This window comes from Pipistrellus hanaki (genome assembly GCF_964339955.1).
Source record: "Pipistrellus hanaki genome assembly, chromosome: 3".
NCBI classification, from domain to species: Eukaryota; Metazoa; Chordata; class Mammalia; order Chiroptera; family Vespertilionidae; genus Pipistrellus; species Pipistrellus hanaki.
The window spans coordinates 138,971,366-139,043,454 of NC_140505.1; the positions used below are offsets into that span (position 1 = coordinate 138,971,366).

Consider the following 72,089-nt stretch of genomic DNA (forward strand, 5'->3'; position numbering starts at 1 on the left):
AAACTTAAAGAACAAGTAAAATATTTGCATCTTGTTGTATATAAATTATAACTCAATAAAACAGTAGTTTAAAAAGTCCAGACATGATAAAAACGATTAGTAAAGCTAAGTAAAATTTGTAATTTCTTCTTTATATTTCTAAATGGTCTATATATTGTTTGACCAAAATTCTCAATTGTGTAACTTTTTTGTAGGCTTTCCGAAAGCTTCCTAGTCAGCACCCCGGCCTCACCACCTTTCCCTCTCCCAGCTTTCCCTGGACTTCACAGGACCCTCTGGACCTCTTTCATGGGCCCTGGACAAGCCACTGCTCTCCTGTCTCCTTCCCAATCCCAGCTGTCAGAGTCCCACACGTAAGAGAGAGCATGCAGGAAGGATTTCTTGGGAGGACTTTGGCCAAAGGACTGTTGACAGGTGAGCTAATGGCCTCAGGGTGAGGGTGCTTACCCAGGGGTCACAGATAGAGGATTTACAGGTCCTGTAGAATTACTTGTATTTATACCCAAGAGACTTCTCTATTCACTAGTTCAGTGGTCGGCAAACTCATTAGTCAACAGAGCCAAGTATCAAGAGTACAATGATTGAAATTTCTTTTGAGAGCCAAATGTTTTAAACTTAAACTTCTAATGCCACTTCAAAATAGACTCGTCCAGGCCGTGGTGTTTTGTGGAAGAGCCACACTCAAGGGGCCAAAGAGCCGCCTGTGGCTTTGAGCCGCAGTTTGCTAACCACGGCACTAGTTGATAGTCTTCACAAGCAGTATTATGCTTTTGCTGGAAATTTTGGAACTTGATAAAACTCCATGATGAATAGTTGCACTGCATTAAACAGGCTTCTTAGGTTTATTTTTAAAGTGAGGTTTCTGTTTCAGCACTGTGACCAAAGGTAGTTTTTATTTTAAAGAGAAACACCAGTTTTTGGGCTCCCGTCTCTGACTCTTGAGTGTTTCTCTGTAGTGTTGTAGTGGCGGGATGCATGGGAGAATGATCAGTCAGCACCAGGAGGGAGGAAAGTTTAACCTTTATTTCACATATGAGCTGGTCCTGGGGAATTCTGAATCCAAATCCTGAACTGAACTCATGGGGAGGCCTGGCTGCTGTATCTCCTCCTGAGGCGGGCCCTGGGGTTAGGCTCTGCGTCCCAGCCCAAGTCAGTCAGAGTGGGAAAGTAAGACTACAGTTTTAACCAGATACTGAACGAGGTTGCAAACTCCACCCCCCTCCACCGCCCCCTTTTCCTTTTCAGTATAATATACACAGAAATCATTTCAACACATAATTTACTTCAAATGCTGAAATGCTGAGTGCAGTACCTTACTGAAGAGCAAAGCAGTAATTGCCTACTTCTTCCTCAGTTTTTCTCCTTCGATAATTGCAATTTCCCTTTGATTGAGTTAGTGCAATTATAAATCTACTAGAGGCCCAGCACACGAAATTCATGAGTGGGTATGGTCCCTAGGCCTGGCCCGGGATCAGGGCCATTTTGCACAGCTGCCCACATCCACCCCCAGGTCCCCGTTCGCCATTGGGTGATCAGTGCCCGATGGCTGGGGAAAGGGACTGAGAGACTGGCTGTTCCCCCCCATTCTCCAGCCCCGCCCCACCATTGGTGGCCATCAGGCAATCGGAGCCTGCTGGCCAGGGAAAGGGACCAAGAGGTGGTCAGTGCACTTCATAGTGACCGGTCCAGTGGTCCTTCTGATGTTAGGGTCAATTTGCATGGTACTCTTTTATTATACAGGATAAATATTGTACTTTCTTATACTCTCCAACATTTAAAAGAAAGTCTATTTCAAATGGGTTAGGAACATAATAAGTTCTCTTTAATTGTAAATGTTAATATGCTCACAATATCAAATTTAACATTTGTTTTAATTGCAAAACATGCAAATAAATTAGTCAACTTAATTTATTTATGCCTTTGGAGGCCCAGATACCAAAGACGTGATGAAAATTTTCTATTTCACAGGGAACAATGGGAAACATGTTCTTAAATACAGGAGAATGCAATGGAAATAGCAGACACAAGATAGTAGATCAAAAAAATAGAGCCATATTTTAAGATAAAAGTTTAGCTTATTCTTCCTATCATCTAAAGTGTTGGGAAAATTGCGAGGCATCCTTTTTCTTCTTTATTATGATTTTACTATAAAAATAATGTATATCATTGAAACACCTTAATCTGATAAGCCAAAAGAAAAAAATGTAAAATCACATTGGATAGAAATAACTAATCCAAATATTTTGAGGCATATCTTTCCCAACTTTGTCTTCCGCAATGGTCACTAGAAAATTCTACACTAATGTAATTAGTAAATGTGTTACATATAATTAAACGCATCACTTGTCACCTATCATATTATCCTTAAAACATTTCGTGCTCCTATTTATATCTCAATAATAAGAGTATGGATATATTTAATTTCGGGCTCTGTGTATATTTATCATCCTATTTTAAAACTCATCCCCAGGTTAAGACTTTGTGGTTTTTTCACAAGAATTCTCCATTTTAATGTGGTAATATATCTCATTTTTAAATCATGACTAATTATAATTTCTAGATTTCTTTTTGTTTTTGCTTCTAAAATTATATGACATTTTTCAACAGCATCCTTGTTCAAACATTTCACACATGTCATAACAATATCTGTGGAATTTCTAGGACAGGAATGTATTTATTTTTAAGAAACTTTTGAAGGTTGTAAAATTGACATTTTTATATTTTTATCAGTATTATATTTCAACTCTATGATATGAAAGTTTGATTTTGCTTCCAAAAATTAAATTGCATGCTATTTCTTAAAAAAAGTTTTAAAGAGTATTGGTACTTTGGTATAGGAATTGTGAGTGGTTCTGAAATCCCCCATAAAATGCTTACCTATTCATTCTGTGCATGAAACGTTTACATAAAACAAAACAAATTAGCAAACAGCTAATAAAAAATTTCAGTCTTGAGTAAGTATCTCTAGGGGGTCACAGCTTTCTTAATTTGTTGAGTTTAAAGAAAATTTCCCTGGGGACCCCGTTTAGTTTGTCATGTTAATGGTTTTAATTGGTTGTTTTAAAACATTCCCTTTCTATTGATATTGGCTCTGTCAATTCCACTCTGTGTCCAGTTTCAATAGATAAACTGCTGTCATGTTAGGGAAGGAGAACAGACCTAGAGCCACAGTTTTCTGCTGAGCTGTCACACTCACCAGGCCTCTCTGTGTGATATACGTAAAAGCACTAACTTTACAATCCGCCCACATTCATCCATCATCCTATTCTCAGTCTAGAAGTTTCTAGAGAATTACGTGGTAACTAGAGGTCCGGTGCATGAAATTCATGCATGAGTAGGGTCCCTAGGCCTGGCTGGAGATTAGGGTCGATCTGCAGGGGGACCAGAGGGATGATTGGGGGCCCCTGCTGGCACCCACCTTGGCTGGCCTGGTGCCACCCACTCACCAGCCTTGCCTGCCACCACTGCTGGTGGGGGCCTGTGGGCTGGGGGCAGCTCCTGCATTGAGTGTCTGCCCCCTGGTGGTCAGTGTGTATTATAGTGAACAGTCATTCCACTGGTGGTTCTGCCATCCCGTTGATTTGCATATTAGGCTTTTATTAAATAGGATGTTTTCAGCCCTAATTGACCTGGGAAATATCTAACAAATTTTTCTTTTCCTTTCTCTTTACTCTCTTTTATTTTCAACCTTATTATAAGGCAATGTTTGGGAAAATACTTTACCCTGAAATATTATATACTTATATCCAGAAATATTGTATACTGAAATATAACAATTGTGACAGATTAAATTGTATTTACTCTATTGGCTTTCAAAGATTTTTTTTTCCATTTTAAAAGAGTTCATGGGTCTCTAAATAAATCAATGTTAGGTTATGTCATTAAATACATTTTATACCATCTCTATCTATGTCTATATATATCATATCCTCATCTATGTAATGAAATTATACTATTTTGGTAAACAATATACAAAAATATCATGCACCTGTGATGAAAACATTTCAATCAATAAAGAATTTATGACTGTTTTTACAATTTTTTAATAGTATTCTTATCACAATATTGGAGGAACTGAATCAAATCTGTCACTCAGCGGAAATTGTCATCTAGATATCTTAAAAGGAAAAATAAGTGAAATCCAAACATCATACTTACTTTTCTGAGTGCCAGTAATAGCTTCAGCTGATGGATCTACCATAATATCCCTGAAGGTTAAAAAGACAAAGAGGAAAATGTTAACATAGGTTTATATGTTTATTTGCAGCCCCTCTTATTCATGAGCTCACAATCATATTCACGGGTGCTCTGTGATAGCCTACTGTGAATTTCCCCCCCCCAACATTGCAAATATTTTCGCACTGAGATCTTATCATTTTTTAATGGTAACTATCTTCTAGTTCTCACCACTTGAAAATAAAATACTATTCAAAAGCTTCCAGACTATGAGGAATTCTCTTTGGTTGGGAGAGTTGATAATTCTCATCAATCTAATTTTATAGAATGCCTTTTTTTTTTTTAAAGATGTTGACAAGACTAAAACTAAGTATATAAACAAAAGGGTTGTTGGTGTCTCAGAATAAAAATTACTAATGTATCCCTTGTGTAAGTCACGAGCAAGAATCCTGAAAGATGTAACAGTGGGGACAGTTCCTCAGAGACATGAAAATTCAACAATGATATTACACATAATAACAGTCTACTTCAAAACAGTGAAAATTAGTTCAGAACCAGACTGACTTCTCTTTATTTTGTTGTTATTGTTTACAGCAGCTAAATAATAATAAAATATTATTTTCTTATTATTTTTTGCTGTATATACTTAAAAAGTAAAAATGCAGATAATAAATACTTGTAAGTTAATATATTTATTTACTATTTTTGAATATATATTTAAAATAATTTTTGATAAATATAACAGTGCTTTATATGAACAAATTAAAATATGCAACTGCTTCTTCTTAAAGGAGAAAATGGTTAACCATAAGAACTTCATAAGGCTCAAAAAAATTTCATATGGTTCAATCTCATATATTTCTGTATTTTTATTAAAATATAGAATACATGACCAACATATTTATATAGGTATTATAATGAATATAAATATATATAATCAATTTAATGTTTCAATCTCAGATATTTCTGTGTTTATAAGAATAATAAGTATTGAAATCTATTTTACATTTTATAACTTATAATTTTTCTTAACAAAATGACAAGTTCTTATATTTATGAAGAATTTATGAATATACATAATCATTTTGATTGTTCATGTCTTTTAACTATTCCATTATATTATCAGATCATTCTAAATTTGAAAACTGAATGGTAATTTTCTTTATTATTAAAATGTCTTTATAAATGTCTTTGTATGATTGTACAACTTTTAAATATTGAAATTTTCCTATCAACAAATAAATGATTTTCTCATTTTTAAATATTATGAAAAAAATGTAACAAGAAGCATTGTTATAAAAATATATTTATGAAAATCCAAATTTCTAGAAGTGGAATTTCAGTTAAAATATGTTCACATTTTGAGACTTGTATATATTATCTATAATCCCTCTGAAATGTAATATGTCCTTTTATATACACAATCCTAGTTCATGAATTACCTACATTTTCCTATTATGTATTTCTAACTATCATATTAAATTTAATTGTAAAATTAAATTAAAATATACATAACAAGGAAGACACAAATCTCAAGTGTACAACCCAATGAATATTATAGTGAAAATACCATGTTACTAACAGGAAAGTGATATAGATGGGAATATAGATCTGCACAGAGGAATGAAGAGCACCAGAAATAGTAACAAATGGATAAATATAGTATTTTTATTATTTAAACTTTAAAAAGGTGATTGCTCATAAACTTACTAGTAATAATGTAAAATACATAACAGGAATAACACAAATGATAAATTGGGAGAAACAGAATTATGTTGTTAGGTTATTATAATGCCTGTAAAATGATATGCTGTTATGTGAAGGTAAACTGTGGCAAACTGAAGATGTACACTATAAATCATAAATTAACTACTCAAATAACCAAACAAAAGATTATAACTAGTAACCCATCAAAAGAGATATGGTAGTCAGAATAATATCTTCCTCTTTCCTCTGCCCCTAAAAGATGTCCATATCCTAATCCAAAAATCTACGAACATTATCTTAAAATTTCAAAGGAAAATTAAAGTTACAGATGGAATTAAGGTTGCTAAACACCTGCCTTTCAGAGAGAGAATTTATCCTGGATTATCTAGGTGGGCTCAAAGCAATAACAAGGATCTTAAGTGGAAGAGGGAGGCATAAAAAAAGAGACTCACAGGGATATTTGACTAGTGAAAAAAGTGCAGAAAGATATAATGTTGCTGACTTTGAAGACGGAAGAAGGGATCCTTTAGTTAGTTAAACCATGGGAGCAGCCACTAGAAGTTGGATTCAAGGAATTGGATTCCCTGCTGGAGCCACCAGGAAGGGACACCTTGATTTTTAACCCAATGAGATTCATATTGGACTTCTAATCTGAAGAATAGTTAGATAATAAATTTCTGTTGTTTTAAGTCACTAATTGTGTTATTTGTTACAGCAGTAGTGGGAAAGTAAATAAGGTATAAAATCAAAGTATAAAAAAATCCACTTAATCTAATAGTAAGTATAAAACAGAGAAAACTGGGAAGTAGTTACAGATGGTACAAATAGAAGACAATTAGCTAGGTGAAAGATTTAAATTTAGACATAAAAATTGCATTAAGTGTGAATGGAAGGAAGTTATCTTACAAAACAAAGGCAATGTGTGAAGCCCATAGCTAACATCATCCTCAATAGTAAAAAATGAAAATATTTTCCTCTATTATCAGGAACAAGACAAAGATATCTACTGTAGTCAGTTCTGTTCAAAATAGTAGTGGAATCAGATAAGAAAAAGATATAAAAGGTATAAAAACAGGAAATGAAGTAAAATTATCTGTATGTAGATGACTTGATCTTATATGTAGCAAACCCTGAAGACTCCACTAAAATCTGTTGGAACTAATAAACAGATTCAGTAAAGTTACAGGGTGAAAGGTAATATGCAAAAATCAGTTACATTTTTAGATACAAACAATGAGCTATCTGAAATGGAAATTAAGATAACAGTTCCATGCACAATATCATCAATAAGAATAAAATAGGAGAAAGTGACAGTGAAAGACTTGTACATTGAGATCCATAAAAACTAATGGAGAAATGAAAGAAGACACAATCAAATGGGAAGACATCCATGTTCATAAATTGGAAGATATAATATTGTAAAATACCTATATTACCTGAAGTGCTCAATAGATCCAATGTAATCCCCACCAAAATCCCAATGCCACTGGTAGTGGTGGCTCAGTGTGGAGCATTGACTTATGAACCAGTGGGTGACAGTTCAATTCCTGCTCAGGGCACATGGGTTGTGGGCTCAATCCCCAGTAGGGGCATGAAAGAGGCAGCCAATCAATGATTCTCCCTCATTATTGATGTTTCTATCTCTCTCTCTTTCCCTTTCCATTCCTTTCTGAAATCAATAAAAATATAAAAATAATCCCAATGCCATTTTATTTTACTGAAATAGAAAAACAATCCTAAAATTCATAAGGAACACAAAAGGCCCTGAATAGTTAAAGCAATTTGTTTTTTTAAAAATGTTTTTATTGATATCAGAGAGAGGAAAAGAGAGAGGGAGATATAGAATAATCAATGATGAGAGGGACTGGACATGTGCCCTGACCCGGAATTGAATTATGACCTCCTGGTTTATGAGTTGATGCTCAACCACTGAGCAATACAAGCCAGGCAAGCCAAAGCAATCTTGAGAAAGAATAAAAAAAACTGGAAACATCATACTTACTGATTTAAAAACATATGATAAAGTGACAGTAATCAAAACAATATGGAACCAGCATAAAGACAGACATCTAGACAAATGGAACAGAATAGAAAGCCCAGAAATAAATTCATGAATATGTATGTGGTCAACTGATCTTTGACAAGGGTGCTAATAAACAAGAAAGGAAAAATAGTGTTGGGAAAGCTGTTTATCCACTTGAACAAGAATGAAATTTGGCTCTTATGTCAGATCATCCACAAAAATTAACTTAGAATGGATTAAAGACAATATAAGACTTGAAACCATAAAACTACTACAAATTTCTTTACATGGATATTGATGAAAATATCTTGGATATGACACTAAAAGCACAGGCAGTTAAGCAAAAATAGACAAATGGGACTACATCAAATTACAAAAGCTTTGCATAGCAAAGTAAAACATCAATATAAATTATAAGTCAACTTACTGAATGGAAGAAAATACTTATATATCATATATCTGATAAGCAGTTAATACCCAAAATATAAAAGAAACTCCTACAACTCAATAATAATAAAAGCAAATAACTTGATTCATAAGTGGGCAAAGGACTTCAGTTGACATATCTCAAAGCAGTGTACCAAGAGTTGTATGAAAAGATAATCAACACTAATTATCAGGAATTGCAAGTCAAAACACAATATCACCTCACACATGTTAGGATGGTTAGTATAAAAAACAAACTCACAAAAAATGCTTAATAAACAAAAGGTAGTAAGTGTTGTTAAGATGTGGAAAAATTAGAACCATCTTATCTAATAAAGAGGGAACATGCTAATTGACTTTCACGCCGCCATAAAGATGGCTGTGCCCACAGCCAATAAGGAGGGAGTATGCTAATTGACTGCCACGCCCTCAAAGATGGCAGCGCTCAGTCCCTCATTCCCACATGGATGAATTTGGATGGATATCCAATTTTCAAATAGTCAGAAATTTGAGATTTTCTGATTAGAATTTTCCATAATTTTAAAAGTATATTTTATTTTATTATTATTATTTTTTTCTTGCAGTTTTACTTTGTGTTGGTTTTAGGTGTACTGGTTAGACAATCAAATATTTCACATAGTGTTCCCCTTGATATTTCCAATATCCCACTGGCATCATACATAGTTATGGCAATGCTGTTGACTATATTTCTTATGCTTTGCTTATGACCCCATTACAATTTTGTTACTACTCATTTGTGCTTCTTAATCCTTCACTTCTTTCATCTGGTCCTGCAGCTCTCCTGCCTCTAGCAACCACAAGTTCACTCTGTGTCTATAGTGTATTTCAATTTTATTTGTTTATTTATTTTGTTCTTTAGATTCTACATGTAAGTGAAATCATATGTTATTTGTCTTTTTTTTCTGACTGACATTTAAGTGAGCATAATACTCTATAGGTCTATCATGCTGTTGCAGATAGAAAGATTTCATTCTTTTTTTTAATGGCTGAGTAATATTTCCTTGCATATATGCACCACTAATTTTTAATCCATTCATCTATGGATAGGCACTTGGGTTGTTTCCATAGGTTGGCCATTGTAAACATGCTGAAATGAAATTAGGGGTGCATATATGCTTTTGAAGCAGTGTTTTGTGTTTCTTTGGATAAATCTCCAGAAGTGGAATCACTGAGTGCTAAGGCAGATCCATTTTTAATTTTTTGAGGAAACTCCATACTGTTTTTCATAGTGGCCGTACCAATCTGCACTACCACCAACAGTGCACAAAGGTTCTCTTTTCTCCACATCCTCACCATGTGTGTGTTTATTGATGATACCCGTTCTGACAGGTGTGAGGTGATATCTCATTGTGGTTTTAATTTGCCTTTTTTTTTTTTTTTTTTGACAATTAGTGATGTTGAACATCATTTCATGTCTCTTGGTTATCTGTCTGTCCTTTTTAGAAAGTGTATAATTCAGTCCCTCTGCTAATTTTAAAATTGGATTCTTTTTTGGTATTGAGTAGTATGAGTTCTTTATAAATTTTGAATATTAATTCCTAGTGGACATATCATTGGCGAATCTTGTCTCCCATTCAGTAGGTTACTTTTTCGTTTTGTCGATGATTTTCTTTGCTGTGCAGAACTTTTTAGTTTGATGTAATACCATTTGTTTATTTTTCTTTTATCTCCCCATTTTGGCTGCCTCTTTGTATTTGTTTCTGTGAATTAGGTATATTTGCTATGTTTTTGTATAACCTTATGCTATAGGTTATACAAAGACTTTGGGGCTCAGAGGCATGGTCTCCTTGGTCGCCTAGCTAGTTGCTCTAGGAATGTGGCTTGTGTGGGTTATGTAAGTCATCCTGTGGTAGTTGAGTACTAATGGCTCTGTGGGTGGGGGTGCCCCTGCAGCTGGCAATGAGCAGCAACCCCAGAGTAATGTATAAGCTGTTATGTGGGGGTTGGCTCCACAAAGCTGAATTTGCTGTTGTCAGCCAAGATCTTTTTGTATGTGCCTGTTGTCAAGCTAAATTGGGGCATGCTCTGATGTGGCCTGAACCACTGGTTATATTGGTTCTGGGGACTTTTGGGAGAGGATCCAGTGCCTATAAATGTCAGGCATTGGCAGTAAGTGATAGGCCCTGAACTACCTATTTGGAGTACAGAGCACCAGTTGTAGCTGCCTTTGAGGGCTGTTGGTGTGCATGGAAGGGGCCTGTAGAGCACAAAGGCTGGTTTTCACTAGCACCAATTCCAGGGGCAGGTCAGCAAAATGCCCAACCGTCCTCAAGGTTTGCCTACATCCTCTGGCAGCACATGTGTTACTTGAAGAAAGCTCTCAGTGAGTTACCAGGTAGGGGTGACAGGTGTTTATCAGATTGATGCAGATTCAAACTCTGTGGCAGTTCTGGTATTGAGGCCCTTCAGAAACAGTGTCAGGGTACACCATTGTCAACTGCCACCCATTGTGTGCCCATGGACACTCTGTGGTGGGGCCAATTCTCAGGGATTAATAAGGGTGAAACTAGCAGTGTTTATCAGGCCCAAACAGACCAAGATTTTGCCATGTGAAAGGAGGGCCCCACTCAGGAATGGTGGCACTGGTCTGGGATACAGGTATTAGGACTTCTGCTTGTCTCTTAAGTAACATAATAGTGCTGATGTTCAATGAGGCAATATTTTGGGTGGTAATATAGGATGCAAAATAAGCTCCCTCTCCAACCTGTACTAGAAAAAATGAACTATGGTTTATTAGTAGATTGGGGCCCATAACAAAGCCAGAGGGGTGAATGGTGCAAATCAGGCTATTGTCAGTATGATTATCAGCAAAATTCATACTATAGTGGGCAGAGGAGTTCTAGTAGTCACCGTGCCACAGTTTCAAAGGGCTGAAAACATGGCCTCATCTCCATAAAGTTTACTGGATTGGCAAGTCTAGTACCTGAGGTCGTGGGGGACTCACCCCTCCCTCAGTCCAAACTATAGGCATTCCTGCGTACTGATGTAACTAGTGTTTGATGCCCGGTGTACCAGAATGTCAGTGTGGTTGGCTTGCAAATGAGCGTGTGGGCTCTAATCTATAACTTGTTGGTCCCCTAGGACTGCCTAATGAGCATGATTTTCTTGACTTCCCAATGGAATGCTTCAGCAGAGAGTCCCACTGCTTATTTTGCTTACACAGAGGGATGGGAGACACAGTAGCATTAGTCAGATTGCTATAAGCCAGACTGCCTGCTGAGAGAAAGGTTCTATATATATATATATATATATATATATATATATATATATATATATATATATACACACACACACACACACACACACACAAAATAGAGGCCCGGTGCACAAAATTTCATGCACTGGGGGGTGGGGGAGGTCCCCTCAGTTCTGCCCCTGAGCCCTCTCACAGTCCAGGACCCCTGGGGGGATGTCCGACTGCCAGCTTAGGCTCGCTCCCCAGAGAGCGGTTCTGAGCCAGCAGTTGGACATCCCTATTGCAGACTGGACCTTACTGTTCACCTGCAGCAGAAGCAGGAGAGGATTCCACCATAGCTGCTGCACTCACCAGCCATGAGCACAGCTTATGGCTGAGGGGCACTCCCCCTATGGGAGTGCCCTGACCACCAGGGGGCAGCTCCTACATTGAAGGTCTTCCCCCTGGTGGTCAATGACTGTAATAGTGACCATTTGGCTGATTTGCATATTAGGGTTTTATTATATAGGATAATTAAAATGATTATATTATGTTAATCAAGAACTTGATTAATTTAAATGAATAAATTACTTAATACTGTTTAATAATAATAATATATAATCTTTTAATCTAATGTATTTGATTATCTTCTCAAGGTTTGAATTTTAAGAATTTTTTCTTGACCTAGAATTGGCTTTAGATCATTCCAATAGGCTCTAGAATACCTCAAGTGTTTGTTTTATCTCCCATGAAGGAAATTTTTCTGCTTAACCTACATGGGAAGCTTTGGGAAATAATAATAACTATATTGTGCTTTCATTTATAGCTCTAATTGTTATTCTGGAATATTGTGTTTTGCCGAAAGGACAAGATTCCATGTCATTTGCATTACTTCATAAAGTATCTCGATTTATAGAAGTACAGGCAGGAAAAATCAAAAGAAACAAAATAAAGTGGGCATAGTGCAGCTAGAAGGAGAGCCCACAAAATTAATGATAACAAGGGCACGCATTTTTCCTGACCCTGATTTCCCTTTAATTCTTGCCCACTTGTTCCCAGAGATTAAGATCTAGCATCAGGGAACCAAGTATTATAAATGATAAGAGTCTGTAACAGGCTCATTAATTGTTCTATGACAGTGGCATCACCTGCTTTTAATAACTATTTAAGCACTGTGATATATTGCTGTTTTCTGTGAATAGTTCTTGTCCCATTGTGAAACCTTAGCTGAGAAACAATCCCCTAGAACAGTGGCTGGCAAATTCATTAGTCAGCAGAGTCAAACTTATTAGTCAAACTCATTATCAACAGTACAAAGATTAAAATTTCTTTTGAGAGCTGCTGCACATGAGCCATGAAGTTTCAATCGCACTGTATCTGAGCACCCAGAAGTGGTATTTTGTGAAAGAGCCACACTCAAGGGGCCAAAGAGCCACATGTGACCTGTGAGCCGCAGTTTGCTGACCACTGCCATAGAACTTGGAAATCCCAAGCAGGCTCCAATGACTTACTGAGCAGTTACTTTCGCTTTCTTACTCTTCATTTTCGAGGTTTCTGCCATGTGTCATTGCATTGCTCCTTACATGGGGCACCACTTGCCAGTGCTGATTAGCAGACCCTGAGCTACAGATGAATGATTACTCTGACACATGTTTCTGTGAAATAGAGGGCTAAGGGACTGCTTGGCTATAGGAATCAAACAGCCCCATTTGCCTGCCTCCTCAGGCTTTTATTAGAACAACAACTTGAACTAAAATTAACTATTGGATACTATCAGTAAGGTAAGCATCCTTGAGAGAACACATGCGCTTGCAGTGTCTTTTAAGCAAGATCATCCAAGACTAAATATAAAGATTCCAGTAAAACACCCAGGGGCTCAGATTTGTGTGGAAAAGTCAAGGCAGGGGCAGCTACCTTTGGCCAGCTCCCCCTGGAGGCTCCTGCCCTTTTGAAGAGTCCTTCTTACAAACTTCGCAACCAAATTCGGTGCTTCCCACAGAGAGTAATTAAGAAGAAGAAGAAGAAGAAGAAGAAGAAGAAGAAGAAGAAGAAGAAGAAGAAGAAGAAGAAGAAGAAGAAGAAAAATGAGAAAGTTATATAGACATACCTCTCCCCCAAATGACCTCTTCCATTCTGCCCCCACCCTTTACCTTGGGCCTTCACCTCTCTATTGTCTGTGTCCATGGGTTATGCATATCTGCATATAAATTCTTTGGTTAACCTCTTCCTTCCCACCACCCCCACCTTCCTTCTGAGATTGATCAGTTTGTTCCATGTTTCTATGCCTCTGGATCTATTTTAGTTCATCAGTTTATTTTGTTCTTTGATGCCACATATAAGTGAGATCATGTGACACTTGTCTTTCTCTGACTGGGTTATTTTGCTTAGCATAACACTCTCCAGGTCCCTCCATGCTGTCTCAAAGGGTAAGCAACATTTTGATGGGAGGACTGGAAGAACAGTTTAAATCAATTGTTTTCTTTCAAGTCGAAGAAAATAAAGAACAACAAATGTTTATTTCCTTGTTTGATTTGTATTTGTTTTAGTTTTCTTTATTTCAACTTTATAGATTATAAGTAACATTAGGCTAATATTCACTAGAGAATTATTATCATCTCTTCTGATTGGAATCTTACCCTGAAAGAGGTTTGCTTGCAGGAGGATTAAAGGAATGAACCCACATGGTGGAGGGCGTTCATTCTGGGTGCAATTAGTGTTTGAGAAAGTTCGTGTGAATAGGGATCAAAAAGAGACAAACAGATTTGTAGCGTAATGATTTTTAAAAAATATATTTTATTGATTTTTTACAGAGAGGAAGGGAGAGAGATAGAGAGCTAGAAACGTCGATGAGAGAGAAACATCGACCAACTGCCTCCTGCACACCCCCTACCGGGGATGTGCCCGCAACCAACATACATGCCCTTGACCGGAATCGAACCCGGGACCCTTCAGTCCGCAGACCTACGCTCTACCACTGAGCCAAACTGGCTTCGGCTGTAGCGTAATGATTTATGCTTAGCTTGATATAGTATATATATTTGAACATTCTCTTACTTGTTTGAGACCAACGCAATATTTTTGAATGAGTCACGGAAAGCTTGTCTCACTTGTTTGTTTCTCAGAGTGTAAATGAATGGGTTCAACATAGGAGCGATGGATGTCATTAGCAGTGTCACACCCTTGTTAATAGTCACTGACTCCTTGGCTGAAGGTTTGATATAGATGAAAATACAGCTTCCGTAAGTGAGTGAAACCACAATCATATGGGAAGAACAGGTGGAAAAGGCCCTTTTCCTCTGTTGGGCAGAGGGCAATCTTAGAATGGTCTTAGTGATGTAAATGTAGGACAAAACAACACACACAAGGGTGAGAATGAAGGTCAGCACAGCACAGACAATAACCAGCTGCTCGATGAGCCATGTGTCTGAGCATGAAATCTTCAACAAAGGAGATACATCACAGACAAAATAATCAATGGCATTTAAATCACAGAATTTCAAATTTAGGAACAAAGTAAATGGTGGGAGTATGATCAATAAGCCAGCCGTCCAACAACAGAGGACAAGGCTCTTGCAGACTCTGCTGCTCATGATGGTCACATAATGCAAGGGTTTGCAGATGGCCACATAGCGGTCATAGGACATCACAGCTAACAGAAAAAATTCAGTTACTCCAAAGACGTCAGTAACAAACAATTGAACAACACAAGCATTATATGTAATTGATCTGTCACCTGTTGCTATGTTGTACAAATATCTAGGGATGCAAGCAGATGTAAATGAGATTTCTAACAAGGCAAAATTCTGTAGGAAAAAGTACATGGGTGTTTTAAGGTGGGAGTCCACTAAAGTGAGGGATATGATGGTCAGATTCCCAGTTATACTCAACGTGTAAGTGAGAAATAGAAAAATAAAAATTGGAACCTGAAGTTGAGGGTCATCCGTCAGTCCCAAGAGGATGAAAGTTGCTATTGTCTGGTTTTTCATTACTGAATTTTATTTAATTTCATGTAAAGTTTTGAGATATTCTATTTGAAAAGCGTGGTATCAAAGCCAGATTAAGATCAACAGTGACTATTAGAGATAGCAAACTAATTCACATGCAGTGTCTTCTATAAATTAGTGGTTGATATTGCCAACACTCTGGTGGGCCTTGCTACTTAAATGCTTATTGTTTTGTGATAGGTTTTAAAATAAAAAATTTTAAATAAAAAATTGTTTTAGCACCATCGTTTCCTTTTTTTATTTCAGTTTTAACTTATATCAAAGACTGAACTTTCTCACATGGGTAGTTTTGACCTATGTAATGTTTTGTGATTCAACAAAATTATAATTTCTTCTTACATCTAAGATTTCTTGCCTCAAAGGTGAGAGTATTTAAATGTGATGCCCTTTTCATGTCTTTCCGTGAAGATTTGGTCACGACAAAATGGAAACATGTAAGAAGTAATCCGGGCTCCATGCACAGGCGCTGTTGGTCCACCTGTAACTGGTACTTTACATTTTGCCACTATGACCAAATGTGTTTACGTGGTTTTGTTTTTATGTTTTAACATGTAGCTTACACATTGTTGGATGACTCCTCTGACTCTCCTTATGTTTCTCTGCTAGTAATTTACGCTCAGTGTCTACGGGATGTACAATACAGAGGACTTTACTGCATGATGTATTTGCTGTAGGTGAAGAAATGTCAGGCCCAATGATGAACAGTTGGGAAAAACTCACATTTTTTTAATGCTTTCATTTTGTTTGGTTAAGCATGGAAACTCTGACACCTTTTTGTCACTATTACTAAAGTCAAGTCTAAATTACCAAATATACTCTCCATGGACATGTCTTATCGTCTCCCTCAGTCTTAGCCTCAGCGGCAGTACATTGAGATTAAGAGCAGATCCAGAGCTCCTTCGTTCGATACCTGCTTTTCCACCTTCGTCTGTATGACTGTCGGCAAGTTTTCCAACTTCTCATGCATTCAGTATGTTAATCTACAAAATGGAGATAAAAAAAGTGTCTACCATATTCACCTAAAATGACAACCTTAAAATATAAATATTTTACATTTCTATAAGATAAATACATTTAATTAAATTCTATTCAATTTCAATCCAGTGTATTTGTGTGACTCTCGTCTTTAAATCCCTTAGTTTTTGTATTTTTGTTCTATTATTTCAAAATGTCACCTACATTGAAATAGGTTTATGAATGTACCATAAGTTTAAAATCAATTTCCAACACACTTTTATGTATCTCTTTGTTTTGTATAAAATCTGATGCATGGTACATGCTTCATATATGGCAGTTGTTATTTTCTGGCCTCTTAATTTATGTGCTGTGAACTCAAAATCCCAAGTGGGACTTACACTTTGTATAACCCATATAGTCTTCTTTCTATCCTATGTCCCTTCAAATAGAAAGAATAAATTCTATTTATTGAGAATTTACTTTGTGGTAGTTCTTGTAAAGCATTTTATATTGATTATCTGTCTGAAAAAAAAATCTCTTCTTATCTTTCTCTTTCCACATTCCATCCTTTCTTCCCAGTCTCTCAAACTACCCAGGTGTAACTATATGTTCGTGATTTTTCACTTGAGCATCATTTCTACTGGAAAGCCCTTTGGCACGCCATTGTCTGTGTTAAGTGTCCTCATTTGTGCTTCCATACAAATAACTGTTATTTCCACTTTAGCACTTCCTCTGAGAAAGTGAGTTTGTTGAAATCAGGGACTGTTGTCTTCTTTCCTGGAATAGCTGCCAAAACTAACAATCTGAGACTTAGAGTCCACGGTAAGACATAGTGTTGTATAAATTATATACACACATATATTTGGATATATATTATTCATTTGCCTACACATTCAAACCTATATTCAAGTTTCATCTTGCCATACTTATTTTAAATTTGACATATACTTGTTTTTAACACTGAGGACTTTTTTTTTTTTTTTTGCATTTGAAACAATAGTTTTGCTGGTGAATAAAGTCATGCATACCTTGAAATATCACCCTTATTCTTATGTCATTATTCCCTGCTTGCCAAACTGTTAACTTCCTTTGCTCTAGCTCTCAAGCAGATAGTTGTATCTTTCTCGGTGACTATTTTTTGTTTCTTTGAGGAAATCTGTAAGATATTTAAACTGGAGGTCAAGGAGTTTGCATATCTGAATATGTAATTTGTTCACATGCTATTCATTTTAAATTATAAATATTTTACATTTTTATAAGGTAAATTAATTTAATTTAGTTCTGTTTAATTTCAATCTAGGGAATTTGTGTGACTCCAGTTTTTAAATCCCTCTTTATTTTTGTTCTTATTTCAAAATGTCACCTACATTGAAATAGATTGATGAATGTACCACAAGCTTAAAATCAATTTTCAACACACCTTATGTCTCTCTTTGTTTTCTATAATTGTTACAATGTCTTCAAAAGTATCTTTTTATAAACATTATTGCATAATTTCATAATAATTCCTGGAAATGAAATTTTAAGAAAAAAGGAGATAATAATTTAGAACTTTTGTAATCATTTACCAAGTTATGATTAATAAACTTTGTATCAACCTTTCCCTTCAACTCAAAGTGTGACTGTATCCACACTGTAATGACTATGATGTTTAATGTGCCTTTTCCCACGTTTGTTGACATTTTTTATTTGAAACAGGTTTTGGTGCCACTGAATATTCACAATTTACACTGTGGAATATTTATCTGTTCAGTCTACATTTAAAGATTTCCTCCTTGTCTTGTTGAAGATAAAGATGTTTCCCTTCTCAGTTTTACATTTATGTCTCTTTAGTGCATATTTTAACACTACTTTAAAACCAGAGTCCAAGAATCTTCTAATTATTGCTTTGGCTTAATGGTTGTTCTATAGTTTTTCCTCAGCTAGGACACTTAGTTGTACTAATATACTCAAATACATTTTCAGTTTTGAAATAGTATCTCCAGGATTTGAATGTCTCATTTATAAATGAATAAAAAACAAGGTGCTTTTCGATTTCCTAGCAAAACTCTAGTAAGTTGTTATATGATTGGCTGTCACTTGTTCCTTTAAAATATTCCTTTTCTCCAGAGATTAGAGCAAGGTCATCTCTCACTGTATGACTGGGTAATACAGTTAAACCTCAACGTTTACTGTCACCTCCTTTGAAAGAAGAGATGACAATGATATTTTTGAAGAACTTGAACATTCCAAGGAATTGTAAGGACACATAATAACTAAATAGATAATTTTAATTAAAGGAAAGGATACTCTTTTCAGCCTTTCTAACCCCCTTACTCCCGCTATGTACTTAGTAACCCTGTGGATCCTAGAACTTTACACGGAAACATGCTCTTTCCTCTACCCTGTGTGGCAGCCCTTGTTGCAAACTATTTTTTATTTATTCCATTTATCAATGCTAGTTTTTTAGAGGCAAAGTTTACAAAAATAGTTTGCATCTTTTAAATATTTTTATATTTTAAAAAGTGCAAAGAAAGCTAATTTTTCCCAATATTATGTCATGAGCTGTCACATCAGGTGATTTTAATGTAGATATACACTTTTCTCTTTAAAGAGGAAAGTGAGAGTGTGGCAGAGATAACTTCTCACTGCATATAAATTCACAGTATCTTTATGTGAACTATAAAAAGCAGAATTGAACGATACAATTCAGAAAAACCTGTGGATCTTCATATAATAATTCACATATTAATTACATCTGATTTTGGTAAGTCAATATCAAATCTTCTCAAAGAAAATCAACACCCAGATTTACCAAAGATGAAAGTAAGTGAAATAGCCAATGTACTTACTCGTTTGAGAGTTAATAGCTTCAGTTGATTCTTCAGCAACCAGAATCCTAAGGGCTAATTTGAGGAAGAGACTCTATTAGAAAAGGTTTGTATACAATTTTCCTTGAGTTTATGACTCTACTTACCCTGACCCGTGCTCTGGGAGGATCTAGGACTCTTTGAATTTTTCATCTCCAACATGAGGAGATTTTCAAACTAATAACTTGATGCCTAGGGAATGTTTTCTACTCTTTCTTGGTTGAAAGTAAAATATTGTTCAACTATTTCCCCTTTTTGCATTGAAATCATTGATATTATGACTTTTCTGGATAGGATAAGAGGCTTTCACCCTATTAAGACTTACATTTGATTTATTTGCTGTACCTCAAACTAAATATTAAACAACTGGGTCCTTGGTGACACAGGTACAAACATCACTAATGAGTTTCCTTTGTAATGATCTAGGGCAAAAATACTGAAAGATGCAGCAATGGGGGCCCTGCCCCTAGAGACACAAAGATGTGACGATAGCAACAGGCACAGGTCAGGATAAAATAACAAAAAACCAGAGGTCAAGAAGTGGGCTGCCTTTCCTGTATTTCTTCCCAACTATCCATGGAAGCTGAGAGATCACACAGCTCTGTTCCACCTGCTGTTTTTCTCAAACATTATAAAAGATAACAAAACTCAAAGCAAGTGATAATTCTTTTTTACATTTTAAAGAACTATATGAATATTTATGACTATTTAAAAAAATAAAAATACTATTATTTCCAAGATAAGGTTGTGAACGCCACATCCATTTGAGGCTAGGGTTCAAGGTCTGGAGAAGGGCCTGTGCACAAACGGATACACTACACAAGAAGTATAAATTTAGAAGGCATGGGGGAGCCAGGTGGATAACTTACTCTCTAGTGGAGAGGCTCTCTGAATCCCAGGATCCATTAGCTTTTATTTACTAGAATACACATTTTCCCTTTAGCAAAGCAAACAGGCATATCAATAATAAATTTTGGTAAACAATAAAAGGATTATCAGGTTAGGCCAGGGGATTGCCTTCAGCCATTCAGCCAAAGCAGGCCAGTATTATGCTGATTTTCAGCCTTTGCTGAATATCCAAGTCAATTAGCCTTCCAGCAGAGAAGAAAGCAGAGAAAGAAAGAGAGAGAGAGAGAGAGAGAGAGAGAGAGAGAGAGAGAGAGAGAAACATACAATAGATGTAAGAGAGAAACATTTCATGGTTGCCTCCTGTATGCAGCCCTACAGGGTTGAACCTGGAACCTGGGTATGCACACTTACTGGAAATTGATCTAGTGACCCGTTAGTGCATGGGACAACACTTCAACTAACTGAGCTATCTGACCTGGGCAAGATAGCATTTAAAAAATATAAATTTACTGGGATAACATTGGTTAATAACATATAAGTTTCAGGTGTAGAACTCTATAATATTGTACTATATCTGTATACTCTATTATGTGCTCACTACCTGGAGTCTAGTCTCCTGTCACCTTGTATTTTTAAAAATTTTATTTTTCAATTACAGTTTACATTCAATATTATTTTGTATTAGTTTCAAGTATACAGCATAGTGGTTAGACAAGCATGTACTTTATAGTGTTCACCCTGATATTTCCAGTACCCACCTGGCACCATACATAGTTATTACAGTATTCTTGACTATATTTTCTATGCTATATTGACATCCCTACGACTATTTTGTAACTACCAATGTACTTCTTAATCCCTTCAGCTTTTTCACCAGTTCTTGAACCCCTTCCCCTTTGGCAACTAAAGGACTTCAAATACTGTGTTGAATAAACACCAAGAAAAAGGACATCCCTGTCTTGTTCCTGATATTAAGGGAAACACTTTAAATTTTCCCCTGTTGTGTGTGGGTTTGTTATATATATATTGATAGTATGACATATATTGAGGTATGTTCCTATTGTGCTAAATTTTTATCATAAATGGGTACTGGATTTTGTCAAATGTTTTTTTTTTTTTTGCATCTATTGATCTGATCATATAATTTTTATCCTTCATTTTATTTGTGTGACTCATCACATAAATCAATCAATTTGTTAATTGATTTGCAGATTACCAACCTTGCATCCCAGGAATGAACCTCATTTGATGATGGTGTATGTATGATCTTTTCAATGTATTGCTGATTTCTGTCTGCTAATATTTTGCTGAGAGTTTTTAAATCTATGTTCATCAGGAATGTTGGCATACAATTTTGTTTCTTTGTAGTTTTCATATGTGGTTTTGTATTAGAATAATTCTGGCCCCATAAATTGAGCTCAGGACTCCTCCCTCCCCTTCATAATTTGAGACGGATAGGTGTTAGTTCTTTGAGTGCTTCATAAAATTCACCTGTGAAGCTATCTGATTCAGGACATTTTTGTTGTTGTTGGGAGTTTTTTTTAAATTAAATTTACTGAGGTGAGAGAGAAACATTCATTGGTTGCCTCACATACAATCCCAACCAGGGATAGAACCTGCAACCTAGGTATGCGGTATGTGCTCTGACTGAGAATTGAACCCATAACCTTTTGGTAATCAAATGTAGGCAAATTAACTAGCATCAAGCTAGATTTTGGTATTTCTTAAATTTGTATTTATATATGCTTGTTTCTTTATTATTTAAAAAAATGTGTGTGTGGTTTTGAAAAAAAATTATTGTTGCAAGAGCACTTAACATATCTTTCCTCTTAAAAAATAATCATACTGAAAATGAGATCTTTTCTCTTAAAAATTGTGCATTATTTTTGACTTAAGATACAGTGTTGTAAAGCAGACCTTTAGTTCTTATTAATCTTAACTGAAACATATGCTTGTTTATTATTAATTCCCTATCCCTCAGAACCTGGTAACCACCATCTTAGTTTTTAATTTTATAAATTTGACTTTTTAGACACTTCATGTAAGTGGGTTTATAAAGTACTTGTCTTGTGTCTGGCTTATTTTACTTAGCATAATGTCAATCAATGTTGTTGCATGTTGCAAAATTTCCTTCTTTTTCTTTATTTTTAAATCCTCACCTTAAGATATGTTTATTGATTTTCAGAGAGAGAAGAAGAAAGGTTTAAAGGGAAATATCCACGTGAGAGAGAATCATCTATTGTTTTGTCTCCCATATACACACCAACTGGGGATAGAACATGGAACCAAGATATGTGCTTTGGCCAAGAATCCAACCCACAGCCTTGTTGGTTAATGGGACAATAATTAAAACAACTGAGCCACCTGGCCAGAGCAAAATTTTTAAGTGTGAATACTATTCTTCTCTATGTTTATACTACATTTTTCTTTTATCCATTAACCAGTTGATAGATATTTAGGTTGTTTCTACATCTTAGTTATTGTGAATAGTATTGTAATGAACATAGGAGTGCAGATATCTCTAATTTCCTGGTTTTAATTCTTTTGGATAAATACGCAAAAGTAGAGTTGCTGGCTCACAAAGCAGTTTAATATTTAATTTTTGAATAACCTGAGTGACTTCTAAATTTAAAAAATTAAGGAGAAAACTGAGTCAACAAAGAATGAGGAAAATATTTTTGACAAACAGAATATAGAAAAGACTAGACATGAAAGCAGAGGGAAAATTTCTGGAGTCTCAAGTGTAGTGGTGTCACAGAATTTGCTAGGCGACTGGAGAATACACTGGAGTACTTGGAGATACAGGAAAAACCCACTTATTTTCAGATGTTTTGCATGTACCCTGTTTCCCCGAAAATAAGACAGTGTCTTATATTAATTTTTGCTCCCAAAGATGCCCTAGGTCTTATTTTCAGGGGATGTCTTATTTTTCCATGAAGAAGAATACGGTACACATTTATTGTTAAAGAAAATAACGGAAATTTATTACCTGTATACGGTACGGTAGGAAGGTAGTTGTCATCACAAGCAGACAAACTGAATCTTACAGTATCAAGAATTTACTCATTTATTCCATGACAATCATGTCATCATCTTCTGGAACATCATCATAACAATCTAATTCCTAAATTTCCTGATGAATTTCTTGTGACTCCATTTCTTTCAGAATCAGTGGACCAAATCTCTCATGTTTAGCCTAGGGGGGCCCTTATTTTCGGGGGATGCCTTATATTTCACTCAGAAGGAAACCTGTAAGTAAGTCTTATTTTCGGAGGATGTCTTATGTTCAGGGAAACACGGTACTAGTACAGTGACTCAGGGGAGTTTCCAAATCCTGACCAAACCAATATGGAGGAAGCTCTCTATTTATACCCTTTGTTTTCTTTGTCCCCCAAATATGGATGGGACTTCCAGACCTTTCGTAGGCTTTGCAAAAGCCCTGTATGTTGGGATGAGACCACACCAAAAGGCCTGGCCTGGCGCCAGCACTGATAACCCCCTCTGGGGTTGTGTATGGTTCATGGTTTATGGCCTCTGTAAAAGGGGAGTACTTAGGTAAACAGGTCTTTCAAGACCAGATTGTGAAGAAAGGGGCAGTGACTTAATTAAAAGCTATCAAGAATGTACATTAGTCTACTGGCACAGATTCAGAATGCTAGCCACCCGCGCGCCCCCCCCCCCCAAATGTCTTGTTTTCCCCATCAGTGGGATGCAGGAAATAGTAACAGATGATAACCTATGAACTTCTATTTTTTTTGGAGGAAATATGGTAAAGAGTTTGGGTTCTTCCCATGTATAACTTTTCATATATAAAAAAGATGTAATATTTAAACTATGCTTTTCATATTCCATTTGAAAGCTGTTCCTTTTTAGTGACATTCTCTGTTGGCATTTTGGTATATGTGTCTACATCTGGCAGAGTTTTTATAATACTAAAATGTTTAAATTCCTCAAAATAGTAATTATCTATTGTCACTATCTTTTCTTTAACTATATGGATTTTTTTGAGGAAAATGTATAACAGTTAAAAGTTTTGGTTATTAGCATTTAAAAAAAATATATATTTTATTGATTTCTTACAGAGAGGAAGAGAGAGAGATAGAGAGTTAGAAACATTGATGAGAGACATCGATCAGCTGCCTCTTGCACACCCCCTACTGGGGATGTGCCCACAAGCAAGATACATGCTCTTGACCAGAATTGAACCTGGGACCTTTCAGTCCACAGGCCGACACTCTATCCACTGAGCCAAACCGGTTTCGGAGGTTATTAGCAATTTGATATTGACACAAATCTTATAATTTTTAAGCTTTAGTATTTCAGATGTTTTCCCATTATTATAAGATTTATATCCCCTTCTATGAAAAAAAATATTTGAGTGCAAGTTAACTATTTTGCGTTATTTAACATAGGATTGGTTTTGTTTACCCCTGAGGGTATAGGGGAATATGTTTTTTGCTAGTTGGTTAACCCTTCTCTGTTTTTAGTGCTTAAAACAGTAGCTCTTTCAAAGATAGTACCCAATATGTATTTGTTAAGTGAATCAATGAATAAATAACTTGAAAGTTTTGGATTGGAAAAAACAATGGTCACTGTTACATACTCTCTTGCTGGAAAATGTAAATCTTTACTAACCTATGTATTTATCTTTTTATATTTCTAATTTGGAGATATACTTCTTATTTTATTATTTTTATTTTGGCGTTCCTAATTTGGAGGCAAAATCAGGATTTAATTTTAAAGAAAATAAACTGATGAACAAAACAGATCCAGAAACATTCCATGTAACAGACTGCCCTGTTGGTGGGGGTTGGGGGGTGGGGGCAGGGAGGAGGGTGTAGGAAGAGATTAAGCAAATGATTTATATGCATATATGTATAGACCATGGATAAACAATAGTGTGTAGTGGCCAGGGGAGCCTGGGGAGTGAACGGAAGTGGGGTGGAGGGGGTCAACAGTGGGGAAATCTATAATAGTTTCAACAATAAAGATAAGAAGCTACTAATATGCCTGTGTATAGGAGGATCTTAAAAGAAGGTTGTGAGGAAGATGGCAACAGATTAGGACTAATAAGTGTTTTGAATAAGTGAACCTGAGTATGGAATTTGGAAAGTTCACTATATAAGTGTTTATTTGGCTTCACATTCTCTTATTTCTTGAAAACATCACAATTCTTTTGACTGAGTTATTGAAGGCTTGTTTTACTTGCTTGTTTCTCAAGGTGTAAATGAAAGGGTTGAGCAGTGGAGCGATGGATGTAGTGAGCACTGTCACACCCTTGTTAATAGCCACTGACTCCTTTGCAGACGGTTTGATATAGATGAAGATGCAGCTGCCATAGGTGATGGAGACCACAATCATGTGGGAAAGACAGGTGGAAAAGGCCTTTTTCCTTTGATGAACAGAAGGGAATCTCAAAATTGTCTTGATGATATAAATGTAGGACAGCACTACACACATGAGTGTCATAAGAAGGGTCAGCACAGCACAAATCATAACAGTCTGTTCCATGAACCAAGTATTGGAACAAGAAATTTTCAGGAGGGGAGCTGCATCACAGATAAAATGATCAATGACATTAGAATCACAGAATTCCAGGTTGAGGCCTAGGCTAAGTGGGGGGATTATAATGAATAGACCTGCTACCCAACAACAGAAGACAAGTCTTCTGCAGACTGTGCTGCTCATGATGGTCACATAATGCAGGGGTTTGCAGATGGCCACATAGCGGTCATAGGACATGGCCGCCAGGAGGAAAAACTCAGTTACACCAAAGAGGTCAGTGAAAAATACTTGGCTGACACAGGCATTGTAGGTGATGAGCTTGTCACCTGTTGCTATGTTGTACAAGTACCTGGGAATACATGCAGATGTGAACGAGATCTCCAAGAAGGAGAAATTTTGTAGGAAATAGTACATGGCTGTTTTGAGATGAGAATCCAGTAAGATGAGGGAGATGATAATGAGGTTCCCAGTTATGCTCAGCATGTAGGTGAGAAGGAAAAAGACAAAAATCAGAACCTGCAGCTGAAGGTCATTCGTCAGGCCCAGCAGAACGAATGCTACAGTACCATTCCCCATTGCTGATTCTTGACTTCAGTTATATCTGCATGTAACATTGAGACATCTTATAGACCATTTAAAAAGTATGAAACCTATCATATTCAGGTTTTTAGAATTCCATTATTTAAACATATCTACAATTTAAATTCTGCTCTGTAGGGGGCTATCGTTCATGCCTATGGGTCTGACCTTAAATGGGAGCAAAATATCTTGACACTTTGCTTTTAAAAATATTAATATATGTGAGATACCCTTGGTTCTATATCATCACTTGAAGTCTCTGTTCCAGCTCTATGATTAAAGAAATTTGTTTTCCATTTTTGTTTATTGCACATGTGTGTGTTTTTCTCCTGAACACCTCTAAACTCTCTCATGCCTGCACACACACGCACACACGCGCACACACACCCCCCCCCCCACATTTTTTCAGCTCTTCTCCTGACTGCTTCTTTCTATAGTTTCTCTGTCCCTAAGTAATCCCTTATAATTCACAGTGGTGCAGGACACAAACCTTCTTAATGCACAATATAGTTATGCTTATGCACAGTACTCATATATACTTTTAGGAAGTGCTCTGATAAACTTCAAAGATATTACTACAGATGGTATATTTCTCTGACCCTTTTATCTGCCTGTTAGTGTTTTCTTCATCTCTTTTCACTTCTCACCATACTGAAAATACATTTCTGTATTTTCATCCATTCCTATGTTTTGAAATATCATCTTTCAGGTGATTATTACTAAATCAGTACCTTTATTTTCTAATAGTCCTTCCTGATTTTTAGATGCTAACTGACATACCTATTTGAACATTACACAAGTCCATTGTCACAAATAAAACCGATGATCTTCTCTTTTCCTCTTCCTCCTCTTAATGTTTCTTTCAATAAAAGTAATAGCTATATTTATCAAGCCCATTTTATGTGACAGGTATTTTAGTAAATATTTCTCACAGGACATATGTTCTGTCTTCAACTCACCTGAATATCTTCTATTCTTCCATTGGTTTTCAACTTCCTTTTTAAATCCTCTGGAAAGTTTCCTGCAGGTCTGGTAACTGTTAGCTGTATTCCTTGTCACTGGGTTCCCTTGGAAAACAATGCTTGCTACTATTTTAATACATAAGAAGAAATACTAATTTGTGGGGATCATTTAAAAAGTGTCTTTTTCAGATACAACTAACATAGCCCCAGATATGTTGTCAACTGTCCAATAAACGTTTCCAAATGAATTTATCTATGCATGTTTTCCAGACACCTACGAAGCCATTTTCCTTTCTGTTTGGATTTATAATTCAAAGCACTTTGATATCAACCTTGGAGCACATAATGCAATTTACAGATTTTGTATCATATAATTGTCCACTCAAAACCGATATACTTTTATTAATCACTGTCACTCCAATAAAGTTATTTTATAAGGAGCTCATTTTGTCCTGAACTGGCTAAGGAACCTGAGGTTATGTAACCAGAATGTTCACTTTTTAAATCTTAAAAATGTGGATTTTAATTAAATAATTGTTGGATTAAAAATTTTTTTCTATGTTAATATGCTGCTGAATGTTTTCTTTTGCTTTCAAAGAGGATCAACTTTTCTGCTTTTGTTTATCAACTTCAGCGGATGAAGAGAAACTGTGTTCTGTGCTCTATCTTCCAGCAAAATTCTGTTGATGCAATTTTTGCATTGAGAACATCTATGTGGAAGACAATAAATCCAGAGCACATGGCCTTTTTTAATTCTGAGTTTGTGTAATAACCTTTTCATAGCCTGTTTGAAGGCATTGACAATTACATGAGTAGGGACTAAAATACTTTTATTCTAAAATAAGTCTCCAGGTTAGAATATCACTACAACAGTGAATTATGGAAAGTTTCCTTGGAAACCCCAATTTATTCGTATGTAGACTCACTTTATTGTGAATACTAATGTGTTGCTCTACCGATGTGAGACAGGGTCAGCTCTGATTTTCTAGTAGAGAATGCAATTAAGCCTCAGGGATACAGTACCATCATAAGGAAGATGAACTAAACGAGGCTAATGGTTTCCTGACAGAACCCACCAAGGGAACTGGAGATACATTCAATGACTGTATTAGATCCAATTGAGATTGGAGAATTATTTCTGCTGGCCATCTATTATCTTTCTTCAACCCTCTTTCTAAGCTATGAGACATCATCTTCCTGCGTAATCTTTCAGGCCTGTCATTCTTTTGGGAGTCAAAGAAGTATGCTTACACAATTAGATGAATAGATATCTTATTTTTAAATGTGAGGTTGATGATATAGAGAATATATTTCTGGATAGATATCCAATTTTAATCCTTTTATATTTTTTTGTGTGCATAAAAATCTCCAAGTAAATGGCAAAGAAACTGCATTCTAAAAAAAACAAAACACACACACACACACACAACTAAAACATGTTTGCTTTACCAATATAGAAATTACCATTTACATTTTTAATTTTAAAACAAAAGGTAAAGTACGTTTTCCCAAGCATGATGAAACTCATGATAAAAACCACACAAAAGTAGGTATAATTATAATGATAAATTTCATCTCACTTACTATTATGATTGTCAATCATAGTTTCTGTTGGTTGTTGAAGCACATGAAATCTTAAAACTCTTAAATTGAAAATGGTAGTCTGGTCACTTTTGCTTACAAATTCACCGTTATAGTCACAGAAGTTCTAAGATGCATAGACCTCTCGGAAGAATCCATCTTTACCAGTCACATGGATATCCTTCTTGTATTATTTTAAACCTCCTAAAAATATAAAATATATAAAAAAATAATAATCTAAAATGAGGATTGTGCAATGTCAGAAATCTTCTCTAGTTTTAGGAAAATTGTTATTATGGGCTCAGGGCTGGGAGCACATTTATTATATCTAGTTTGGCATTGTCTTTATTTGATAAAAATTCAACTGAATGAATAAACAAAGAGTCCTTGGTGACCCTAGAACAAAGCCACTAATGAATCCTCTGAGTAATAAAATAAGGGTAAAAAAGTATGTTAACAGTGGCTTCTTCTGAGACAGTGTCCTTGGAGATTGGAGGATGCAGCAGCAAATGAAGATCAGTAGGACAACCAAAGAATCTGGTTATAAAATGCAACTTCAGCTCCTTTGTGCTATTACATAACATAAGCTGAGACACACCATCTGGAAGTATCATAAAGACATCACACATCATTTACTGTGTTTTTTATATGAATAACAGTGCACTTGGGAAGTTTTACTAAGAAAAGAAAAAGAAAATATATGTAAAATATAACCCACAGTGCTTAATTGTAGTATCAAACATTCAGACTTTTCTATTCAGATATATCAATATCTCTATAGATACTATTTAAAAATAACATAATTTGTATAACTGGATATATTCATCAATATTGTTAAACTTCTAGACATGTCACTGTATTTATGTTCAATATCTTGGATTTCCATCTGATCTAAAATTGAATATACTATATACTCATGTTATTTAAAATTTTCCATCCTACTATGGTGAATTAATTTATGACAAAGGAGCCAAAATATTACAACAAGGATAGACTGTCTCTTCAATAAATGGTGTTGGGAAAACTGGATTGCCACAGGTGCAAAATGCTACATGTGAATATTCAGCCTTCAGAAAGAATGAAATCCTGCCATTGTGATCACAAAAATGGAACTTGTGGGCATTATGCTAAGTAAGATAAGTAAGGCACAGAGAGAAAGATAAATACCCAATATTACTTTTATTTTTATAATATCAAACTTTTAATTTAATAAATTTAATATTTTCATCACCAATAATTCCACTATACCCTCTTTTAGCTCCACATCCCCCGACAAACACCACACTTTTTGCTAATTCTCTCTGCCTTCCCCTGCCACAGCTGTCTGCCTGCTCTCTATATTATGTAGAATATAAATAAAAAGTAAAAGTAAAAAAACAGATAGTAATTGGTTTCCAGGAACAAGGGAGTGGGAGAAATAGGGAGGAGTTGATAAAATAGTATAATCCTTCAGCTGCAAGATAAAAGAATCTAACGTATAACGTGATGACTATAGTTGATAATACTGTATTGTAAAATTAAAATTTGCTAAGAGAGTAGAATTTTAATGTTATCTATTGTATATAGTGATGGGTGTATTAATTAAGAAGATGGAAAGTGCCCTTTCACAATGTATGCATATAGCAAATCATTCCCATTCAGGGCACATACTTGGGTAGGGGGCATTTAGGAGGCAGCCAATCAATGATTCTCTCATTATTGATGTTTCTATTTCTCTATCTCTCTCTCTTAAACTCTGAAATCAGTAAAAATATATTAAAAATAAGTAAGAATAGAGTTGTTATACGATTTAGGAACCTCTCTTCTGGGCATCTACCGGAAAGATTTAAAACATTTATTTGCAAAGATATATGCATCTCTATGTTCATTGAAACATTATTCACAATGGCCAAGACATGGGAACTACCAAAGTTTTCTTGGATAGATGATTGGATAAAGAAGATGTGGTACATATATACAATAGAATACAGCTCAGCCATAAGAAAATGCGAGGCACTATTGCCATTTGCCACACATGGATGGACCTTGAGAATATCATGCTAAACAAAATCGAGTCAGACAAACAGTCAAGTACCATGTAATCTCACTCATATGTGGGATATAAAACTGAAAGCAACAGATGAACAAACAAGACAAAAACTCATAGACAAAGACAACAGTATTGTGGTTTCCCATTGGTGAAACAAAGTACAAATTTAGTGGCTTAAAACAACACAAATGTGTTCTCTTCTATAGGTCCCAAGGATACAATTCTAATAGGAGTTAAGTGGTCAATTACATGGTGATGAAAGAAGATTTGAATTTGGGTGGTGGGCACATAATGCAATATACAGATGGTGTATCAGAATTGTATACTGAAACCTATATAAATTTTTTATATTATTATTTTTTGATTTTTTTTTTATTTACAGAGAGGAAAGGAGAAGGATAGAGAGTTAGAAACATTGATGAAAGAGAAACCTTGATCAGCTGCCTCCAAGCATACATTGGGATGTGCCTGCAACCAAGGTACATGCCTTTGACTGGAATCGAACCTGGGACCTTTTAGTCCACAGGCCGACGCTCTATCCACTGAGCCAAACTGGTCAGGGCAAAACCTAATAATTTTATTAAACAATGTCAACCTCATGCATTTAATTAAACATATCTAGTGGAAGTCAATTTGGATGTGTTTACATAACTATTTGGAATAAATACTTCTTTTTATTTATTTCTTGATATATTATAGATTTTTTATTGCTGAAACAAATTACCACAAACTTTGTGGTTTAAAACAATACAAATGCGTTCCATTATAGTTCTGGAGGTCAGAAGTCTAAAACCAAGTTATGCACAGGGGTGCATTTTTCCTGGAGGCTTTAGGAGCAAAACTGTATTTATTTATTTATTTATTTATTTATTTATTTATTTATTTATTTATTTATTTTTGCTTTTTTTCAGCTTCTAGAGGCTGCATGCATTCTTTGGCTCCCAGTCCCTTCCTTGTATTATTCCAACATTTTGTTTTCCTTGTCACATCTCCTAATGGTTTGATTTTTCTGCTTCCTTGAGATTATTGGACACTTGGACAATCCAGGATAATCTAATTTTTCCCTTTACTTTAAGATCCATAACTTTATGACATCTATAAAGTCCCTTTTGCCATGTAAGATAATATTCACAGGTTCAGGGAATTAGGACATCTTTGGGGTTGTGGTTATTCAGCATACTACCCATGAGTAGGATTATTTGAGAGACAGAGTCAAGTTGTACAGTTGGTAGGTAGAGTTTATTCTAGTCCTAGTTCTGGCTGAGAAGGTGGGAACAATTCACAGAGTATAGAATAGTTCTTATCCTATCTCTAAATATTTTGTCTGATCAAATTTTTATTTTCAATAGAGACTAAATGGAACTCCTCAATTGGCCACCATAGTTTCTAGAGTCACCAAAAAAGGTAATTTATTCAATATAATGATATACATATTATAGTAGTTGTTTTAAATAAACATGAGTTTTGAGAAATCACGTCAGGACTTACTCAGTATCTCATCAGGTAGATTTAATGGGCTACTTTTGGGAGAGAGAATAGGACATGGCATTGACCTGCCACCAAGCTTATCCTTAGCAAAAGGCCTTTATCCACATCCTAATCTCCCTTTGGGTGGCTGAACTCCCTATGCTAGGGGTGTCGAACTCAATCAGAGAAGGGGCCAAAATCTAAAATCCAGCCTAAATCGCGGGCCGAATGGTTTACTGAACAATGTCATAAACTGACAGCGGAGTGCAGTGATGACAGCGCGGTGCGGGCCACATTGCAAGGCCTGGCGGGCTGGATTTGGCCCGCGGGCCTTGTGTTTGACACATGTGCCCTATGCCATGGTGCTGCTTCCGTCTTTGTTCATAGTGTGTTAGTGTTGTTTCTTCTATTCATTGTACATTTGGGAAGCTTTCAGCTGTTTCATTGCTCAAGCGAGAGTGACCATTGTAAATTCAATCATGTGATAATTTAATTTCTAAATAATCAATCCTACTGAAATAGAACAGATAGTGGGATTGTTGGATGAATTGCAATCACAAAGATTATAATGCAGGAATTTCTGCAAAGAGTTATGTGAAAAGCTGGAGAAATCATTTACAATAAAACCCAGATATGTGAAAATCAAAATTAATGATCTTGACTGAATGAAAGCTTATATAATTTGGTAGAGAGAATTAGAATGTGCCGAAAACCTCAGAACCTACATCATATTAATCAAAGGAAACTAATTCATTGAATGGCCTTGATGTGCTATTAGAATAGAGCATATAAATAAGAGTTGATCGAAGGAACGTCTGTGGCTAAAGATGGCCGGATATTTAATAAGAATTTCTGCATCTGTTACCAGTGCCATTTTTAAGCTCATTGCTCTGATTTCACTGGCCTTTCTGGGGACATTCACAATCATTACATTCATGAATTCAGTTTTATATACCAATTTATAGACAATTTCACTTCTAACTAACTTCTTAGAGAGAGTGTACATACACTTTTGACTTTACCTCTTGTTTGAAATCTTTTTGCTCCTCATAGTTCTATATTAAAGTATGTTTTTTTTTTGTGTAAATATCCTATGTAATAAAAGGCTAATATGCAAATTGTCCTCTCAACTGGGAGTTCGTCCAGGAGTTCTACTGGGAGTTTGACCAGGAGGTGGGGCCTGCAGGCCAACCACCCTTGGCCCCTCCCCTCAGCTGGCCCTGCCCACATTTGCCCCTCCCCGCCACCAGACTTCACCCATGCACAAATTCGTGCACTGTGCTTTTAGCATTAATATAAATTATTTTCAAATATAAATATTTTTAATTCTTATACTTTTGAATGCTTATATTAAAATGGCCTGCTGTATTTAAATAAAAATTTCTCTTAAAATTATAGAAAAAAACTTCCCATTTCATAAATTAATACACTTATTTGGCATAGGTAATTTTTTTAAAGGTGTCCCTTGAGAACATTATAATGTTAAAATCTGCATCACACTATAACAAACACAGGTCTAGAGTCATGTACAAATGAATTTGCTCCATGAAATTACCTCTTACTAGCAATAACTTTGCTGAGCTTTGATTTACCTATCTTTGAAGTGAAGATAAAATAACTTTTAAGTTTATTATTACATATAATAAAATGTAATAGGTCTGTAGTGATTTTCTGTGTTAGCTGCTGCAATATTGTCATCATGAAATAAAGCTTAAATCTTTAACAGCATGAATACTTAATATTTAAATATCTCATCTTTAATATTGAACCCATTTTCCCAAACCATTCTCTGGTTTATTGTTTAAAGTAAGAAATAGAGTAACTTAGAACGGTGACTGGAATAAAAATGCACTCAAAGGTTGGAGTTGGAATAAACACTGGCACAATTACTAAATCCAAAATATTAAGGTGAATTCCTTGTTTCTGCTTGCTTTGTATTGTTTGTCGTTTTATTAAGGCTTGGTTACATGTGAAGTTATTCTTTTGTTTCTTGAAAATGCATTATGTTTTTCTTATTGAGAAATGCAATCTCAATAAAGCTTCATTGTGAGGAAGGAAAGGATTAAAAGTGTAAAGATAAAGCTTAAGGATGTCTGATTCTTCCACATTAGCAAGTTGCTTTATTTTTTAAAGAACAATGTAATTATTTTGATGGAGTCATTGACAGCTTGTTTTACCTGCTTGTTTCTCAAGGTGTAAATGAAGGGGTTCAGCATAGGAGCAATGGAAGCCGTGAGAACTGCCATACCCTTATTAATAGCCACTGATTCCTTTGATGAAGGTTTGACATAGATGAAAATACAGCTTCCATAGGTGATGGAAATGGCAATCATGTGGGAAGAGCAGGTAGAAAATGCCTTCTTTCTTTGCTGGGCAGAAGGGAATTGTAAGATAGTCTTGATGATGCACATATAGGATAGAATTATGCAAACCAGGGTCATGATAAAGATCAACACAGCACACACTGTGATCACTTGCTCAATGAGCTATGTTTCTGAGCATGAGAACTTTAGGAGGGGGAATACATCGCAGACAAAATGATCAATAACATTAGAGTCACAGAATTCCAGATTCAGGCCCAGTCTAAGTGGTGGGATCATGATCAACAAGCCAACTGTCCAGCACCAAAGGATGAGTCTTCTACAGACTCTATTGTTCATGATGGTCACGTAATGCAGGGGTCTGCAGATGGCTACATATCGGTCGTAGGACATGGCGGCAAGAAGAAAAAACTCTGTAGCCCCAAAGAGGTCTGTAAAAATATTTGAATGACACAACTGTCATACGTGATTGTCTTGTCACCTGCTGATAAGTTGTACAAATATTTGGGAATACAAGCGGATGTAAAGGAGATTTCCAAGAAGGAGAAATTTTGTAGAAAAAAGTACATTGCAGTCTTAAGGTGAGAATCTATGAAGGTCAGGGAGATGATTGTCAGATTCCCAGTTACGCTCAGCATGTTGGTGAGAAATAGGAAGATGAAAATCGCAGTCTTCAGGTGTGGGTTGTCAGTCAGTCCCAGCAGGACAAAGGTTGTTACTGTGCGGTTTCTCATCATTGAGTCCTGATTTCTATTCAATCTGCATGTATAATTCAGAGATACTTGGTATGAGGAGAATGATGTTAACATCACATAGCAAGAATTAGTTGCTCAACAACCGATTCAAAACCATCTGACATGAAATTTAAAAACTTTTGGTTATAAGTATTATTATCTTTATTATTACTAGGTTCCACAGTGTATGTTTTGATAATTTCAAGTAATATTTTAAAATATAAGATTACTTTATGTATACCAGATCCCTAAGAATCATGAATTATGAGTCCCTTTCCACTTTTTATTCCTAATTTATGTTTTATTTTTATCTGCACACTGGTTTGGAATTACATAGTTATATTTTACTGCTAACTAAAGTTAAACCCTAAAGCCAAATCTTACACTTCAATGTTTTTCTTTGTAGTTGAATATTGATAAAGTGCGAATATTAATACAAATAGTTTGGGGCTTACTATATGGCGTTTCCAGTCCATTGCTTAAGATTTTTGTTTAGCATTGTTGTAATTTTTTAAAACTCATGTTTTAATCTCTAAACAACATTTTCGTCATTCATTTATTCTGGTCTCTCCCTCTCTCTTAGACTTTCTTTTTAAGATTTATAGTCACTGTCTATGCGCAGAACATAGTATTCTGTTGAGAAATATGTTGTTTAGAATATTAAGATATGTTGGATGTGACATTCATAGGACTACTTGACATCATCACCACTGTTTTTTAATCTTTCATCTATTTAGCTAAGATGTATACATTCCAACATCTTGGTATCAATGTTACTAAAGTACAAAAAAAATCAGGTATAGATACTAGTTACATTCCCCACTTTAAATGCTTTTTTTTAAAAAAACCAAATTTATGTGTATCTGTAATTTAGAAAAGTGCCTAACTGATAATAACTAATAAATATAGTCTCATTATTTCCTCATCCTGGTTCTGAGTTATTTTCCTTTTGTTATTCACCAGCCATTTCACCACATTGTAATCACACTTTTGCTGCCACCATTATAATGATACAGTTTTTTCTAAGGCTATCAAATACCTTTTTTTGTTTGTTTGTTTGTATAAAATAGTTATAGGCTTCTATGTGGAATGAGTACTTTTGACCACACTATTCATAACATTCTCTTAATTTACCTTCCCCCCCCTTCAGACTGTGAGAATTTTCATTTGTTTATTGTTGATACTATTACAGATGTCTCCCATTGCTCTCCCCACCCCCCACAGCTTTACCCACCTTCACCCGGCCCACACTCCTCCCTCAGTCCATAACCACACTGCTGTCTGGGTCCTTGGGTTAAGAGTATATGTTCTTTGGCTATAATTTATCTTAACATCCACCTTTCCCCCTCACTTTTAAATTTCTAGTTTCTGGATATTTTTCTTCTTTCTTGTCTCTATTATGTTCATGTTTTCAGTTTCTTCTTTTAGTTCCTTTAATTTAACAAGTACAGTTAGTGGATATTCTCTTGAATGCCTATTGCTTGGTCGCCAAAATAATTGCTCTTCAGAATGTCAGGAATGTAGTCAAATAAACCTCAAACATAAGAATGTCCACACTTCCCTCCTGTTTCTTTCTTTGAGTTTCTTTTTCTAAAAATTTTCTTTATTGATTAAGGTATTACATATGTGTCCTCGAGTTTCTTATAATTAATCTAATAAATTTGGCTGTGCATCAAATTAATCACTTTACATGGTTTTCCTATCTGGAGTAATTTTTTCTTCACTTATCTCTGTTCCCCAAACCCCAGTTCCACTTGAGATGCAAATGCTTGATCATTTTTTTTGTTTGTTTAAGTATCTATTCTTTCTGGAGTTTAATGAAACTCTGAAACAGGTTGGTGTCATCCATAGCAATCAATTCTTACTCCAATTTTAGTACTATTCTGCGGATGTACATTGCTTTGAGATTTAACTGGTGCTTTTTAACCTAGAACAGAACCCTATAAGTAACACAGTTCCATATATATTCAATGCCTAAAATAATTACTGGTAAAAATTTAAGTAAAAATTTCCACCTGAAACTATTATACATTATTCATATTTGAGGTAAATTTACTTATTTAATTTGCTATAATTTGAGTCTAACATTTAGACTTCTTCTTTTTTTTTTCCTGGCTAGTGTAGTAATTCCTATCATTTGATCTTATCAGATCAAATCCATTACCTTTATTCCTGAAAAATAGCGATAATTGTCTTCCCCTCCTTGCCTTTTCTGCCAATCAGAGGAATAGCTGTATATTCGTTGATACTGCTTTCACTTTCCTAATGCATCGTGTTAAAACCGGAAGTTGAGGACTTTGACGTTCTAAATTTGAGGCAGTATGTTGCCTACAGGTTTTTTCTCAACTAGCACAAACCGAATACTGCATCAGCTTCTAAAATATTTAAAAAATTGAGTCAAAAGAAAAAGCTGCCTACAATTTGTGCTGGAGCCACTGATTGGTTGATGATGTGAAAAGTTTTGCTATATTACTTTATGATATTCCCTCCCCATGGAGCAGGGAAAATGTCAACTTTGACCATGTGTTTAGTAAGTTCTGGAGTTAAATCCCAGTAGTGGAAGTCACTGTCACAGAGAAGGGGCATGGACTTGCTCATGGTTTGCTTCAGCCCTAGTATGCTCCCAGGGAATGTTGCTCCACACCTGAAATTTAGAACATCATTTTTTAAAAAAATATATTTTTTACTGATTTTTCACAGAGAGGAAGAGAGAGGGATAGAGAGTTAGAAACATCGATGAGAGAGAATCATAGATCAGCTGCCTCTTGCACACTCCCTACTGGGGATGTGCCTGCAACCAAGGTACATGCCCTTGATCGGAATCGAACCCAGGACCTTTCAGTACCCAGGCCGACGTTCTATCCACTGAGCCAAACCGGTCCCGGCTAGAACATATCATTTTGAGACTGAAGGATCCTCCCTCCCTTTGCTTCTCCCAGGCAACTAATGCAGCCCAACTGACTTGGAATAGCATTTAGTTATAATATCACTTTTTCTTCTAGTCACTAAAACTATTTCTCCCCCCCCCCCCATGAGAACTCTGATATTATAATGCAGGTGTTGAGTAATGTTTTATATAGATTATCATTGCCTGGTTATTGTTTCTATTATAGTTAAAGACCTTACAGTTTAAAAAAAAATTTCTAAAGAGATGATGCAATGTGAGCCAATTTGTCAATCGATTTTTTTTTTCCTGTTGGGAGAATGTTGCTTCTTCATGTTCCTCAAGTTATACTACCTTTAGAAGACATCCTACTTGTGGTATAAAACTGGTCACACCATTCATGGAATCTGATGAACAAAATAAAATGATGAACAAGAGAAACAGAGGCATGGATACATGGAACAGACTGAGCTTTGGGAGGGGTGGAGGAGGAGGACTGGATGAAAGAAGGTAAAGGGTTTAGTCAAAGAACATATATGTATGACCCATAGACACAGACAACAGTGTGGTGATGGCCAGAGGGAAGCGGGCGGGGCCTGAGTGGAGATGGGCAAAGGGGAGAAAATGAGGACATCTGTAATAGCGCCAACAATAAAGTTAAAAACTGGTCACACCAATTAATACAAATTATTCAGGAATAATGCTTTCTAAAAATAACATTTCATTAAAAGCCATATTAAAACTCACATCTTTCAGTTTTATACAGTCAGAGAAAATCCATTCCTTAGAGACAAATAGGACCCAATCTCATCCAGAGAGAATATAATTGAAAAGATAGAAAATAGCGTATCTATACGTCTAACAGTTAGTCATAGCCTCTTTTTGATGAGATGTTTAACTACTGTTATTATTCTTAGAGATACAAATTGGAAAATGAATGTAACGTTGAAAACTTGCATGAGAGTTTCTGCTCACTATTGACTGAATCCAGGCCACTCAGTTACAGAAGTCTGGAATGACTTGAGTTCCCATCTTCAATCAATTGCATACATTTCTTCAAAACAGATGTGTGCATAGCCATAAAAATATTTTCTTTTAGTCTTGATTGGTAGAAAGAAATACCAGTTCAGAGAAAGCTCCAGTAGTTTTGGAAGGTTGATGTTCTGAACTATCTTCTCTTGGAGAGAAGTTTTTCCAATTCCAAGCTTAATATCAATATTTGTTTATTTGTCAAATCTGCAGCAAAGTTGTTTAATAAAAGGGCCCTTGGTGACCAAGTTCAAAAATCACTAATGAATCATTTGTGTAATAAACTTTTTGGGGAAAAAAATCAAACATCACAGTCTTTAGGGACAATCGAAAGCAACAGAATCATTTAAATGAGACAGGTAGGAAAATAATATGAATCTAATAAAAAAATTAGTTCTATTTTAAAAAAATTAATATTTTTCATGTAAAGTAGTTAAAAGGTCATAGAAATTCATTTTTTCCTTTACTAATATTTATGAAGTGAGTATATTTCTAAGACATTTGATAAAATAAGGAAAAATGCTAGTCAAAAGTACAAGGAAAATAACTTAAAAAAGATAACAAAAGCTAGTATTTTGGAGCATAAGCTTCCATAAATTTCCTCCTGCAAATATGTCCATATATATGACATATCATATTTGCAAATGTGTGAACATTAATTAAACATATAACATTGAGATATACACTGAGTGGCCAAGTTAGTATGATCTCTGAATGCATAATAATCTGGCCACTCAGTGTACATCCTATATAATAAAAGGTTAATATACAAATTGTCCCCTCAAATAGGAGATGACCAGCAGGCAGGCTGGCCAACTGCCCATGTCCCTTCCCCCTGGCCAGGCTAGCCAGACCCCACCCATGCACAAATTCATGTACTGGGCCTCTAATACACACACACACACACACACACACACACATACACACACACACACACACACACACACATATACTAGAGGCCTAGTGAATGAAATTCATGCTCGGAGGTGGTGTCCCTCAGCCCAGTCTGCACCCTATCCAATCTGGGACTCCTTGAGGGATTTCTGGCCTCACGTTTAGGCCTGATCCCTCTCACAATCCAGGAGTGCTGGCTTCTAACTGCTCACCTGCCTCTGCCTGATTGCCCCTAACTGCTTCTGCCTACCAGCCTGATCACCCCCTAACCCCTCCTCCTACTGGCCTGGTCCTCCCCAACTATCTTCCCCAGCAGGTTTGGTACCCACCCAACTGTCCTCCCCTGCAGGCCTGGTTCCCACCAACTATCTTTCCCAGAAGGCCTGGTCCCCATCCAACTGCCCTTCTCTGCTGGCCTGGTCACCACTAACTTCCCTCCCTGCTGGCCTGATTGTTCACAACTGCCCTCTCCTGCAGACCTAGTCTTTCCCAACTGCCCTCCTCTGCCTGCCTGGTCAACCCTAACTGCCTTCCCCTACTGGCCTGATTGCCCACAACTGCCCTTACCTAGTGGCCTGGTCCCTCCTAACTGCCCTCCCCAGCTGGCCTGGTCCCCCCCAACTGTCTTCCCCAGCAGGCCTGATCCCCACTCAACTGCCCTCCCCTGTAGGCCTGGTCCCACCCAACTGTCTTCCCCTTCTGGCCTGGTCTCCCCCAACTACCTTCCTCTGTTGGCCCGGTCACCCCTAATTGCCCTCCCCTATAGGCCTGATTGCCCACAACTGACCTCCCCTGCAGGCCTGGGTCTCCCCCCCCAACTGTCCTCCCTGCATGCCTGGTCTCACCCAACTGTCCTCCCTGCATGCCTGGTCTCACCCAACTGTCCTCCCCTGCAGGCCTGGTCTCTCCCAACTGCCCTCCTCTGCTGGTCTGGTCACCCCCAACTACTCTCCTCTGCTTTCCTGGTCACTCCTAACTGCCCACAACTGCCCTCCCCTGCAGGACATCTGTAATAGCCATCTTGTGTCCACATGGGGGCAGCCATTTTTTACCTCATGGGGGCGGCCATCTTGTGTCTTAGAGTGATGGTCAATTTGCATATCACATTTTTTATTAGATAGGGCACACACACACACACACACACACACACACACACACACACTGAATGACCAAATTATTATTCATTCAGAGATCATAATAATCTGGCCATTCAGTGTATAGTTAGCTGCATGCTATTTTATTTGTTTAGTTTTAATTAAATTGATTGGGGCAACATTAATAAGATTATATAGATTTTGAGTGTATAATTCTTTGATACATTGTAAATTGCATTATACTTAGATATATATGAATCTTTTTTAACTTAATAATAATTTCCATGCATCATTTTAATTCCATTTAATTTCAGTGCACCCTATAAGTGTAGCATCATAACTTAAGTCAAACTTTGAATATATGCTCTTTACAATGTTTCAGAATTTTTAAAAATGTAGTTCTATAGTTATCCACCACTTTAGTCCCTTCTGAACCATTTTAAATTCTTTTCTACTTTTCACAATTATAGAAAGATCTACAAGAAAGATACTTGTACAATTTATAGTTTTTTGAATATTGTCAGAATAATCACTAGAAGCAACATTTCTTCAGTGAATTGGATGACTAATAAAGTAATTAAGGTATTCTTTCAAACTAAGAATATCAGAGTGCTTTGGATATACATTTATATTATTAATTAGCATTTTTTTTCTTGTATAGAATATAAGGATTATTACCTCATTTTAACCAAGAACTGATCAAAATCAAGGTTGGGTTTCATATTTTTCTTGAGATATAATTTACATAGAATAAAATGTACTAATTTTAATTGTATAGTTTAATGAGTTTGACAAATGTATATGTCTCTATAACCAGAATCACAATAAAGCAAAATAATTCCATATTTCCCCATCAATTTTTTAATGTTCTTATCATTTACCCATCTTCAGCACCAGGCAACTAGCCACCTACTTTCTGCAATTATAGATTGGGCTTTGTAGAGTTTTATACAGTTGAATTATACCATATGTATATTGGGCTTTGTAGAGTATTATATAGTTGAATTATACCATATGTATGTTTTTGAGCCTGGCATCGATTTTTTAAAATTTAAATTTACTGGGATGACATCGGTTCATAAGATTACAAGTGTACAATTCTACAATACATCATCCATATATTGCATTGTGTGCCCACCACCCAAAGTCAGATTTTCTTCCTGTTTTATATCCTGATTATGAATGAGATCATATGATTCTTAACTTTCTCTGACATATTTTTCTTAGCATGATATTCTCAAGATCTATCCATGTTGTGGCAAATGGGATATTTTTTTTCTCTTTATGGCTGAATAATATTCCATTGTATACTGTGTAACATTTACATTTTCAAAGGACTTTTATTTTTTACATTTTAAATTTATTTATTCTGAATTAGTGTTAACAAAATAAATTACAGCATATCTTTTTTCCTTGGCAACAGATGTTTGATATTCTATCATTGTGTATATGGAAATCTTTTTGAAAAGAAAAAAATGTATATAACTGGGATTAAATCAATTTTTCTCCCTTCCTTCCTTCCTTTCTTCCTTCCTTCCTTCCTTCCTTCCTTCCTTCCTTCCTTCCTTCCTTCCTTCCTTCCTTCCTTTCTTTCTTTCTTTTTATTATTATTTTAAAAAAATTCTCACCCAAGGATATTTTTCCATCAATTTTTAGAGAGAGTGGAAGAGAGACGAATTGACAGAGAGAAACAGTGATGCAAAAGAAATACATCAATTGGTTGCCTCCTACATGTGCCACAACCAGGGCCTGGGTGGGGAGGAGCCTGCAACCAAATTACATGTCCTTGACCGGAATCAAACACAGGACTCTATGGTCCACAGGCTAATAATCTATCCATTGAGCCAAACCGGCTAGGGTTTACTTATTTTTAATTTCAATGTATTTGTATGACATTGGTTAATAAGGTCATATAGGTTTCAAGTGTATATTTCTATGGTACATCATCTATATATTGCATTGTGTGTTCAACACCCAAAGTCAAATCACTTTACATCATCATATATTTGGCCCTCTTTACCCTTTACTACTTCCCCAGTCCCCTCCCCTCTGGTCACCAGCAAACTGTTGTCTGTGTTTATGAGTTTCTGTTTTATATCGCACATATGAAGGAAATCACATGGTTCTTAGCTTTTTCTGATTGATTTATTTTTCTTAGCATAATATTCCTAAGGTTCATCCATATTATTGTAAATGACAGTATTTAATCTTTTCTTGTGGCTGAGTAGTACTCCATTGTATATATGTACCTCACCATCTTTTTCCAATCATCTATTGAAGGACATTTTGGTTGTTTCCATATCTTGGCCACCATGAATAATGCTTGATTTTTTCTTTTTGTATTTCTGATTGTATCTCTTAGTTTCTGCTTCAGATAACCTGCATTAAAATTTGCCTTCCTTTAATATTCTATGTGCTTCGTGACTATATACAAATACATAAATAAATAAATGTTTCTACCATACCTAAATAATATATATATATATATACACATATACATGTTTATATTTAAATTTCCCAACCAAAAATATTGATTATTCTTTTTCATCATATTTCATATCTTTGAATATATATATATATATATATATATATATATATATATATTATACTTTATTTATATGTACACTGTACTTTTTGCTAAATTTATTCTCTTGGTAATTAAGTTTTAAAAATAAATATTTTTTTAATTGATTTCTCAGAGGAAGGGAGGAGAGAGAGATAGAAACATCAATGATTGATTGGCTGCCTTCTGCACACCCCACGCTGGGGATCGAGCCCACAAACCAGGCATGTGCCCTTAACCAGAATCTAACTTGGGATCTTTCAGTCTGCAGGTTGACACTCTATCCACTGAGCCAAACTAGCTAGGGCAGTAATTAAGCTTTTTGATGTGTTACTGAAATAATATTAAGAAAACAGAGGTATAGATTCTAATGAATATTTATTCATTTTTATCCAGTATTTCTGTGTTCATGGAAATAATATTTTCCTCTATTTCCCTAATATTAAATGTGCTATAAATCTTTCACATGCATTTTAACTCATGACTTTTCATCTGTTTTATACATTATACAAAAATTACTCTTTTACATGTGTTTAGGTATCACTATTGTGTGCATTTTGAGTAGAGCAACAAAGCATTGTGCCCTATATTTTCCCAAGGAATGACTTTTAAATATATTAAAATAGTATTTGGAAGTTAATTTATTTTTAAAAATTTAAATAACCTGACATAGAAAACTATCATATATTAGTTTGAAAAAAACGAAGATACAAAAATGGCTTGAACAGGGCTCAATGACAGTTTGGTTGAAGAAACGTTGAGAAAATTAATTCAACTCATGTATATATTATTAAAAAACATATGAGTTTATAAACTTCAAAAATACAATTTGTGAGATGTCTGAAAATATTATTTCCTTTTATTAGAAAAGAGCAAAACAATTCTTTTGATGGAATCATTGAAGGCTTTCTTAACTTGATTGTTTCTCAGTGTGTAAATAAATGGATTTAACACGGGTGAAATAGAAGAAATGAGCAGTGAAACTACTTTATTAACGGTCACTTGCTCCTTTGCTGCAGGATTCATATAGATGAAAATGCATGTACCATAGGTGATGGAAACCACAATCATGTGGGAAGAACAGGTGGAGAAGGCCTTTTTGCTTTGCTGAGCAGAAGGGAATCTCAGAATTGTCTTGATAATAGAAGCATATGACAGAACAACACAAGTAAGAGTCATATTCAGGGTCAGGACAGCACAGATTATGACTGTCTGTTCGATGAGCCATGTGTCTGAGCATGAGATTTTCATTAAGGGAACTACATCACAAGTAAAATGATCAATTATGTTAGAGTCACAAAATTTTAGAGTTAAAGCCAGATTAAATGGTAGCATTATGACACATAAACCAGACATCCAACAGCCAAGGATGAGAGTCTGGCAGACCTTGCTGCTCATGATGGTGGTATAATGCAGGGGCTTGCAGATGGCCACATAGCGGTCATAGGACATGGCAGCCAGAAGGAAAAATTCTGTCACTCCACAGAGGTCAGTGAAAAACACTTGGGTGAAACAATCATTATAGGTAATGACCTTGTCACCTGAGGCAATACTATACATGAACCTGGGAATACAGGCAGATGTGAATGAGATCTCCAAAAAGGAGAAATTTTTTAAGAAAAAGTACATCGGTGTTTTTAGGTGAGAATCCACAAACGTTAGTGTGATGATGGTCAGGTTTCCAGTTACACTCAGGGTGTAGGTGAGAAATAGAAAGATAAAAATCAGAACCTTCAGCTGAGGGTCCTCTGTCAGTCCCAGCAGAATGAATGTTGTCACTGTACCGTTTCTCATCACGGATGCGACTTCTTCCAATCTGTATGTGATATTCAGAGAAATGTCCCGATGGATTATAGCTTATTTTAACTGTTCTAAAACTTAATTCTTATGACCAACCTTAAGCACTGTGGCTGGCCCCTACTACCCATTACATTTCCCCCTTGAATCTGTGCGTTACTTGATATGTGTGTTACCTTTGCTGCTGACACAAATGATGACTGTCTTCTCTTCCCGCCCTCATCGTCCAGTTGATGAATTATCTTCAGTGATACTACACTAAGAAGGAACTCAAATGTTCCTACTATTCAATCAATATGTCAAATATTGACATTTTTCTGAATCCATTAATAAAAACCAGGTTCTCCTTGTGTATCTAGTTTATGAGAGTATCCCCTTGTTTATCTTGTCATATGAGAGTATCCCCTTTATTGTTTAATTTATTGTCTTCTGTTCCTATTGATGTTGGGGCCGAATTATAGTGACCACCAAGTTCACAAAGTTTCTGATATAGAGAAAGATCACTTACTGAGGGTCATGGTTTACTTAAAAGTCAGAATTCTTTTAGGAAGTTTAGTTACTAAATTTCATATCAAATTGAAATTTTCAGGTTTTGACCATTATTCAATGCTGAAAATATATGTTTCCTCCATGATATTGCAATTTATTTTATAATAGGAGTCAATAAACAGACTGACAAGAACATATAACTGACTGATTTCTATTTATTTTATATTCCAAACAAATGTCCAAAATGAACACAGGAATCTATAATGAGATGCTGTGACTTCAGTGATTTTGTTATTCTTTTTGGGGTGGAAAGAGAAATGCAAAGGGCATGCTTGTATATTTCTATATAAAGATACCTCATTATTTTTAATTTATGGTTGAATAGTCAAAGTTACCCTGATTGTTTCTCTCGTTAAGCAAGATACAATTTTGTTTATGCATTTTATGAATAAAAACCTCCCAGTCATTGACATTTATTCACACGAGGGAAATTCATTCTCAAAATGAATTTCATAAACATAACTTAAACACATTAAGAGTATATAAACTATCACAGAAATCCATTTCTTGTCAGAAGAAATTATTATCTAGATCCTAAAAGGGAATTCTAATCAAAGAGACAAACTATCATACTTACTCTTCTGTTTGAAAGTCAAACTTCTCTTGGCTATTTAAATATAGCAATATTAAGACTACAGTGATATTTTCATAAAAATATTTGTGTCTTCACATTCACTGTGATGTCTGGGAATACAGAGTTCCTTTTGTTCTCCATTTCCGACAAGCTGGACAGATTTGCTTATGATGGACTCAGTGCTACTATAATCCTCCAAAGATTTTCCTACTATCTCCATCATTAGGAAAAAAATTACTCTAAATGCTGAGAGCGCTCTCCACAGGTGGAAGAGATAATAATTTAAATAATCAGGACAGAGAAAAATGCTTTTATGATGTCAAATGTGATTTTTCTGTTTAATTTGCAGAAAATGCCAGGAGGTGAAAACAACAAATGGTCCTTGGTGATCTACAATCAAGAATTGTTAATTCATTTCTGAGTAATGAGTTTGGTAAACACATAAGGAAAACAGGCTTCAGTGGGACTGACTCCTTGGAGAAATTAGGATGTTTCAGTAGCATTTGAGATAGGTTATTTATTTTATTTTATTTTAATTTTTAAAAATTTATCTTGTTGAAAGTATTGCAGATGTCTCCCCTTTCCCTCATTGTCCCCCTCCACCTTGTTCTGTCTTCTCCCCAGTCCTTCACTGCTCTATTTTCTGTGTCTATGGATTATGCACATATGCATATAAGTTTTTAATTACTCACTTCCTGTAACCCTTCACCCCTTCATCCTCCACTTCCCTCTGAGTTTCCTCAGTCTGTTGCATGTCTATAGATCTATTTTGTTCATCAGTTTATTTTAGTCATAAGATTCCACATATGAGTGAGATCATGTGATACTTGTCTTCCTCTGACTGGCTTATTTCACTTAGCATAATACTCTCCAGTTCCTCCATGCTGTCTCAAAGGGCAAAAGTTGCTTCATTTTTATAGCTACATAGTATTTCGTGGTGTAAATTTACCAATTTTTTTTTTTAATCCACTCATCTATTGATGGGCACTTGAGCTGTTTCCAGAATTTGTAAATAATCCTGCTATGAAATAGAGGTGCATACATTCTTTCTGATTGGTACTTCGGGATTCTTAGAATATATTCCTAGAGATGGGATCACTGGGTCAAATAGCAGGACAACTGTGTCATATAAATCACTTAGTTCATTTCCTAATTGATTTTTTTCTTTTCTCCCCCCACCCCTTCTCTTTCTCCTTCTTTGTTTGTTTCTTTGTTTGTTTCTTTCTCCCTCCCTCCCTCCTCTTTCTCTCTCTCTTTCTCCCTCCTCTCTCTCTCTCTCTCTCTCTCTCTCTCTCTCTCTCTCTCTCTCTCTATCTCTCTCACTCTGTCTCTTAAGACAGAGCTAGAGAGAGAGAGAGAGAGAGAGAGAGAGGAAAGGAGAGGGATAAAGAGATAGAAGCATCAATGAGAGATACATGGGTGGACTGCTTCCTGCACTCCTCTTACTGGGGATTGATCCCAAAACCTGGGCATGTGCTTGACTGGGAATGGAATCATGAACTTCTGGTTCATAGGTTGACGCTCAATCACTGAGTCACACCAGTCAGGCATATTTTCCATATGAACAACTATAAACTTTTGCCCCTCCCTGTATAAGGCTAATGCTTACATATAAGTCTTATCCTTCCAGATTTTTCTTTCTCCAAATATACTGACTGCATTATTCATAAATGCATAAAAATTTACAACCATATATTATAATTGAAGACAAAACATACTTTTATAGTTTTCAAAATATAAATGTACTAAGTGCCACTGAGTTTTACTTAAAAATGGTCAAAGTAGTAAATTCTGTGTTATGCATACTGCACTACAATAAGAAATATACACGATTATGTATTTAAACATCTTATTTATCACATAATATAAATTTTACCTAAGTTGTCAGCTTATGATATGCACTTTATAATTCCTTATATCTCTTTTATTAAGTATAAAATCTGTAATTACATCTATAGTCATGTCTTCATTCCTTATACACTTTACGGTTGAATAATGTTAGGATTAGGGAGTCTGAACCCCCCACATCTCACAGTCAAAATTCCACCTATAATTTTAGACTCTCCGAAAATTTAACTACAGCTATCCTCAGTATTCACAGCGGATTGGTTTCAGGATCCCAAGGGATACCTAAATTTGTGGATGTTCAAATCCCTCAGAGAAAGTAAGGGGCACATGCAGTTGACCCTTCTGTATTCAAGGACTCCCAGCCACAGACTTAAAATGACACAGGCATTGTTTTGAGAAACAGCAACAAACAAAAACCAAAAATCATATATAAATGTACTCATGTTGTTCAAGGGTCAATTCCACTTGCATTTTGTGGCTTCTTTCTTTTCTGATTTTCTTTTCTTTTTCTTTTTCTTTTTAAAAATTTAATAAATCTTTATTGTTCAGATTATTACAATTATTTCTCCTTCCTCCCCCCCCCCATAGCTCCCTTCTACCTGGTTCCCACCCTCCCCTGCCCTTACCTCCCCCCTCACCCATTGTCCTCATCCATAGGTGTACGATTTTAATCCAGTTTCTTCCTGCACCCCCACACCCCTTGCCCCTTATAATTATCAGTCCACTCCCTTTCTTTGCCCCTGATTCTATTATATTCACCAGTTTATTCTGTTCCTCAAATTTTTAGTTCACTTGATTTTTAGATTCACTTGTTGATATATATGTATTTGTTGATCATAATTTTTATCTTTTTTCTTCTTCTTTCTCTTCTTAAGAATACCTTTCAGCATTTCATATAATACTGGTTTGGTGGTGAACTCCTTTAGCTTTTTCTTATCTATGAAGCTATTTATCTGCCCTTCAATTCTGAATGATAAAACTATGCTGGGTGAAGTGATCTTGGCTGTAAGTTCTCGCTATTCATCACTTTGAATATTTCTTGGCACTCCCGTCTGGCCTGCATAGTTTCTGTTGAGAAATCAGCTGATAATCATATGGGTGCTCCCTTATAGGAAACTAACTGTTTTTCTCTTGTTGCTTGGAAGATCCTCTTTTTGTCTTTTGCCTTTGGCATTTTAATTATGATGTGTCTTGGTGTTGTCCTCTTTGGATTCCTTTCGTTTGGGGTTCTGTGCACTTCCTGTACTTGTAAGCTTATTTCTTTCACCAGGTGGGGGAAGTTTTCTGACATTATTTCTTCAAATAGATTTTCAGTTTCTCTTCTTCTGGCACCCCATAATTCTGATGTTGGTACATTTGAAGTTGTCCCAGAGGCTCCTTACACTATCTTCAACTTTGCGGATTCTCTTCTTTTCTTGCTTCTCCAGAGGAGTGTCCTTTGCCTCTTTGTATTCCAAACCTTTGACTTGATTCTTGCATTCCTCTAGTCTGCTGTTGGGTCTCTGTATAATATTTTTTTATTTTAGTCAGTGTATGTTTAATTTCTAATTGGTCCTTTTTCATATCCTTGAGGGTCTTGTTAAATTTATTGGCCTTTTCTAGGAGATTCTTGAAAAACCTTATAACCGTGGTTTTGAACTCTATATCCAGTCTTTTGTTCTCCTCCATTTCTTTCGTTGGAGATCTCTTTCCTTGTCTTGGCATTTTCATTGCTTCCCTAAGTTGGTAGGGTGGCTTTGTGTGCTAGGTGTCCTATGTGGCCCGGTGGGTCAGCCTCCCCAGTTACCTGAGGTAGACCCTCTTGGTGCTCCCCTTTGAGGAATGCATGTACAGCCTTGTTACAGTTAAGTCTTGATTGTTTTTGGTATCACTGGGAGAAATTGACCTCCAGGCCAATTGGGTGTGAGTATCAGCTGTGTCTACTCTGGGATACCTTTTGTATTGGAGACAGTCTTATAGGATCAAACTTGCAAAATTGCAAAAGCCTCTGTGCTCAGCTTAGATGGGGCAGGGTCTCAGGGCTGAGCCTACGGTCTTGGCTTCCCGTCAGCCCCGCCCTTGTGCATGTGTCTCAGACCTCTGCCTTTCGAGACTCCCCTGAGTTTCCGCATGACCGTCCAGATTCCCCCTGCAATAGTGTGGGTGCCCCAGGGGCTCGCCCGGAATTGTGTTGGGTCTCTGTATGATATTTTTAATCCCAGTGCAGTCAGGGGCTTCCTACTCCTTCTGGTGTGGAGAGGCTGTGGCAACCTCCGAGGTCACACCTCTCTGTGCACACTCACTGCCTGCTGCAGCTCCCGGTCTCTGAGTCTCCGGGTGCCTTTCTCTACAGTCCAGACTCCACTGTATGAGCCTAGGTCCTTAGGGTTTCGGCCGGGGTTGGGGTTCAGTGCAGTCGGAACTGGGGTTCAGTGCTGTTGGGGGCTTCCTTTCCCCTCCCGTCAGCCAGGCACTCGGCCACCCTTCCTCTCTGTGCGCATGTCTCCCTACCTCAGTGCTTTGCAGCTCCCCTGATCCTTGAACCTCTCTCCTTCTTTCTACTTGTAGATTTTTCCACTCAGCCAGCTTTCCTGTGGTTTTGGATGATGTCCATTCTGTCTTTTAGTTGTTCTGACTTCTATGATGATTTTTATTTTTTTTCTGTTTACTTAGATTTGGTTGATTTTTCCTTCTTCTTCTTTTTTTTTTTTTTTTGTTGCTAATTTTGTGGAAAGGTTAAAATTTTTTTTTTAGATAGTCTTTTTTTACATAATTATTTTAGTGCTATAAATTTTGCTCTAAATAATGTTTAGCTGTATTCAACATATTTTGACATTTTGTGCTTTAATTATTACTTATTCAGCAACAGATAAAAGTTCTTTTCAAAATCGACAGTATAATTCTTCCAGTGACAATGTGTGATTTTATGAGCAAAGTATGGCCAAGCAGGAAGCTCACCTGAGCCTTTACAACTAGGGGTTTCATTGGGGTCAGTCATGTAGGCATGCAGGACCCACGGGACTAGCCTTAACTACTCAACTACTTAGTCTCCAGTCCCCACAGGTCCAGATGTAGTATGGCCAGGACTTCAGGCATAAAACCCCCCTGTTGTCTATGCCCATTGGTTAGACTTATATGCATGCATATAAGTACTTTGGTTGATTTCTCCTCCTTACCCCCACCCTCCCCTACCTTCTCTCTGAGGTTTGACTGTCTGATCAAGGCTTCTCTGTCTCTAGATCAGCATTATGCTAAATGAAATAAGCCAGTCAGAGAAAGATAAATATCACACGATCTCACTCCTTTATGGAATGACAACATACACTAATAAACAAAGGCCTCACTCTTATCTGGCAAGGTATTCCAAGAGTTCAGAGGTTATCTCCTAGCAGCTAAGCAAGGACCAGTCATAAGAGGGGACTTTGTGTAGAAAGTGCAGGGCTTACACAGCATTAGCCTGCTGAATTAACCATTTTTCTAGTACAATAAGATATCCCAGGCTCATCCTGTGCTTTCCTTGTTTCAACCCTTCCCATGACGATTTTTTCTAGAAAGGTATATTTCTGTTTGTTTTGTTTTGCTTTTGTTTTTAGTATTTTTAAAATTTAGTTTCTCAAGCAAATATCATTCATTCTAAGTATGCTTTAAAACTTGATATGATTATATATATAAGACTTATTAAATATGTTTACAGGTACACTACATATATTTTACACACACATCTTTCTCTCTCTCTCTCTCTCTCTCTCTCTCTCTCTATATATATATATATATATATATATATATATATATATATATGTACACATAAGAATGTATACTCATAGTGAAAGGTTTTGGCAAGGTTTCCAATACAAAAAAATCAATTATATTAGGCATATTTTGTCACTATGTCACTCTTTCCCCTAAAAAAAAATCACAGGAATTACTCTAGAACAAATTGTGTGACTCTAATAGATTTGTTTAATAACTTGATGACATTCAATCTATTGAGAATTTTTCATTTTGCATTGAATTTTTGGTCATCAGAAATGCTGTATTTCATATTGTGCCTTTTTATGCTATATATCCTTTCAAATGGTTCTTACATTTTTGTGAGATAAAGTTGCAGGTATGGAATTGCCATGTCAAAATATATGTATTTTTAAATTGTAGGTTTTCTGATTGCTCGTCAAAAGGCTTTAACAACTTAAATTTTTACATAGGCTTTAGGAAAGTACCCTTTTGCCTGAGATCTAATTCAGCAACAGGTAAAAGTTCTTTTCAAAAACGACAATATAATTGGTATAAAGTTCTTCCACCATATAAATTTTTTGATATTAGACTGATTACTACAACAGTTGACAATCCTGTTTTTTTACTAAGTGGGAATTGATCTCCAAATTGACCATGTCTATTTTTTGCTTATTTAGCTTTTTCATTTGTATTGTTCACTTATGAGAGCTATTTGTATACTTTAGAAATCATTCTGTTGTCTGTCAGCACTATATATTTAATTTCCACTTTTTTATTTGGCATGAAATTTTCAGTGGTATCTTTTGCTGGTCAAAATGGTTAACATATATGTAATCCAATAGGTGCCTTTTCTTTTGTCACTTTCTGCCTTTAAATTCTTAAGTAAAAACTTCTGACTCCTCTATATTATTGTGGCTTTATATATTTTTTAATAAGGCTTTTCTTGTTTATTTTTCTACTTAAAACTAAAAACATTTAGAATGTAACCTGTTATGTGAACTGAATCAAAAGTAAAATTTTTGCATTTGAGATTTTTGTGTGTGACTGAAACACTTATTAAATAAAACATGTTTTTCCTACTGAACTGAAATTTTCCCACTTTTGTATAAAAGTAACATAAATATTTATATAAAAATAAAGGCAACTTGTATACTTTCATAATCTTATCTGTTTACTGCATAATTTTATCTTCTCTCTTGAAGTTTCTATTCATTAATATTTATTTTCATTTATGTATTGTTGTACTTTTATGAGATTTAATTATTAACTACCTTAGAGATACCACATTAGAGATTAAGTTAATTTCATACTAACTTAGAGATTATTTGTGCAATGAGAAAAATTTAAAAGCTGATTCTAATTGAAGTTGTGCTAAATTTATATATTGAGTGCAAAAATTGATATTTCATGGTATAATATGTTGACTCCGTAATGGAATTTATTCCTGGGCTTTGATTTGTAGGGGCTTATTGCTAGTGCAAATATTGTCAACTGACTTGTTTATATGCATCCTTTATTCATCCAAATTTCTAAATATTCTTATTAAGTCCTTTAATTTCCTACTAGTTTTAATGTTTTCTAGGTCCCTAATAGTGCTTTAGGAAGAAAATGCCTTATTTAATTGAGTTTGTTTGAGTGCATGTTATTATTTTGTGAAAAATGTTAGTAATTAAAATATGCACAATATTAAGATGCCATCATTGTAAGACATATCTATCTTTTTTTAAAAAAATATATTTTATTGATTTTGTACAGAGAGGAAGGGAGAGAGATAGAGAGTTAGAATCATCTATGAGAGAGAGTCATTGATCAGCCGCCTCTTGCACACCCCCTACCGGGGATATGCCCGCAACCAAGGTACATGCCCTCAACCGGAACGAACCCGGGACCCTCCAGTCCCCAAGCCGATGCTCTATCCATTGAGCCAAACCGGTTTCGACAGACATATCTATCTTTCATAAATGTAAGAACTTGAAAAAAAATTGTAGGCATTCACAATTGCTAAATAGAGTATTTTTATAACTTCATTGTGTTAATAATCTGAACTATTTTGTTATTTAACTTGTGGAATTTCTAAGATGGCAATGGAATGTTGAATATCAATGATAAAAGCGAGCACTCTTACTTAGTTCTTTATTTCAGTTAAGATGAGTACAGGTGCTTTACTGTTTGATGTACTAATGTCAATTGTTTTTCTCCAGATATTTTAATCTTATTTTAATAGTTTATCATTTTAATTTTACTTTAAAAATTTTAAATGCAAATACTGTTTTTTATCCAGTGATAGTTTGATTTATTAATTAAAACCTATATAGAATGTTTTTTTTAAATGTTGTTACAAAAAAATCAGGCTATATTTTACATATGTATGTAAAATATAGCCTGATTTTCTTTATATATATATATACATATATATATATAATTCTGTTTGGTCTACTTATTATCTATCTATCTACTATCTATCTATCAGCTATCATCATCATCATCTATCTTATCTATCTTGTATCTTCACCCTTGTGTAATTAAAATAAATATTGATAAATCATAGTATATTTTCATGTATTTTGTTGAATTCCATTTGAAATAGTCTACCTGTATTCATCAGTGAATTTATTTAATAGTTTGGTATATGATGTCTTACTTAGATTTTGTTAAATTTCAAAAAATTCATTAGGGAGAGTTTTTTTGTTTAGATAATTGAAATTATAAAGAGATTTTCTATTGTTTTACCATGTGAATTGTAACATATCTGGGCCTTTGCCTCTTTTCTGGTAATTCTTATTTGTCTTTCCAAAATGTTATGTCATATTGTCTATACCTTGAATTAATTTTTAAAATTTGTTTTGCTAAAACCTTGTTAATTAGCTCTGGTATTCACATTTTTGTTTTTGTTGTGGTATTCCAAAAGAACAAGTTACCAATAATAAAGTAGTTTCCTGTTCATTTCTTCTATTTCAACTATGTTAAACCCATTTATTTATACACTGAAAAATAAGCAAGGGAAGAAAGCCTTCAACATCTCCATAAAAATAATTGCATCATTTATTTTTGATATGGAAGCAAGCTAACCTAGCACTCATAAATTTAAAATAAAAAATAAACCTATCTGTTGAAGTTCATAATTTGCTTACCTTTTAATCTTCTAGATTTGGAAACTGCACAAGACCCATCAGTAGATGAATAGTTAAAAAAGCTGTGGGACATTTACAAAATGGAATACTATGCAGCTGTAAAAAAAAGTGATTTCTTATCCATTGGGATAGCATGGATGGACCTGTAGACTGTTATGCTAAGCGAAATAAGCCAGAAAGAGAAAGACAAATATCACATGTGGAATCTAATGAACAAAATGAATTGGATCAACACAATAAGACCTGAAGCATGGAGGTATGGAACAGACTGACATACATCAATGTGGGGATGAGAAGAGATAAACCAAAGAACTTATATACTTAGATGCGTAACTCATGGACACAGGCAATGGGGTGGTGAAGACCTGGGGCGGGGTTGGGTAGGGCTGGGAGGAGAGGGTAAGGATAAGGGCTATGGAAGACATCTGTAATCAGCAATAAGAAATATATACATTAAAAAATAAAACACCAAATAAAAACCAAAAGTCTGACTTTATGTAGGTAATCCAAACAATGAAAAAATAATTGACAATGTTGCCAATTGAACTATACCAATAGTATATGCCAAGTATGACAAATCTCCATTTCAGAAAAGCAAAATATGAATAAAATAAGACTTTAAAATCATAATATATGATAGTTTTATTCATCCTCTCCTATATGTATCTGATGATTTTCTTTTTATTACATGTCTAAGATTTTCCAATAAAATATGCAGGATTTTTATTTTAAAATATATTTTATTGATATTTTACAGAGAGAAAGGGAGAGAGATAGAGAGCTAGAAACGTCGATGAGAGAGAAACATCGACCAGCTGCCTCTTGCACACCCCCTACCGGGGATGTGCCCGCAACCAAGGTACATGCCCTTGTCTGGAATTGAACCCGGGACCTTTCAGTCCGCAGACTGACGCTCTACCACTGAGCCAAAACGATTTCGGCAGGATTTTTATTTTTTATCTCTCGTATTTATTGGACTTTATCTGTGCTATTGGACTTCTCAAATAACTGGCTTTTGAATTGCTTTAACTTATATAATAAATTTCATTTTTTACCCATAATAAGTTACTTTTTCCTTTTATATATTCATTTTTCATTTTTTCAAATTTATAAGGATAAGTTCCTCTCTTTTATCAAGTTTACTTTTTTATAATTACTGAATAGATTTAGAATGACAGAATTCCTTTTGACTATGGCTTTTCAGTGCTCCAAATATGTGATGACATCTGCATTTCATTGTTTTCCAGATAGCAATTAGTTAATTTTAGGTAAACACCTTAATTTTCAAGAAACTATATTTGTGTAAAATTTTCAGTTATTTAAATATCATATTTTAAATTATTACAATAGATTTTGGATTATAAAAGCTTAATTTGTGTTAGAGGTAGGCACAATTATTAAATACACTGGGAATATTTTTGCCTTGGCTCACAGCTTTATCAGTAGCAAAAAATACTTTTCACAAAAAAATGTGATCTTCTGTGAAAATGAGCATAGTTTTCTAGTTCAAACTTTCATTGTATATGCAACTATTGGGTCATTTCAAGTGCTGAACTAATACTGAGACTATTTATTTATTTATATTTTATTATAATAAAAGGAAGGGAAAGGAAGGGAGAGGATAGAGTTAGAAATATTGATGGGAGAGAAGCATTGATCAGCTGCCTCCTGCATACCTCCCCCTGGGAATGTGCCCGCAACCAAAGTACATGCCCTTGACCGGAATTGAATCTGGGACCCTTCAGTCCACAGGTCAACGCTCTGTCCACTGAGCCAAACCGGTTAGGGCTAATCCTGAGACTTTAAACGTAAACCTTGTGATCTGTAATGCCATCTCCTATTTCCATCCCCAGTCTATAATCTTCTGAGCACCCACAAGTCATTTTATACATTATTGCTCTACCAATTCTGACATCTCCTATTTACAACTTTGCAATGAATTCAGCTATAAATTCAAATGAATATTTACTACATTTTAACCAGTATTTTTGTGTTCAAGGTAGTAATATTTTCTGGTGTTTTCCCAATATTAGAAGTGCTATAATTCTTTCACATGCACTTTAACTTGGATTATTCATCATTTTTAGACATTATACATAAAATTACTCTTTTACATGTGTTTAGTTATCACTATTGTATGCATTTTGAGTAGAGCAACAAAGCATTTTATTTTACATTTTCCTGAGGAATTACTTTAATATATATTGAAATAGTAGTCTGAAGTTAATCAGTTTTCAAAAATATTTTTAAAATAAATTAACATGATATTGTTTTGAAAAAATAAGGATATAAAATGGCTTGAGTCAGGCTCACTGAAAGTTTGTTTGAAGAAATGTTGAGAAAATTAATTCAACTCATGTATATATTATTAAAAAACAAACAAGATTATAAACTTCAAAAATACAATGTATCCTTGTTTGTGAGATGTCTGAAAATATTATTTCCTTTTATTAGAAGAGAGCAAAATAATTCTTTTGATGAAATCCTTGAAGGCTTTCTTAACTTGGTTGTTTCTCAGTGTATAAATAAATGGGTTTAACACAGGTGAAATAGAAGAAATGAGCAGTGAAACTACTTTATTAATGGTCACTTGCTCCTTTGCTGCAGGATTCATATAGATGAAAATGCATGTACCATAGGTGATGGAGACCACAATCATGTGGGAAGAACAGGTGGAGAAGGCCTTTTTCCTTTGCTGAGCAGAAGGGAATCTCAGAATTGTCTTGATAATGGAAGCATATGACAGAACAACACAAGTAAGAGTCATATTCAGGGTCAGGACAGCACAGATTATGACTGTCTGTTCGATGAGCCATGTGTCTGAACATGAGATTTTCACTAAGGGAAATGCATCACAAGTAAAATGATCAATTTTGTTAGAGTCACAAAATTTTAGAGTTAAACCCAGGCTAAGTGGTGGCATTATGACACATAAACCAGACATCCAACAGCCAAGGATGAGAGTCTGGCAGACCTTGCTGCTCATGATGGTGGTATAATGCAGGGGCTTGCAGATGGCCACATAGCGGTCATAGGACATGGCGGCCAGAAGGAAAAATTCTGTCACTCCACAGAGGTCAGTGAAAAACACTTGGGTGAAACAATCGTTGTAGGTAATGACCTTGTCACCTGAGGCAATACTATACATGAACCTGGGAATACAGGCAGATGTGAATGAGATCTCCAAAAAGGAGAAATTTTTTAAGAAAAAGTACATCGGTGTTTTTAGGTGAGAATCCACAAATGTTAGTGTGATGATGGTCAGGTTTCCAGTTACACTCAGGGTGTAGGTGAGAAATAGAAAGATAAAAATCAGAACCTTCAGCTGAGGGTCCTCTGTCAGTCCCAGCAGAATGAATGTTGTCACTGTACCGTTTCTCATCACGGACTTGCGCCTTCTTCCAATCTGTATGTGATATTCAGAGAAATGTCCCGATGGATTATAGCTTATTTTACCTCTTCTAAAACTTAATTCTTATGACCAACCTTAAGCACTGTGGCTGGCCCCTACTCCCCATCACATTTCCCCCTTGAATCTGTGCGTTACTTGATATGTGTGTTACCTTTGTTGCTGACACAAATGATGATTGTCTTCTCTTCCCTCCCTCATCGTCCAGTCGATGAATTATCTTCAGTGATACTACACTAAGAAGGAACTCAAATGTTCCTACTATTCAATCAATATTTCAAGTGTTGATATTTTTCTGACATCCATTAATAAAAAATAGGTTCTCCTTGTGTATCTTGTTTTATGAAAATGCCCACTTTATTGTTTACCTTATTGTGTTCTGTTCTTATAGATATTGGGGCAGAATTATAGTGATCATCCAGTTCACAAATCTTCCAATATAAAAAAAAAAAATCTGTAACTGAGGACCATGGGTTACACAATAGTTACAATCCTTGTAGTAAATTTAGTCACTCATTCAACAACTATCAAGTACTTGTATCAAATTGAGATGTAGAAATGATATACATTTTTAATTTTTGCAGCTCTACCTTCCCTCTTTTCTCCTACACGCTCACATATGTGTGCCACTGTGAAATCTGATTTGTCCTTCAGACTTTGACCATTATTTAATGCTGAAAATGTATGTTCTCTTCATGATATTGCAATTTACTTTATAGTAATAGTAAATAAACAGACTGACCAGAACATGTAACTAACTGATTTCTGTTTATTCTATCTTCCAAACAAATATCCAAAATGTACACAGGAATCTGTAATGAAATGCTGTGACTTCAATGATTTTGTTATTATTTTTGGGGTGGAAAGAGGAATGCAAAGGGCATGCTTGTATATTTCTATATAAAGATGCTTTATTATTTTTAATTTGAGGTTGAATAGTCTATACAAAGTTACCCTGAATATTTCTCACATTAAGCAAGACAAAGATTTGGTTATGTGTCTTATGCATAAAGCCCCCAGATAAGGATATTTTTTTCACATGAGGGAAATTCATTCTCAAAAAAAGAATTTAATAAAATATCTTAAATGCATTAGGAGTATATAAACTACAACTATAACAGAAATCCATTTACTTGTCAGAGGAAATTATCATCTAGATCCTAAAATCAAAGTGACAAACTATCATACTTACTCATCTGTTAGTAAATCAGAACTTCTGATGGCTATTTAAACATAGCAATATTCAGACTCTAGCCTCCATCATTGGGGAAAAAAAGTTACTCTAAATGCTGAGAGCTCTTTCCACTGGTGGAAGTGATGATAATTTAAATACTAAAGATAGAGAGAAATGCTTTTATGATGTCAAATGTGACTTTTCTTTTAATTTTCAGAAAAAGTCATTAAGTGAAAACAGCAAATGGTCCTTGGTGACCTACAAGTAAGAATTGTTAATTAGTTTTCTGAGAAATGAAGTTTGGTAAATACACAGTGAAACAGGTTTCAGTGGGACTGTCTCCTTGGAGATATGAAGATGTTGCAGGAGCATTTATTTTATTTTTGAGAAATGTATCTTTATTGTTGAAAGTATTACAGATGTTCCCCTTCCCCCCCATTAACTTCCTCCACCTTGCTCCTGTCCCCTCCCTAGTTCTTCACTGAATATTGTCTGTGTCAATGGGTTATGCATATATATGCATGTAAGTTCGTTTGTTACTCACTTCCTGCCACCCTTCACCCCCCACTCTCCACTTTCCTCTGAGCTTCGTCATTCTGTTTTATGCTTCCATGTCTCTGGATCTATTTTGTTCCTCAGTGTATTTTGTTCATTAGATTTCACATATAAGTGAGATCATGTGACACTTGTCTTTCTCTGACTGGCTTATTTTGCTTAGCACGATACTCTCCAGGTCCCTCCATGCTGCCTCAAAGGGTAAGAGATCCTTATTTTTTACTGCTGCATAGTATTTCATGGTATAAAGGTCCCACAGCTTTTTTATCCACTCACCTACTGATGAGCACTTGGGCTGTTTCCAGATCTTAGATGCCCAGTGGTCTTGATCCGGCATCTAGAAGGGCTCAGGAACTTGGAGAAGGCACTGTGCATAAATTAATCAAGAGTCCAGAGATGAAACATAATTTTGAAAGGCATCAAATGGGGAGTCAGAGAAGACTTAGCTAAAGGCACTAAGTTCTTCTCTCAGGACCCCTTGCTTTCTATTAACACAATTTGCCCTAAGGCAAGGTGGAGATATATACATCAAAGGGTAGGGTTTACTACAGAATCCATTGTCAGATTGGGGAAAATTGTCTCCGGCTGTTCAGGTGTTTGGCCAATAGGAGGCAATAACATGTAGATTAAGATGCCTTTAACTGTCCGGCAGCAAGCAATCATTTAATACACCTTTTTCAGGTTTAGGGAAATGCCCTCAGCAATTCCAGATGATTCAGCACTGCTGACATGCCGGAATTGGCTTCCAGCACTTAGCTATTGCTATGAAAAATGGCAGGACAAGTGTGTCATTTAAATTACATAGTTCATTTCTTAACTGATTTTTTTTTTTAGAGAGAGAGGAAAGGAGAGGGATAAAGAGATGGTAACATTGATACAAGATAAACATGGATTGACTACTCCTGCACCCCCCATGATGGGGATTGAGCCCAAAACTTGAGCATGTGCTTTGACTGGGAATTGAATTGTGGATTCCTGGTTTATAGGTCCATGATCAATCACTGAGTAACACTGGCCAGGTACATTTTCCATATAATCCCTGTATAAGGCTAATGCTTACAGATAGATCCTATCCTTCCAGATTTTTCTTTCTCCAAATACACTGATTGCATTATTCACAAATGTATAAAATTTTCAACCATTATCTTAAAACTAGAGATAAAACATATTTTTATAGTTGCACAACAATATACATATATTAAGTGCCACTGAATCTTACTTAAAAATGGTCAAAATAGTAGATTCTGTGTGTTATGCATATTTTACTACACTAAGAAACATACACATTTATGTATATAAACATCATATTTATTACATAATATAAATTTTACCTTAGTTTTCAGCTTATGATATACACTTTTAATAACAAACCTTTATGCTTTTAACATGTATAAAATTATAGTTATATTGCCTCTCTCATTCCTTTTACATGCATGCGATTGGCACCAGCGAGAGCTATATATAAACTTGCTTCATTAGACCTGCTTTCTGATTTAGCTAAACTTTTTGCAGCCTAGTGAAGCACCCCAACTTCTCTTTCAGGTAACTGTCTGAAACACGGCAATAAATATCAACACGAAGCAGATTATTATTATAGATCACAGAGGGAGAACAAAGGGTGAAATATTTAACTGCAGCTGTGTTGGGCTATATTCTAGGCAGTTAGAAAACCTAAAGTCATTTTCAAGGTGCACTAATTCTTCTTTTCAGTCATATCAAGTGTCTAAACTTTCTAAATCTCTGTTTTCCCATTGATGAACAGAAAATAAGATTCTACCGAGTCTCCTATCTACCCACTCCAGGACTTTTATGAGACATGGGAAAATGCTTCACAGACATCTAGTTAAAGTGTGAAATGTTTGCATCTGGCTATAAAGCAAGTTGTGTTCCTGGGCTGAAGAAACTGCAAGGAGGCTCATTGTCATTAGGGAGAGAAATCTGGACGTTGCTACCTAACATCATTACCCAATCCCCATAGTGACCGTTTTCAGGATGGACTGGGCTGTGGGCTGCATTTGTGCCATGGGGTCTCAGCAGCTTTGGCTGCAATTTGGTGGGCTGTCACTCCAGGGTGGTGGTAGGGCCTGTACTGTACTTAAGGGAGCCCAGTGTTGCTTTGTTGGCACTAGGTCAGTGGTGCCGTTTCTTTGTAAATGGCCAGTGCACATCATGGCAGCTCTTGCATTGAGCGTCCGCCCCCTGGTGATCAGTGCTTGTCATAGCGACTGGTCAGATGGTTGGAGGGATACTTATCATATAAGTCTATTATATATATAGATAGGAATATAATTATTTTCATCAAGTAAAACAAAATTATGTATTCAACTTTTATAATTTAAAAAATATATATATTATTGACTTCAGAGAGGAAGGGAGAATGAGAGAGAGTTAGAAACATCAGTGATGAGCGATAATCATTGATCAGCTGCCCCTGCACACTCTCTCCTAGGGTTCAAACTCACAACACCGGCATGTGCCCTTGACTGGAATCAAACCCAGGGCACTTCAGTCTGCAGGCTGATACTCTATCCACTGAGCCAACCAGTTAGGGCCATTTTTATAAGTTTTAAAGAAGATTCTCTATTATAGTTTTACTAAAAATATTTTTGTACTCTAGTTAACATATTCTAGGAGAGAACTTATTTTTCAGAAATACAATACCCAAAATGAAAAATTTACTGGATAATATTAATATCCTTATAGATAATGCAAAATAAAAGAACTTTTACGTAGAGTAACTAAAATCTGATAAACTGACACAGAGAGGTGAAGATACTGAAAATATAAATAGATTTAAAGCCTGTAAGACAATATTAACTAATCTAATGCACATGTAATTGGAGTAAGAATAAAGAGAGACTACAGGGCAGGGGCAGGGATGACAAAAATATTCAAAGAAATAAAAGAAAATAAGTGAAACTGTACAAATTTGATAATAAAAAGTTTGATAGTCATCAAGAAGGAGAAACACAAAAGAATCACACCAAGGATAATAAAAATAAAATTCCTAAGAACAAGAGATTAAAAAACCCTCAAAAGGCAGCTGCTGGGACAGACATAAGAATGATCACAGATTCCTCACCAGAATAAATGCAAGCTAGAAGACAAGGAAAAATCATCTTTAAAAATGAGATTCCCTGAAAGGGAAACATGCTCTAAATTAATCCAGTTCTGAATTAGATGGGAGAATACTCTGGCATAGGATTATCCAGTTCAGGGAATAGTAATAATAATATCTAACATTCAACCACTGTTGCCAACTGCTAACACTGATAATACACTTCAGTGACTTAGGGATCACTTCCTTTGAAAAATTATCTTGAACCACTTGTCTGGGTTAAGTGGCTCTCTTTTGCACCATATTGGAATACTGGTTATTACTCTGTTAGCATTCAGCAGGAAGAAGTACTTTGTTGAGATTTGGGACTATGATTTATGCAAATTATATCAGTCTTAGCAAAATTACACACTTACAATCAAATACTCAAAAAATTTTTACCCTACAATATGTGACTTGCATGTTTAACCTACTGACCTCCAAATCACCAGCTTTCTCCCTCAATGCAATTGGCACTACCTTTTAAAAATATTTTTTAACAAAAGTTTCCATGTCCTTGACTGAAGATGGCAGTTATTGATAAAGTTTTGCTTTGGTGGAGGAGTTATCACTAAACCTTTAGCAATTATATCATGCAAGGCCCACTGATGCTGAGAGCTCCTTCTGATAACCAAAGAGATAGCTCGTTTCCTCTTTCTAATTTTTTAGTTTTATCTTTTTTAAGATGCCACATATCTTCTCAAAACACCTCATTAAGATATTAAAGCAGAAGCAAAAATTTGCAATTCTGTTTTCATTACTAGCTGTTTCCTATTTGATCATAAAATATAACTAATCACTTACTCTTGAATACTCAAATATTCTATATCTGCAATTAGTATCTCAAGGGTTGCAATTTTCCTAAATTGCTTATCCTAAAGCATCTAGTGGAGGCCTTATAAATAGTTTCACTTAGTTCCTTTTATTTGTTACTTTTAAAAATCCTCACCTGAGTATATTTTCCCATTGATTTTAGAGAGAGTGGAAGAGGGAGGAAGACAGAGAGAAACATTGACATTAGAGAAACACATCATTAGGTTGCCTCTCGCACGAGCCCTGACCAGGGCCCAAGCCAGGATGAAACCTGCAACCAAGGTATGTGTGTGCCCTTGCCTGGAACTGAACCTGGGACTCTTCCAAACTGGGTAGGGCATATTTTTATTTTTACCTACTAAAGCGAAGGCATGAATCTTCCCCCACTTAGTGCCCAGCTTCTGTTGGGAGCCATCAGAGTTGAGACAAGCAACTCCGTCTTAAGGAAATAGAATTAAGATCCTTCTAGCAGAAGTTATGCGGTGCCCTGAGGGTTTGGCCAGAAGATAAGATTAACCTGCCGCTTAACATCTTTGCAACTTCCCCTTCCTGATCCTCCCCCACAGATAGCCCAGCCTTGGAATGTTACACCTTGGAATGTTACTCCGCCCTGGCAGTTAGCCAATCCTGTGTTGCCAGATACCTTACCACCTTGCCACTCAGTGCCTAAACCAATTATACACTGCCAAAGACCCCTCTGCATAGGCAACCCTGCCCCCCTTTGTTTCTGCTGTATATATACAGCCATTTCAAAGAATAAAGTTGAGGCTTGATCAGAACCTTGTCTTGCCTCTGTTCTTCCGCGTTCCTTGTTTGTTTCATTCTCTTAGGTGGTTCCTGCGTGCCCCCGTTGTTGCCCCGCAGGTTGGGACAAGCTTCCACTGTTTAGCCTCTAATATTTAAAACACATGTTGAGGAAATAGAACCAAGTTAATCCCTGAGAGCCAGTATTTTTTGAGAGGGAATCATCAGGCTGCCTCTCCGACATCCCACACTGGGGAGTGAGCCCGCAACCCAGGAATGTGTACTGACTGGGAATCCATGACCTCCTGATTTATAGGTCAACGTTCTGCTACTGAGCCATGCCTGCTTATAGATTAGTAAAATCAGGCTGAGAGGCAGTATTTTAAGACAACAGAGAAAAAGCAACCACAGTAGCTCATACTGAGTTATAGAAATGAAATATATCTGAAGCCTGGTAACCTCTTCTCAGTTCATCTCTTCTTAACTCACTTTCCTCTATAGGCACACTGCCGAACAGCGCTCTTTATTGCAAAAATACTTTGTCTTTGAGCCATGTTTATTTCTTGCCTAGATACCAAGAGACCAACTTTGACAAACTCACTGATAGTCAAGTGTAAGGGCTCCATGTCTATCTCTCTTGCAGAGATGATTCTTGTTAAATTTACAAGTGAATAGGGGAAGAAACTGTTGGAACATTAACAACTACGGTATGTCTTTTTACTGAGGAAAGTGTATGTCTATGTTTGTGTACACACTTATATAAACACACCTACAATATATGTGTTTCTTTCTTTTGATATATGTTTTCAGGTATGAATAACATTTTGACACAGGTTGCTTCTGGATGTTAAAAAACCATGCTACACTGAGATATCTTTACTTTTACTAATCTATAAGCAGGTGTCAATAAATTTTAATATATATATTTAATTACTTAAATATTACTTGCCAGCATGGGGTGGCTCACTGGTTAGAATGTTGGCCCACACTGAAGGGTCCCTGGTTGAATTCTTGGTCAAGGGCACTTATCTGGATTTTAGGTTCACTCCCCATTCTTGATCAGGGTATGTGTGGGAGGCAACTAGTCTATATGCCTCTCTCTCTCATTGACGTTTCTCTCTCTCCTAATTTCTTTCCTTCCCTCTCTTCTAATTTATTTATTTATTTATTTATTTATTTATTTATTATTTTCTTTATTGATTAATGTATTACATATGTGTTCTTTTCTCACTATTACCTCCCTTACCCCCACTCATGCTCTCACCCCCCTAGCATCTGTATCCATTGGTTATGCTCATATGCATGCATACAAGTCCTTTGGTTGATCTGTACCCCTTAACCCCACCCTTCCTTGTCTACTCTCTGAGGTTGGATGGTCTGATCCGTGCTTCTCTGTCTCTGGATCTATTTTTGTCCACCAGTTTATGTTGTTCATTATATTGCACAAATGAGTGAGATCACATGATATTTATCTTTCTCCAACTGATTTATTTCACTTAGCATAATGCTCTCCAGGCCCAAATGGCAGGAGTTCCTTCCTTTTTATAGCAGCATAGTATTCCCTGGTGTAGATGTACCACAGTTTTCTAATCCACTCATCTGCTTATGGGCACTTAGGCTGTTTCCAAAGCTATGGTAAATTGTGCCGCTATGAACATAGGGGTGCATATATACTTTCTGATGGTGTTTCTGAGTTCTTGGGATATATTCCTAGAAGTGGGTTACTGGGTCAAATGGGAGTTTCATTTTTAGTTTTTGAGGAAACTCCATACTATTCTCCACAACAATTACTTGTCTTAATTTATTAAGGAGTTTTAAACAAAATATCAGATCACCTTAGATTTCAGAGACAAAAAAACATCATTGTATAGTTTATGTGGATAATAAACATAATAAACCAGTCTTCATTCCCACCAGCAGCACATGTGGGTTCCTTTTTCTCCACATCCTCACCAGCACTTGTCATCTTATATAATATAGAGATAATATGCAAATTGACTGCCACACACTTGTGCAAGATGGCCATCCCATGTGGGCACAAGATGGCTGGTAGAGGAGGGCAGTTAGGGGCGACCAGGCCAGCAGGGGAGGGCAGTTGGGGGTGATTGGGCCAGCAGGGGAGCAGTTAGGCATCAATCAGGCTGGCAGGGAAGTGGTTAAAGGGTGATCAGGCTGGCAGGCAGAAGCAGTGAGGGGCAATCAGGCAGGCAGGGAGGTGAAGAGTTGGGAGCCAGCAGTCCCAGATTGTGAGAGGGATGTCGCAGATTGGAGAGGGTACAGGCTGGGCTGAGGGACACCCTCCCAGCCCCCCAAGTGCACTGGGAGTTTGCTCGCTGTGATGTCTGCTGACCACCAGGGGCAGCATAGAATGAAGGGAGGCCCCGGCCAGCAACCAGCAACCGCTAGGGACCCTACCCATGCACGAATATCATGCACCTGGCCTCTAGTTTGTTTATAATAGCCATTCTGAAAGGTGTGAGATGGTACTTCATTATCGTTTTGATTTGCTTCTCTCAGATGATTAGTGACTTTGAGCATGTTTTCATATGTATCTTGGCCTTCTGTATGTGCTCCTTCTTATCTCTTTGAAAAACAATGTCCACAGGAGGGAATTAGCAACAATTATTTGTCTTAATTTATTAAGGAATTTTAAACAAAATATCACAACACCTTAGATTTCAGAGGCAAAACATTATTGTATAGTTTGTGTGGATAATAAACAACAAAGAAAACATATACTCTTCTGACAATCATAGTCTTAGTCACTTTATCCCCAAATTTCTCAGGCTGTACAAAATCTGACCAGAAATGTGTCAGTGGAGATAGGTAGGAGCACGGCCAGTCACATATTTTTTTGAAGCCTTACTGAACCTTACAGGCAGGATTTCTCTATTTCTAACATCTTTTAGAGACTTTATCAATAAGATCTTGATCTCACTTTTATTTTTTATTTTTTTATTTTATTTTTTTTAAAAGTGTTTACTTTATTTTTTTAAATATATTTTATTGATTTTGTACAGAGAGGAAGGGAGAGAGATAGAGAGTTAGAAACATCGATGAGAGAGAGTCATCGATCAGTTGCCTCTTGCACACCCCCTACTGGGGATATGCCCGCAACCAAGGTACATGCCCTTGACCGGAATCGAACCTGGGACCCTTCAGTCCCCAAGCCGACGCTCTATCCATTGAGCCAAACCGGTCTCGGCTTGATCTCACTTTTTAAAGCAATATTTTCTTGTACTCCCTTTAAGTAAAATGCTAAACAAACAAGCAAACAAATAATCCAATTATAAAATGGGCAGAGGACCTGACAGCCACTTCTCCTAAGAAGACATACAAATGGCCAACAGATATATGAAAAGATGCCTACTTCACTAATTATCAGGGAAATGCAAATCAAAACTACAATGAGATACCAGCTCACATAATAGCCATCTGTTAGAATGGTTATCAACAAGGCAAGTAATAACAAGTGTTGGTGAGGTTGTGGAGGAAAAGGAACCTTTGCTCATTGCTGAATGTAAACTGGTATAGCCACAATGGAAAACCAGTATATTTTCTAAAAAAATTATGGATAGAGTTACCATATGATCCAGAATGTCTTCTTCTGGATATCTTGAAACACTTGAAACACTTGAAAGCATTTGTTTTCAAAGACATACCCACCCCCATGTTCATTGCAGCATTATTCACGATGCCAAGACATGGAAACTACAAAAGTATTTTTTGACAGATGATTGGATAAAGATGATGTAGTACATATACACAATGGATTATTACTCAGGCATAGGGAAAGATAAAATACTGCCATTTGTGACAACATGAATGGATCTTGAGAATTAAGCAAAATAAGTCAGACAGAGTCAAATACCAAAAGATTTCACTCATATGTGGGATATAAAACTGAGTGCAACAATTGAAGAAACCAGACAAACAAACAAAAACTCATAGACTCAGATAACAGTAAGGTGGTTGCCAGTGGAATGGAGGTAGTGGGGGAGGGGCAATAAAGGGACAGATATATGGTGATGGAAGATGATTTGGTTTTGGGTGGTGGGCACACAATGCAGCATACAGGTGACGTTTTATAGAAATGTACACTTGAAATCTGTACAATCTTATTAACCAATGTCATTTAATTAAAAAATGAGAAGAAAAAAGAGGGGGAAAAAGCTAGTGTGTGTAGGATGTCTTTTTGGTTTTTAGAGAAATTAAAGATATGATGCCCTTAGCACACTAGCACATTAAAAAAAATGTACTCAGTATATAAATAAGTAAATAAATACTCATATCCTTGGTGACTCTGATTCAAAAGTCACCAATAAATCTAGTTTCTAAATAACTGTAGATGTAAGAAATGTCCTAAAGGCAGCAGTGGGGACTGTGTTCTTGGGGACAGATGTAGACATGAGCATCAGAAACAGAAGATATGCAAACCACACCAACATAGGTCTTTTAAAATTAATAGGGAGTGATTTTCCTTATTTATCATTTTTTATAAATAAATAGTTTTAGTTATAAAAATGAATCTCATAATAAAAAATAAAATACATGTAAAAATAATACATAGTATAGCAATAGCTCTTGCTAGTATTTTGAATATGTACATCCACACATTTTGTATATCCATGAACATATTTATTAAGCATATTTAAAATCTAGGAGCGATTTATAAAAGTAAAAGATAAAATTCTATATTTTAGCTTTATAAACACAGCAAACTAGACATAAGTTTAGCATAAAAATTCCTGGGTATAGTTCTTAATTTGTCAATGCGCTTCATTATTTTTTAAAATAATTTATGTTTTTGCATAGTTTAAAAACTCTTCATTAAAATGACTGCAAGGTATTTATTTATTTGAAGTTTTGTATTTGAAAGACCTCCACAGAAACACACTTATTCAGAAGAATATGAAAATAAGATTATTTATTAGGATGTCACTAAAGTTAGATTATTTATTAGGATGTCATTAATAGTGAAATATCAATTGTTGGGTGTGAGAAAGCTGTTTTAGCTCCACATACACATTTTAAGATTTATTCCATTTATCCTAGCCCATAATAATTCAGATGCATTGGATATTGTGATAAAACATAGCAAATTTTTTAAAAATGAAGACTAAATCTACTGAGTTAAGCTCATGGAATCTGAAAGAGATTGACAAAGGGAACAATATTTTATGCACAAAATTTGGGGGGTATCTTGAATATACTTCTGATAAAGTCACATACTTTACTTCTACCAATGTACATATAAGGTCAAGAAAAACAAGATATTACATAACCATTTCCCCCCATAATGTTCTCAAATGATAGACTCATCAGAAAGTAAAAAGGGTAGTGTAAACTCTGGTTATTTTAAACAGTGATTGAAAAATACTAAATAGCTAGCCCTAGCTGGTTTGGCTCAGTAGATAGAGCATTGGCCTGCTGACAGACGAATCCCAGGTTTGATTCTGCTCAAGGACACATGCCTGGTTATGGGCTCAGTCCCCAGTAGGGGGAGTGTAGGAGGCAGCCTATCAATGATTCTCACATTGGTGTTTCTATCTCTCTTCTCCTCTCCCTTCCTCACTAAAATAAATAAAAATATATTTAAAAAATATTAAATAGTTAAAATTTTATTTAGCTAATTTCTACCTCAGGGAATATGAGAGAAAGTAACAGAGGAACTTCACTGGAAAGATTTATAAGATAAGAGATTTGAAGAAGGATGGGTGGCATTCAGACTTGTGTACATTATTTTTAATACAAATTTCCCTTCTATGATTATCCTGGGCCAGGTTTGAATTTTTGGCTGTCTGGGAAGGAGTATGCTAATAGTCATGATGTAATGTCTATACCATAGAATTTAACAGTATGGTTTGGGCAGTGTGGCTAAGTGGTTGAGCATTAACCCATGAGCCAGGAGGTCAGAGTTTCATTCCTGGTCAGGGCACATGCCAGGATTATGGGCTCCATCCCTAGTGGGAGGTATGCAAGAGGTACCTGATCAATGATTCTCTCTCACCATTGAAGTTTCTCTGTGTGCATCTCCTTTCCTATCTCTGAAAACATTATAATTAAAAAATAAAAATAAAAACTTATTAAAATGTTACTAAAATATTTTTCTAACAATACTTGAGGATGGGTCATAATTGTACTAGAACTAATTCTGAGAATTGCTTCCTTAGTAAGTGGCAAGGATATCTCTGTGACACTTTACCTGTCAAATCAGATGACAACTGACTGGAGTGGAAGTAGAGGAGAAGCTTTTTCAAACTTGCCGTGATAGCCTATTTTTTGGGTGAAGACCACACCAGAGATGGAAGATCAAGCTCATTCATTATCAGCATGAAGCTTCCACTGCCAGTGGTGGGGAAAGGGTGGGTGGACCACTATTGAGCATTGGCATAGCGCAGGTCTAGAAACAGTGCACATCGCGTCCACACCCATCCTGTCAGCTACAACACAGGCTTCACAGTCACATCTGACAATGTACAGATATGGCAGAAAAATGTGTTCTACTGTGTTTCCAGGGATAGCAACCAAAATGTTTGGCAAAAAAGGAAATTTCTGCCAGATAGTAAGTATAAATATCTTAGAATTTAGTTTTAATGAGCGTAAAAATTTGAATAGTCAGGATTCACAGTAAACAAATCTAACAACAAAGTGAGAATGCTGATATGACTAGAGAATGTCATGCAGAGACAAATGGTATTAGAAGCTTCAGGTTTTTCTGCCTATTTATCTCTCCTTTTAGTTGGATTCACTGACTCCTTTTGCCTCTGCATCTTTAAGAGGGATGCCATCTTTTTAATTGAGTCATGGAAAGCTTGTTTTACTTGCTTGTTTCTCAGTGTGTAAATAAAGGGGTTC

The 72,089-nt window shown here is 35.9% G+C and overlaps 5 protein-coding genes across 5 annotated transcripts in view; all 5 read right to left on the reverse strand.

Moving 5' to 3' along the window:
- Positions 1-14,578: 14,578 nt before the first annotated feature.
- LOC311618765 (olfactory receptor 6C2-like) lies at positions 14,579-15,514 on the reverse strand (the record flags this gene model as incomplete). Its single annotated transcript, XM_084876346.1, has 1 exon — positions 14,579-15,514. One exon carries the CDS (start codon positions 15,512-15,514, stop codon positions 14,579-14,581), a length of 936 nt encoding a protein of 311 aa, XP_084732472.1.
- A 9,812-nt stretch (positions 15,515-25,326) lies between these two features.
- Positions 25,327-26,268, reverse strand: LOC311618748 (olfactory receptor 6C2-like; the record flags this gene model as incomplete). The annotated part of the gene is made up of 1 exon (XM_084876328.1): positions 25,327-26,268. The coding sequence occupies one exon, from the start codon at positions 26,266-26,268 to the stop codon at positions 25,327-25,329; it is 942 nt and encodes a 313-aa protein (XP_084732454.1).
- An 8,162-nt stretch (positions 26,269-34,430) lies between these two features.
- Positions 34,431-45,623, reverse strand: LOC311618645 (uncharacterized protein; the record flags this gene model as incomplete). The annotated part of the gene is given in 5 exon segments (XM_084876208.1): positions 34,431-34,796; positions 34,800-35,071; positions 35,074-35,390; positions 37,839-38,009; positions 44,692-45,623. Coding segments are annotated over 5 exon segments (2,058 nt in total).
- A 12,253-nt stretch (positions 45,624-57,876) lies between these two features.
- On the reverse strand, positions 57,877-58,821 carry LOC311618747 (olfactory receptor 6C2-like; the record flags this gene model as incomplete). The annotated part of the gene is made up of 1 exon (XM_084876327.1): positions 57,877-58,821. The coding sequence occupies one exon, from the start codon at positions 58,819-58,821 to the stop codon at positions 57,877-57,879; it is 945 nt and encodes a 314-aa protein (XP_084732453.1).
- Positions 58,822-71,953: 13,132 nt separating this feature from the next.
- The window catches only part of LOC311618646 (olfactory receptor 6C2-like), a gene marked incomplete at both ends in the record, with an annotated part of 984 nt that continues 848 nt past the window's right edge, over positions 71,954-72,089 (reverse strand). Inside the window, one exon of the mRNA XM_084876209.1 lies at positions 71,954-72,089. This exon is cut by the window's right edge and continues 848 nt beyond it. Within this exon, the coding sequence (XP_084732335.1) occupies positions 71,954-72,089 (136 nt within the window).